The sequence below is a fragment of the Lagenorhynchus albirostris genome, chromosome 17 (assembly GCF_949774975.1).
Source record: "Lagenorhynchus albirostris chromosome 17, mLagAlb1.1, whole genome shotgun sequence".
In the NCBI taxonomy this organism is placed as follows: Eukaryota; Metazoa; Chordata; class Mammalia; order Artiodactyla; family Delphinidae; genus Lagenorhynchus; species Lagenorhynchus albirostris.
In genome coordinates, this window is record NC_083111.1 from 79,820,402 (window position 1) to 79,882,485 (window position 62,084).

General features: G+C 64.0%; 2 protein-coding genes and 1 long non-coding RNA gene across 7 annotated transcripts in view; 2 read left to right on the forward strand and 1 right to left on the reverse strand.

The window, feature by feature from the left end:
* The window catches only part of GPR20 (G protein-coupled receptor 20), a 15,779-nt gene extending 11,124 nt beyond the window's left edge, over positions 1-4,655 (reverse strand). Inside the window, exon 1 of one of the 3 annotated variants that reach the window (XM_060128278.1) lies at positions 4,544-4,655. The gene's annotated coding sequence lies outside the window, so the exon portion shown is untranslated. Of the gene's footprint in view, positions 1-4,130; positions 4,219-4,543 lie in introns of those variants that run through there. The other 2 variants (XM_060128276.1, XM_060128277.1) reach the window with 2 other exon arrangements.
* A 38,300-nt stretch (positions 4,656-42,955) lies between these two features.
* On the forward strand, positions 42,956-60,108 carry PTP4A3 (protein tyrosine phosphatase 4A3). Of its 3 annotated transcripts, none has more exons than XM_060127420.1 (6): positions 42,956-43,070; positions 53,007-53,961; positions 55,983-56,075; positions 57,293-57,423; positions 58,045-58,119; positions 59,842-60,108. In XM_060127420.1, exons 2-6 carry the CDS (start codon positions 53,857-53,859, stop codon positions 59,957-59,959), a joined length of 522 nt encoding a protein of 173 aa, XP_059983403.1. In that variant the 5' UTR covers positions 42,956-43,070; positions 53,007-53,856; the 3' UTR covers positions 59,960-60,108. The 3 variants fall into 3 exon arrangements, with proteins under 3 accessions (XP_059983403.1, XP_059983401.1, XP_059983402.1); XM_060127418.1 differs by lacking the exon at positions 42,956-43,070 and adding an exon at positions 50,199-50,331; XM_060127419.1 differs by lacking the exon at positions 42,956-43,070 and having other exon boundaries at positions 52,724-53,961.
* LOC132508137 (uncharacterized) lies at positions 45,520-48,112 on the forward strand. Its single transcript, XR_009536448.1, has 3 exons — positions 45,520-45,552; positions 46,086-46,128; positions 46,889-48,112. It is a non-coding gene; the product is annotated as an uncharacterized LOC132508137 (long non-coding RNA).
* Positions 60,109-62,084: the final 1,976 nt, after the last annotated feature.

Here is a 62,084-nt window from a genome sequence, read left to right on the forward strand (position 1 = left end):
GCAGGGCCTGCAGGGCGAGGCCCGTTTCTCACCCAGGCATCCGGTGCCCTCCCTGCCTGGCCCAGCCCCTCTACAGCCCACCCAGTGTCCCAGGGCCCCCGCCCTCGGCTCCACCCTCACTACCCACCAGTCTTCCCAGCCGAGCAGGTTTAACACCTCCTCCAGGAAACCCACCCGGTCACCCTGGCCATCGTCGGGGGTCCCTCGGTCCCCATTGTCCTCCGCCTCCCCCTCCCCTTGGTGCTCAGCAGAGGTGTTTGGTTCAAGTCTCAGAGCCTCTGTTCCTTCACCTGTGATGCTGCGATTGATGTTTGTTGAATGGACAAGTGAGCAAACCAACAAATGAAATCGGCAGGACAGCTGGGGGTATTGGGTGGCCAAACGGCCGCAGGTGCCCCCCCAAAGAAGGTATATAATGACAACAGCAGCAGTGCTAGAGACCCCTGTTTTCCCACCTGAACGGAGGCCTGCCTGGGCCCGCCTGCCCATTTTGGGGAGAGGCCCGGGTCACACCGGGTGCTCAGTGTAGGCCTTCTCAGAGCCTTTGTGAAGCTCTCAAACCCGGGGAATGAGTATCTTTCCCCAAGTCACTTGACCCTGTCCCCTCCTGGGCTCCCTCTCCAACCAGCCTGAGGGCCGCACCAGCTCCCCACTGAACACCGATGGGGGATCACGCCCCGCTGCCTCCACCTACAGCTTTCGGGTCCTTGTGTGCCCAGAGACACAGCCAAGACCCAGAGGCTCAGGGGCCAGCACCTGCCCACAGACTGCGAGGGGGACCCGGGCCACACTGACCTCCCCTCCTCGGCAGGTGGGGGGTGCATCCTGACCTCTCCTTGGCTTCTCTTGAAACCACCTTGCTATCCCTGTGTGTCCTCTGTGGCCGCCCAGCTGCCTAGCAGACCCCAAGCCCGCAGCCTGGCTGCCTCCTGTCCTGCCGTGTACAGGACCGGGGCAGCCAGGGGGCCTGGCCTCAGCCCTGGGCAACAGGTACCTGCCTGGAAGTGTGGCCCAAGAGCCCATGTTCTGCTTGCATCGGGAGCCGGGAGGGACAGGCACGGAGGACAGGCCCAGCCTTTTTCCTGACCAAGGTGCCTGGAGCGTCTGCCGGGAACCAGCCGCCATGCCAGACACTCTGCGTCCACACGGCAGTCGTGGGTTTTATAGACAAGGAAGTGGAGGTCCAGAAGGGGGAGTGACAGGCCCTAGGACACACAGCGTGAAATTGACGGAGCCGGGACTCAAACCTAGGTCCACTGGCTCCTGGCCCAGGCAGGGGTGGGACCAGGGAGGGGTGAGCATCTCTGGCCCTGGGGTTTGTGGGCAATCAGATTCTGGGTACACAGCGTACCTGCATGTGCCTGTGCCCCTGTTGGGGTGACCCTCACAGCCTTCCAAGGCCAAAATAGCCATTATTGGGGGACCATCTGCCTGATTATTCTTCTGATTATTCTTGTTCCATGGCATCTGCTTTAGAACATTGCCTGCTGTTTTTGGCTAGTCTGAGTCTCTGCTTGTTCCATCCAGGGACAGCTGGGCCCTTACTGAGGCCCCCAAGGGGGCCGGTCTGGCCCGTGGTCACCCAGCAGGTCCCAGGTGGCGCCAGCTGGCATCAAGCTCCCCATCCTGGCCAGGGCGCCCCCCACCCAGCTCAGGGAGAGGGGTCACTCGTGGGTGTGGGTGGAGTGCCGGGCACCTGGGCTCCCCTTCCACTGTCTGAGAGCCCTTGCTGAGATCTGGGCTCTGATGGAAATGCAAGCTCCTCTGGGAGGGGCCGCCTCAGGCGTCGCCGCACCTGGGGGTCCTGCCGGGGGTCAGACAGCCCTCCCTGCCACCCTGGCTCATCCCTCACCTCGTCCTGATGGTTGCAGCTGTTGCAGCACCTGACCGTTTCCCTGACCCAGCCTCCCCAGGGGCACAGGTCATGGATCTGCGGCTGCCCCTGCCAGGTCTCTGCCCGTTCCCTCGGCCCGGCATGCCACTTCTGCCTGCGTCACCTGCTGAAGGCCCCCAGCACCAGCAGTGCCCACGCCCACAGTCCTCCCTGGGCCCCTGGACACCCCTCCACTGGGGCAGAGCCCTAATCCCACACTTCATAGCTTGCATCCAAGATGACCCCTCCCAGGGTCTCATGACCCCTCCCAAGATGCCCCATGTTGGTGCTGCCTGTGAGGAAACTGAGGTACAGAGAGGTTAAGTGGCCTGTCTGGGGTCACCCAGCTGGGGGCGGAGGAGCTGGGATTTGAACCCTGCTCTGTGGACCCTCCTGTCTGCACCATGCCAGTGAAAGTTTACCACGTCCCACCGTACAGGGGAGGACTCAGAGGTCCAGGGCACGCAGCCCAGTGGCAAGGTCAGAGGAACAATGAGGACCCCACATGCTTTGGAGGCAGCAGACCTGGCCTTGAGGCCGGTGCTGGGGGCACAGAGGGTCTCAGGCAGATCTGGCTCTAGCTTGTGGAGCTTGCAGTCAGGGGCAGGGTGGGGGGAGTGGGCTAGAAAGTGGCTGGGGGGACCACTTTGGCCGCTCAGGAGCAGGAGGGGCCTCAGGAGGACCTGGGGGAACAGTGCTCCAGGCAGTGGGACGAGCACAGCAAGTGCAAAGGTCCTGAGGTGGGAACTGGCTTCTGTGTTCAGAGCACCGTGAGGGGTCTGAGGGGCAGCCTGGGTGTAGTGATAGCCAGCAGGGCAGAGCAGGGTTGGGGTCCACCAGTGCTCTTCAGGCCCGAGGGCTGCCTCCTCCGGGAGGCCCTCCCGGATCACCCAGCTCCCCGCACACCTTCACCTCCACCTGCTTTTTTTGCCTTGCAGCCCTCCCACCAGCTGACAGCTTCATATTTATTCGTTTCTTGTTTTTCCCCTACTGGACTGGCAGTGCCGTGAGGGCCAAGGCCTGGGCTGTGGCTAAATGAACAAATGAATGATTTTGAGAGCCCCCTCTGGCCTCTTCAAGGCTTAGTTTCCTCACCTATAAAGTGGGTGTGCTGAGACCCACCTCATCACATCAGGTTACCGCAGGACAAAAGGAGACCAGCCCGCAGGCTCCCAGGAGGTGCTCAGGAAACGTCCAATCCCCTCCCCCACATGCCGGGGCTGTAGAAGCAGCAGACTTTGCTTTTTCTGAGGCTCAGAGACACGCAGCAACTTGTCCACGGCCACACAGCCATGAGGGGAGGTGGTGCCCTGGTAACCCTCTGGCTGGGAGCGACCATAGGTTGGCAGAAGAATGTGGGGGCCACCGGTAGGGCCAGCTGCCCGTCCGAGGGCTGTGAGCTGCTGCCACCATGCCTCCAGTCCCTTCCGTTCCCAGTCCTGCCCCGGGACGCACAGCTGCTCCTCGCCCGCCCTGCCCGGCACCCTGGCCACAGGCCAGTTCCCAACTGGCCGTCCCCCCCTCGGGACCCTGTTCCTGCTGCCTTCTCAGGGCCGGCACCACCAGAGAGCCAGGCGGGGGCAGTGCCAGCCGCGAGGTCTACGTAGGGGGCTGGGTGGGCCCTGGGCCTCAGTTTCTCCGACCCTACAAGGGTGGGGAAGGGCCGGGCTGGGGCCTAGGACCTGAGCTGTGGGATGTCAGGAGGTGTGCCCTGGTCGGAGCCTGTCCCCACAAATCCCTCACCCCCTGGCCCTGCCCCAGCCTGGGGGATGGTGGTGGCCAAGGTTCCAGAGCTCATCAAGTGCCTCTGGGGTACCGCAACCCTTTCCCTGACCTCTGGGGCCGCCCAGACGGGGAAATCGAGGAACCCAGCATTTGACCAGTGAGAGTGCTGAATGAATGAAGGAAGGAAGGAAGTCCAGAGGAGGGGGCTTGGGAGCCCTGCAGCACAGGTGGGGCTGGGCACAGCAGGGATGTCCCCGTGAGCCCTGGGGAGCTCTCCCTCCCCTATCCCTCACTTGGCCTGGTCAGCTGTAGCTGCCCTCACCCTCGCCCTCAGTTTTCCCATCTGTACAATGGCTCCCTGCAGGGTGGGACCGCAAAGCCACTTTTGGGCTCTGAGTTCTCTCCAGCCCGGGTCTTTCTCTGCCCCTGCCCCCTGCCTGCCTGCCTGCCTGCCTGCACGGGGCGTGAGGACCCCGGCACCCACCATCTCATCTCAGGGAGGGGAGGCCCGGCCGGCCCGAGGGGGACTCACCTCACCTTCGCCCGCGTGGAGAGGAGACGGCCGCGGCTGTGGCTCTGTGGGCCACTTACTGCAGCTTCCCTACGGACCTCGCCTTCCTGGGGGCTGACGTCAGGCCCGCGCTCGGGGCTCCTTTTGGGCAAAGGCAGCGGGGCGGGGGCGGGGTGGGGGCGGGGCGGGCGTCTTCCCCGCCCCCGCCGGCCCCCTGAGGAGCGTGGTTCAGGGCCCTGGGGGAGGGAGCCTGGGGCAGCGGAGTCCGCAGGCCCGGCCAGGCAGAGGAGGAAACTGAGGCACGGAGGGCAGAGCCGAAGCTGCGCCACCCAGGAAGGGGAAGGGGTACAGCGGCTCCAGCCCGGCTCTCTGTCCCCCACAGTGTCCTCTCTGGGAAGGCTCCCTGGGCCCTGGAGAGCTCGGCTGGCACTCACGTGTGCTCTAGGAGCTGGGGACACACGCAGATCGGTTTTCTGCCTGGGAGGGGACAAAGGCATCCCGGGCTGCCTCTGGCCATCCTGGCTGCCCCATGCAGGTCTGGGTTGCCGCGCTGCTCTCCAGTTCCGTTTGCCTGTTCTGGCCCTGGGGTGTCTGTGCCCGTGACCAAGGTCTCGAACGTGTGTTGTCTGGGTCTCTGCGTCCACTCGTGTGTGTCCCTGGGGCGGATGTGGCCTCACAGGGGCACACGCATGCCTGACGCCGTGCACCGGCCTGGCGCCACGTGTGACCCAGCATAACCTCTGTGAGTGCTGGTGGCTCTGCGGGAACACGTAGCGGCTGAGAGGGACATGCCTCCCCAGACAGACACCCTGACCAGGGTGGTGGCTTGTGGCCAGGCTGGGGGGTCAGGGTTTTGGGGTCGAGGTCAGGCAGGGCTCAGGGCCAAGTCTGTGACATGCCGCTTCCTGTGCCTGAGCGCCACCTCTGCTCTCCTGTCTCTGTGCTCCTGCCCACTCATGCGGTTGAACCACCCTAGACCCCTCGACGAAGCACCTACTGGCCTGGGGCTGGGCACTGAGGACACAGGCCAGAGACAGGCCCCTGGCCGCCACGCTCTGAGTCTGGTGGGGGACACGGCTTCAGTGCACCAGCGAGAGGGAGCGGGGTGCCGCAGGGCGCTGGCCAGGAGGGCAGCACAGCCGGGCAGAGGCAGGGGTGACAGGAGGTAGGCAGCCTGGGTGGGCAGAGGGAGGGGAGGTCCTCGGGCAGCGGGAACTGCACGTCAGGGTCCCCGTGAGTGGAAGGCAGGAATGAGCAGGGCACTTCCACATGGAGTTATAGCTGCCCTTGTGGGGACCAGAATGGGACACTTGACCCGAGGGCAGTGGGGAGCCATTGAAGATTCTGGGGGAGGGTGGTCCTTGCAGCAACCTCGCTGCCCCCCTCGACGGGCTCCCTACTAATGCAGGGCTGAGCCCACAGGCTGCCGTTGTCTCCTTAGAACGCTGTCGTATCTGTCCCAGAAGGGGAAACTGAGGCCCAGGGTGGTGCAGGAGCCCCTGGCCCATCCAGGTCCCTGACCCGGGCTGGCACTGGCTCCTGTCTGGCAAGGCAGGGGCAGCCAGGGTCTTGCTGGGGGAGTATGGATCCAGCGTTGTTTGTGTGCGGGGCAGGGGTAGGGGCAGACTGGAGGCAGCCAAGACGTGGGAGGTGCCGGAGGGCTGAGCCATCTGAGGGTCAGGTTTTATGAGCTGGAGGCAGCCCGCGGCCGCTGAGTCACTGGCAGGGCCTGCCAGGCCCCGTACTCTCTCTGAGGGCCGCGGGGCTCTGGGCTAGCACAGGAAGGCTGGTTCCCAAAGAAACCTCGGGGAGGTTCTCTGGAACGCAGCAGATGCCGTGTACTGCCGGGGAGCACCTCTCACTCTAGGGCGCTCTTCTCTGTAGGACTGAGGGGGTCTGGGGTGGGTGCCGGAGCCCACAAGGCTCGGGGAGACCAACCCCAACAGCGGCCCTCAGCGGAGACGGGGCACAGGGACAGTCTCACCCTTGTCACGTCCACAGGCTGGGTCAGGCCAGGCTGTCTGTGTCTGGGGTCAGGGGTCAGGTGTTGGCTGGCTCAGGGGTCAGACCCCTTCTGGTGGGTCTGACGCGAGCAGTTTAGGGTGGGGCTGCCCCTCCTGGAGCCAGCCTGGCAGAGAGCCCGCTGAGCTGCAGAAGCCCCCCACGCTCGCGGCTGGGCTGTGAGGCTCCACAGTCGTGTCTCGGGACGCCCCTCCCCTGCGGCCCGCCACCCTGAGGGGCTAAGCCACAGAAGCCGCAGAGCAGCCCGGGGGCCCGAGGGCGGGCGGGGGACGCGCGGCAACAGCCAGGCCGCTGCTCTCACCACCCTGGTGCCTGCAGCGCCAGACCTCATCCATCCTCCCTCATCCCGGTGCTGCCGGGGGATGTAAACAGCGCTGGGACCCAGGCCACACAGTCTGCCCCGGGTGAGGCGGGGCGAGGGGCGCTGCGGGGGAGGGGACGCAGGCCAGCTGGGTGGTGGGGGAAGACTCGCCCCCAGAAGGGGTGATCCCGGCAAGACAGGTGGTAGCGGGGCTGGTGGGTGGCTCAATGGCCATGCACCCCCTCCTGTGCTCTGGACTCCCTGGAAGGGCCCGGCAGCCACAGGGGAGGCCCGGGTAGGCTGTCGGGGTACCGTGTGAGTGTGTTGTGTGTCTGCGTTGGGGGGCCCTTGGGCAGCCCTGTGTTCGAGCCCGGTTGGACCCCTCGCTCATGTGCTCTGACCCTCAGCGTCTCCCCATAAAGTGGGGACAGCGTGGCCGGTGAAAGGCCCCAGGCCAAGTCCCCCTCCTCTCAGGAAGCACCGAGTCCTGCCACTGCACGTGGGACGTTTCACAGGAACGCTCATCCCCAACAGATGTGGGGAAACGGGCCGCAGGTGGGGACTCACCCTAGGCCCACAGCCGCCGGTGGGAGAGCTGGAGAAACCGGGCCGGCTCTCTGGAGGGTGAATGAGGCTGAGGTGGGGCACAGATGCCCACCCTTCCCCCACCCCTGTGTCCTTAAATGCACGGAGCTCGTTTGGGCGGGCCAACTAGAGCTGGAACGTGCTTTGTGGGGAGATGTCCAGGGCACTGAGGATGGGCCTAGAGCACAGTTATGGTGGGAGCTTGCTCTGAAGCTCGCGGGACCACCACCCCTGGGCTTTGTCTCCTCAGTTCCCTGAGCCACTCTTCCAGGTCTCATTTGTTACCCAGAAGCCCCTCAGAGCTCATCTTGTGCCACCTTCAACTTTTACAGGTGGAGAACCTGAGGCCCAGAGACGGACAGAGACCTGCTTAAAGCCACACAGCAAATGGATCGCTGCAGAGGCTGGCGTGAGCCAGGCCTGGGCTTCCTAACTTTTGGGCTGCCTGAGTGACCGGAGCAGGGTTGTTTAATCATTCGTTCAGCGCAGCGTCTGGGACTGTGAGAGCAGCCGTCCTCATGCGTCTGCTGAGACTGTGGACCCGACCCTGGGTGAGCCCAGGGTGAGATGGAGGGGGGGCTTTTGGTGCTGCTGAAGGGGGGCCTGGGGACTTGGCAGAGGTTCCGAGGCCCCACGGAGTGAGGGGAGGGGCCCCTGTGGGAATGGCAGGGAGGTACGGGGGCGGGGCTGGGCTCATCCCTGAGGAAGCCGAGGGAAGCCCTAGGTCTTTGAAGGGTGGGTCCAACCCAGGAGGGCTTGCAGGAGGCGGAGGCCTTGTCGGCAGCCTTTGCAGGCCTGGAGGAGCCATGGTTCCAGGCAGCAGGTCTCAGGGAAAGAAAGTCAGAGAATCATTCACAGAGGGAACCGTGGCCCCAGCAGGGTCTCACCCTGAGCTCTTGCTCTACCCCCCGCCAGGGGCTGTTTCAGGGCTTCCATGTGCATCACCTCATTTTCACAACAGCCCTGAAAGGCAGGTGCAGTTATGATCCCACTTTACAGATGTGGGGATTGCCGCCCAGAGCTAGGCCACTGACCACGTCCCCAGCCAGAGAGGAGCTGGCTGACCTCTCAACCCCACAGCACATTTTCTCCACATCCCAGCCCTGAAATACAAGCGTCCGCTTTCATCCCATCCCTACGGCACACACAGACCCTGAGGCCAGCCCTGCTCCGGCCCTTACACGCTTTTATATGCACTTGTGTGTATGCACACGTATGCATGCATGACACACACAGATGCGTGCACACAGACCAACACACCCCCCCCTGCACACTGCGATGCACACACACACACACACACCTGCACTATACACACGGGCACGAGATGCACACTCACACTGATGTACACTCCCGCACACACACGGACGTGCACGCACATGCATGACACACGCCTCTCCCCAGCTTCCTGGTTAGCGTCAAGTCCTCTTGGGAGGCGTGCGTGCAACCCCCTCGCATGTATCCCGGCTGGGCTGTGGCGGCCGGAGGAGGAATTTCCAAACAGGAAGAGCTCGCTTGGTGGCACCGTCTTCCCTGTGTCAGACATCCCAGCCTGGCCTGGCTGAGGGACAGGAGCCTGTCACCGCTCCCACCGGCCCTCCCGGGATTCGCACCGGCTCTGCCCAGCTTGGCTGTGGAGCCCACCTGCCCAGGTGGCCCGACCTCTTACAGGTAAGCGAACTGAGGCCAGGAGTGGGGCTCGGCTCTCCAAACTCAGCTGCTGCTCAGCCCCCTCTGACCTCCCCAAGGTCTGGGCAGGTGCTCCCCCGACGGCTCACCTGTGACTGGCCAGGTCGGGCAGGGGTGCACTTCGGTGTTCTCCACACGGCCCTCCATGGGGGCACCCTTGTAACCATCGTGGTCTGATGGAGGGGAAGCAAGGCCAGAGGTCACGCAGCTGGGAAGGGGCGGAGTTGGGGGTTGAACCCAGGCAGCAGCGCGGGGCCTGCAGAGCACTGAAACTGCCCTGCTGAGCGGGTCTGCTTCCTCTGAGGAAATTTCAGGAACCCATCCGCCAGGCACGGTGGAGAGCTCCCCACATCCTGGAAGCCCCGCACCCGGGGCGGGGAGTGCTGGTTCCAGGCCTCTCCCAGGTCGAGGGCCCTGTCCACAGGTAGCCTTCTGCCCAAGCCCTGGAGGCCCAGGCCGGCCGCCAAGAGCTGCCCCAGCCTGGCCTGGGCTGTGGCTCCCTTGGCAGCGCCAGCCTGGCCCACTCAGGTCACGGGCTGCCGCATCCCCTGCAGGGCCTTCCTGGGGACCTGCTTTCTATTTTAGCCTTTCCTGGCCTCTGCAAGGCACCATGGGACCGGAATAGCTCTGTCTGTCTCTGTCTGCTCAGCAGGACTTGGCGGGTGGCTCCGGACGCCTGGGCTCTATTTGCTGACCCTGGAGTGAGAGCGGGACCGGCAAGGGGGCAGTGGCCACGCAGGGACACTGTCGCAGCAGCCGCTGTTCTCTACACAGCCCTGTCTACCTTCCCTCCCAGAAGACGGTGAGCTCCCCGTCACTGTAAGTGGCCAAAATAGAGCCCGGATGGGCACATTCCAGAGCTGCTGAGTGGGTATCAGCATTGGGCGGCCAGGAAGACTGATGACCTCTGAGGAGTGGGACGCAGAGACCCCAGACTCTAAACATCACTGATTCTGGGATTCTGCGATTCCAAACTGCTAAGATGTTGTCACTTCTAAGAGTCTGGGGTTAAAGCTTCCGGGACAGGCTCTCCCCAGGCTCCAACCCCCCCCCCCCCCCGCCGGAGACAGAGATGCCACCCTGAGGCCTCTCCCCACCGTCTCTGGGGGAGGCTGAGTTCCTTGCCATAACCACACCTTTGCCCCCACTGTTCTCGCCACTTCTCTCCAGATCCAAATCCACCCTAGCTTTGAGGCCACCTCTTCCACGAGGCCTGCCTTGCTTGACTTCTCTAAGCCCTGGATTCTGAGGGCAGTTTGGGCCCTGGTCACTTGTCTGGATCTCCCAGGCCAACTCTGTCTCTAACTGGATGTTTAGGTCCCCCCAGACAGGGCCAGAATTTTACTTGTTTCTCTCTCTCTGATGCTCAGTGTATGTGAGGGTGTACGGTAGGAGCTCAATGAATGCAAACGCCGTCTCATATTTTTTTGGCCGCGCTGCACAGCTTGCGGGATCTCAGTTCCCCGACCAGGCGTTGAACCCGGGCCACGGCCGTGAAAGCGTGAGTCCTCGCCGCTAGGCCGCTAGGGAATGCCCAAACCCATCACTAAAAAAAATTCTTTATTTGTTCTGGCTGCGCCAGGTCTTCATGGTGGCACGCGGGATCTTTTAGTTGCGGCATGCGAACTCTTAGTTGAGGCATGCATGTGGGATCTAGTTCCCCGACCAGGGAGCGAACCGGGCCCCTGCATTGGGAGCGTGGAGTCTTACCCCCTGGACCACCAGGGAAGTCCTTGCCCAGTCATTTTTAAAGTGGGCAGGCAGCCTGGCATGGCCCCGTCGCAGGCACTTGGACCCCTTTCCTGCCTTTCCAGGCTTCCCCAGCGTGCTTCCTACCCCTCTTACAAACAGGTCGCTCTTCCTGGTGGCCGACCTCCTCCGCTCCCTCTCCTCCGGGGGCCAGGCAGCCACCTCTTGTTGGTGAAGGGGACGGGGTGGGTGGCATGAACCATCAGTACTACCCCTCCCTCTTATAGGCAAGGAAACAGACTCAGAGAGGGCAGGGGCCCGAGGCCACCCAGCTAACAGGCAGTGGAGCGAGGATTTGAAACAGGCACTTGGGGATGTGATCCCCACGTTTCTCCAGCTGATGGGGCGTGGTGGGTGGCGGGAGCCTGGGTTGGCCCCTGCCTCCCGAGGGTGCCCTGGACACGTCCCAGCCTGTCTCCTCCCTGACCTTGGTCTGTCCATCTGGGCAGCAGGGGCAAAGCCCAGATCAGGGTGCTGGGAGGATGTCCGGGTCCCTGTCCATGGAGCCCCACCCCCTGCCCACTGCCCTGAGGAGCGGGCAGCTGGTGGGAACGGGAGGAAGGCTGCTGTTTCTTTTGGCTAGGACAGTGGCTTTCTGGAAAGCTGGTGCCAGTTCTCTGGGTTGGTGGGTAGGGAGGGCACTGGGGTGGGGCACCAGGGAGTGGGCAGGCACCGGCCAATGGACAGCCACACAGAGGTGCAGGCTGCATAGTCCCCAGAGTCCCCACTCAAAGTCCTGAAGACCAAACTGCTCTGAGATGGGAAAGCAGCAGGTGAGGTACAGATGAAGGGGCTCAAACCCCCTCGGCCGTAACCAGCCAGAGGGTATTGGGATCTTGTGGGTTCCGCTCAGAACGATCGGTGTTTGGTGGAAGGGGCAGCCCCGGACCCCACTGGGGCGACGTGTAATAGACAGTGTATACGTTTAGTGTCTTTCTCAAGTTGGAACCAGAAACGCATGCAGCCCCGGAAGGTTCACAGGGGCAGCTGTGTGTCTGACAGCCTCCTCCATTTTACAGAGAGCTGACCCCGGGTGGGTGGGGTCTACGCTGGGGGCTGGGACGTCTGCTCCCTGCCAGGCCAGAATCCCTGGCTTTGCTGATGGGGTGTGGTGTGAGGTCGTCTCCCACTAAGGAAGCACCTTCCCCCCAGATCGGACTGTGCTGTCCTGTGCTGTCTTCTCAGAGGCCTCCAGGGGAGCTTGGCCCCCAGCCCCACCGGGTCTTGCCCTCTGTCAGTGCTGGGCTGGCCTCAGGGCACTTGCCCAGGAGAAGCGCCTGTGACCCTCCCAGGGACCTGGTCATGTCCTCAGGAGCTTTATTTGGTGGGAGGGGACAGTGCCAGACTCAGAGTCCAAGGCCCGGGCTCGGGTCCAGCTGCGGGAGCCAAGGCTGGGGCTTCACGGCTCGAGCCTCAGCGTGCTCACCTGCAGTAAGGACCAGTGAGCCCTCCGCCTCCTAGCTTGTGGGCCGAGGGGCGGGGCTCAGCGTGGGATCAGGGTCAGGGCTCAGCGTGGGACCAGGGGCGGGGCTCAGCGTGGGACCAGGGGCGGGGCTCAGCGTGGGACCAGGGGCGGGGCTCAGCGTGGGACCAGGGCTCATCTGCTGGCTGGGGTCAGTAGTAGGGCACCCAGCCTGGGTACATGCCATCCCACCATCTGACCCTGGCATCTCTTAAGAAAGGTCTTCACGCATTACAAATGACCCTGTGGCCTCCGTGCCCTGCCCTGTCCCTGCCCCAGGGAGGTCTCTCTTTTGATGGGGAATCGGGGCGCTTGCTGGGTCCTATGGGAGGCCCTTCCCAAGCCTTCCTCTTTCTCCCGATGGAGCTGGTGGTGTCTGGGATCCGCCTGGGAGGGCCTGCTGGCTACTTCCTGCTTACAAGTCATGTCAGGAGGACAGAGGCCAGGCCTAGAAGGTGTTTAGATGGGTGGGAGGGGTTGGGCGTGGGTTAAATTTGGGGTAGGAGTGAGGGAGCCGGGGCGGGGGCCAAGGCCTGTTTTCAGGCTGTCAGGATGGCTGCCCACGGTCAAGGGTGTTTTCTGGTGGCTGAGAATCTGGTTCCCATCTCCAGCTGGGTGACCTTGGGCAAGTCAGTGGAGGGAATGAGAGTGGGGCTGAATGTTTGGGCCCCAGCCTGCTTTCCCTCCAACGCGGGGGACTCTGGGCTCGGGCCCCTCCCTCACCTGCTCTCAGGCCTTGAGCCCAGTGTCCATCCTGGGCACTTGTCCCAGGCCCTGCACCTCAGGCTCTCCTCTGTGGGGAGGTGGGAGAGCACTGGGTCTGGCAGGGACACTGGTCATCAGAGCCACAGACACAGATGGACATGATGGTGATGGTGATGATGGCAACGGCATTAAGATGACCGTTAAGGTGGTGACCGAGCGGCAGCAGCTGGAGTTTGTTGGGCACGGGTTGGAGCCGGGGTGTGGTCCGGCCCCTCTCTGCAGAGGGGGAGGCGGCCCCCGCGGTCACACTGAGAGTTGGAGGGTCAGAGCCAGGACAGGCTGGGGGAGCTGCTGGGGAGGGGCCTCTGCCCCGACGCTCTGGACCCCGTTCTGGGGCTCATTTCTCTCCCCAAGAGGTTGGAGAGACTGGGATGTGTCCTCAGCTGAGGTGATGGGGACATTTTGTGATGACACGTTTAGGCTGTCATCCTAGCCCTGCTGCCTCCTACCTGAGTCACTGAGCCTGCCCGTGCCTCAGTTTCCCCATCTGCACGAGGAGGACAGCAGCGTTTGGCACTAGAGTGAGAGCAGCAGATGAGATAACAGATGTGCTCTGGGGTCCATCTCATGGTCGTGCGGGGTTGAGTGTGTGGGCTGGGAGTCACCTGGGGGTTTGGATCCGATACAGAGGCCCAGGCCAGGCCCTGGGGAGGCTGGCCTCAGTGGTCTGGGTGGGAGCCTGGGCATCAGCATTTGAAAAGGCTCCCCCAGTGATTCTGGTGTGCAGCCAGGGGTGACTATCACTGGGCCAAGCTTGGCTCCTGCCAGCACACTGAGATGTTGGTCAGAGTGGACACTGGGCTGCCGGCCCTCTCGGCTCCCAGTTTCCAGCCTAGACCCTGCCTGATGGTTACTACCTGAGGTTAGTCTCAGGTAGGTATGATCTCTTTCTGCCCATCCATCCACCCGCCCACCCCCCCTCCATCCCTGCATCCGTCCATCCATTCAAGAACAGACTGTGTCTGAGGCCTTGTGGATAATTATTTTTCCCTTTTTATAAATCAAATCCTGTTATAAATCAAGGCCCCGCCGCCGGCTGGCCTGCTCCTCGTCTCCGGTCTGCGAGCAGGTTTGTTTAAGGCCGGCTGACACTTCTTCTCCCGGGCCCCCCTGTGTTTACGCTGGGGCTGTCAGCGGAAACTCCAGGTGCAGGAGGGAGGCCGCAAGCTTATTCTGGTCGGAGACAGGGCGGGGGCCGCAGGGGGCTTCAGGGCACCCTCCACACAGTGACCTAGCTCTGTCACCATCCCCATTTCACAGGTGAGTCCTCAGAGACTCACCCAGCAGGCCCGAGTCACACCTGAGTCCTGGCCCCAGGCTACCAGGTCCCTACTCTCTCAGAAGTAGAGCCCAGGAAGGCTTTCGGAGGAGGTGACATCTGAATTGGTTGTCTGGGAAAACTGAGGAGGGGCACACTGGTAGGCGGTGGAGGGGAAGGCATCAGTAGCAGAGACAGGAGGCTGGGCTGTGGCCGTCCAAGGGAGGCGTGGCCAGAAAGCAGGCAGTGTGGGAAGGGTGGGAAGCTCTGGGCCAGCTGCCTGGGTGTGAATCCTGCCTCCACCAGTTACTTACCTGCTCTGTGGCCTTGGGCACATTACCTAACCTCTCTGTGCCTCAGTTTCTTCACCTCTAGAGGGAAGGGAATAGTTGTATGGACTTTGCAGAGTCATTGTAGGGAAGCAATAATCTAGGAACACGGGTGGGAGCCACGCGGTCCCACCCACGCTCATGAGCTTGGGCTCTGCCCTGCAGGCGATGGGGAGCCGTGGCAGGTGGCTGGGCAGTGCCAGAGCTGCATGGATTCTCGAGGCTCTGGCCAGGCTTCCAGGCAGTGCGTGGATCTGAGCTCCCAGGGCTTTTCTGCGCGGCTGGGCTGGGGGTTTTACAGTGCAACCCTCTGACCAATCACAGATCATCTGCCCTCCCTCCTAGCCAGGGATTGGTTCTGGGGTGGGCAAGTCTAGGCTGATTTAGGCCAGTGAAAGGTGACCAGAAGCGGCCTCGTGGGTTCTGTGCTTTCTTCTGTCCCTGGATAAACAGGCAGCCTTTTTGTGACCGTGAACGGAGCCCACCCGAGAATGAAGGTGGGGAAGAATCTCAGAGCAGCACAGCCAGAGCCTGACGGATCTGTGTCTAGAGCCCCCATTCCCTTTGTGGTTCGTGTTATGTGAGATAACTTTCCTTCCTGGGGAAAGCCATGTAGTCCTGGTTTCCATTACTTGTTGCTCAAAGTGCCCATTTCCACAGGGCCCGGAGCATCTTCCTAGAGCTTAAATCCAACCTTGTAATTCCCTGCTTAAAATGGCTTGGGGCTCCCGTCCCTTTACAGTGACAGCCTGTGCTTCCTGGAGGCCCCAAAGGCCCCACGCCCCACGGGCTCTGGCCTCCCACTGTGGCCTCTGGGCTCCACCCATGACTGTCCTTGACCACACTGGGCACCCATCTGCCTCAGGGCCTTTGCTATGGTTGTTCCCTCAGGTTCCCCGCACTGTCTCACTCCTATAGCCTCATTGAGGGCCCTGCTCAGATGTCACCTGTCCAGAGTGGGTGAGAGGTCAGTATAGCAACACACAGCCCTGACTCCCAGGGGCCCAGACAGTGAAGATATGTTTCTCACTCACACCACGTGTCCACTGCAGGTCAGGGGAGGGGGGGTGGGGCTCCTGCTCCCTGGTGGCCTGGGGACCCTAGTGACAGAGACTCCACCATCACACGAAGCCTCTGCGGTCCCAACATGAGGTTTCAGGATCCACCGCCATTGGAGGGGGGAAGCTTCAGTCGTAGGCTCTTAGATGCATTGGCCTAGAAGTGCCCCTGTAGCTTTGCTCCTGTTCCCAAGGGCTGACGTCGGTGGCATGGCCACGCCTCACATCAGGGGGTGGGACAGTGACCCCCCGAGCGTGGGAGGGAGGAGACGCACAGCCGTGACCTCTGCCTCGGGGCTCTCAGGCCACTTGGTCTCTCCAAGAGACCCTGTCACTCTGTGTTTATTCAGGAAAAATTTACATAACATAAAATTAACCATGTTAAAGTGTACAATTCAGTTCAGTGGTATTTGGTACACTCACAGTGTCGTGCAACCATCACCTTTATCTAGTTCCAGAACGTTTCCACCACCAAAAGGTTTACACATGGAAGGCCTGTACCTGTTAAACAGTCACTCCCCTTCCTCTGCCCAGCCCCTGGCAACCGCTCCTGTACTGTCTGTCTCTGTGGCTTTGAGTGTTTTGGAGACCGTAGGTAAAAGGACTCGCAGAGCACGTAGTCCTTCGTATCCGACTTCTCTCACTGAGCGTGATGGTTTCAAGGTTCATGCCCATTGTAGCCTGTGTCAGGTCTCACTCCTTCCTATGGCTGGAGAATACTCCACTGCAGGGTGGACCGAGCTGTGCTCATCCTGTGACCAGATGATGAACATCTGGGCGGCTTCCACCTTTGGCTTCCTGAGCAGACTCGCAGCACAGTCTCGAGCAGGTTTGGTCTGAGTCCCTGCGCTCGGTCTTTGGGGCACGTACCTGGGCGTCACTCCAGAGTTCCTTCATCACACTGATTCTTCTCTGTGGTCACTTCCTGTCTGAGACCTTGGGATGGTCACAATCCCCACCTCCCCAGGGCGTGTCCGAGCCGAGACGCGTTTTGCTTTTTGCGTGCGGGGACCGCCCTCGCTCGTGCCCACCGAGCTGCCTGGCATTCTCCTGTCGCTGTCTCCTCCTGGCACAGGCCTGGCACGCAGCAGGTGTTCTACTGAAGCTCGTTGAATCACGAATAAATTCAGAACGATAACTTGGGCTTCCTGGGGAGTTTTGTTTGCAAAAAGAAATCCGCTGCTAAAGAAGTGATGAGCCCCACACTGTACTGGTCTGTTTCCTCTGCCATCGCCGCCCAGACGCCCCCAGCACCCGGGCTGGGGGTGGGGTCCATCTACTGGCGGGCAGCCCCGCCTCCTGGGCCAAGAGCCAAGTGAGGGCGCCCACTGCCAAACGCCGTGTTTGGGCACAGGCGAGGTGGGGCTGGGTGGCGCCTGGTCCCTCCTGTGCCTCATAAATTGCTCTGAAGAAAATTCCCCAAAAGGAGTTTCAGATGCTGCTGTGCCCGGGACAGCAGGCTGGTCTCCCCCCAACTGGGGGCGTCTCCTCCCCCATCTGCTGCTGGAGGAGCCTCCAGTGGGTCACCTCAGTGCCTCGCCAAGCGTGGGGTCCACTTTTGACTGTTCTTGTCTAAGTCCTAGACGAACGTGTGAGTCTCCCCAGCCCAGCATCCTGTTATGAACCCATTCTGTTCCTCACTGCCTTGGGCCATTGCCCTAGCTCTCTCCCCTATCTCTCACAGGGTGCCCCCCCCCAGTTTGTCTTCAACACCCAAGTGTGTCTTCAGCAGGTGGGTGGCTGAGAGCATCGGCAGTGGGGGTCTGGGTTGCCTTGCCTCCTCCACTGCTGCACGCACTCCTGCTGTTCTCTGAGGCTTGGTTTTCTCCTCTGTTAAATGGGGAGAAGCAGATGCAGCAGGAAACGTGCTTGGCCAGGGCCTGGCACATGAAGAGTACTCGCTAGATGCCAGCTGCAGCCCTAACCATGCCTAGTGAGCCCGGCCGAGCCCAGGAAGGACGTCCTGCTCCGCAGAGCAAAGCCCAGGCATGTCGCGTGGCATCTGAGACCCTCTGCCGTCTGGGCGCACCTGACCGTGTGCCCCAGTCCTGGTGCTGCCAGCTGCCTTCGTGCTGCCAACCTGCCACGTGCTTCTGCACCTCTGCGCCTTTGCGTGTGCCATTCCTCTGCCTGTGCTGCCCCGCCCACCCCGGGGGCCTGCAGCATCCTCCTAGTGTCACCCAGACCGTGAACGTCTGTCTGCTGCCCCTGGAGGGCAGGGCCTATGGCATCACCCGCAGAACCTGCAGATGGTGGGGCGGGGGTGCAGACTGGGGCCCCAGCCGAGGGCGGCCACTCCTTCAGCCCAGGGACCCGTAGCCAGTACCCTGGTAAGTGATGGTACCGGGTGCAAACTCTTTTTCTTTTTTAAATTAATTAGTTAATTAATTTTTGGCTGCGTTGGGTCTTCATTGCTGCGTGTGGGCTTTCTCTAGTTGCGTCGAGCGGGGGCTACTCTTCATTGCGATGCGTGGGCTTCTCATTGCGGTGGCTTCTCTTGTTGTGGAGCACGGGGTCTAGGTGCGCGGGCTCGGCAGTTGTGGCACACGGGCTTAGCTGCTCCGCAGAATGTGGGGTCTTCCTGGACCAGGGCTCAAACCCGTGTCCCGTGCTTTGGCAGGCGGATTCTTAACCACTGTGCCACCAGGGAAAGTCCCTTTTTAAAAATTTTTTTTATTGGAGTATCGTTGCTTTACAATGTTGTTAGTTTCAGGTGTACAGCAAAGTACATCAGTTACATATACATAAACCACCCTTTTCTAGATTCTTTTTGCATAGAGTCCATTACAGAGTATTGAGTAGAGTTCCCTGGGCTATACGGTAGGTTCTTATTAGTTATCTATTTTATATATAGTAGTGTGTATATGTCAATCCCAATCTCCTAATTTATCCCTCCCCCCTTTCCCTCCTGGTAACTATAAATCTGTTTTCTACATCTGTGACTCTGCTTGTGTTTTGTAAATAAGTTCATTTGTACGCTTTTTTTAAGATTCCACATTTAAGAGATATCGTATGATATTTGTCTTTCTGTGGGGTGCAAACCCTTGAGGCATGGGCAGCTCCAATGTGCTCTGCAGTTTGCACCCTCTAGCTCAGAGCATTGTAGAGGTTCAGCACGTGGTCTATATTCGGACACTCCTGTGATAGGGAGCTCACTACATTATTAGGTCATATTTTCAGCACTGGCAGCTTCCTGGGAACGAGGGCTCAGTCTCCCCACAAAGTCTCCCGTGCGGCGGTCAGCAGCCCGAGATGGTGTGTGTGATGAGTCGTGGGGTCTCTCTCCCACCACCTCCTGGGGCTCTCCAGCAGGGAGCTCAGGCTACAGAGTTGTGCTGCCCCCTGGTGGCTGCGGTTCACAGGGGCCGAAGCTCTCCTGTCCACAGGGCTCCTGTCCTTGAGTGCCCGCCACTAAGGAGGCAGGGGACAAGGCAGCAAGTGGATCACAGACCCCTGGAGAAGACAGACACATACATAAATGTGGAGGACGTGGCATCTTCAGGCTCGGGGAGGCCTGACGGTAGCCTCCCACCGTCCCTGGATCCATGTGGGCCTTGTCCTGCGGATGGGAGGGTTAGGGACGCTCAGACCCATTAGGTTTGCTTGGCCTGGACCCGCTATCTCCTGGGAAGTGTCACTGTTGGGGGCCCCATGACCTTGGCATGGGGTCACCTGTTCCGAGGCTGCCCTCTGTCCCCTATAGGCTCCCCAAGAGGGGACTCACTATGCAGGGTCAGAACATGCCAGACTTGGGGAGACCTGGCTGGACAGCCCCCACTGCCCTGGGGCCACCACACAGCTCTTACCCAATCCTGGATGCCTGGATGGCCAGCCAGCTGCCCCTGCAGTCTGCTGGGTCTACTGGGGTCTCCTTGGACCCTCTCTGTACCATCCCACCCTCCCCAGCAGTCAGCCCTGCTGTTCCGCAGACCGTCAGCAGCTCCCACCTTTGAGCCCCGTGCTGAGGGCAGGGGACTGGGGGGGACCTACACTGGGGGTGAGCTTGCTGAGACACGGCTGGTGGTCCTGCTGCAGGACCCTCACCTGTCACTCCCGTCTTGCTGGTGTCCTGCTGTCCCTCCTTCCCCTGGGCCTTTGAATCCCCCATCCCGATTGGGACAAACCCTAACCCCGCTCCCACTGCAGGGCCCAGTGGCGGTGTTTCCTTCCCCAGGAAGCCTCCTGGCCTAGTCCCAGGAGAGACTGCCCTCCGGCCTTCCGCAAGTACCGTACCCCCGTCTCCTGGGTGCAAACTTCGGTGAGGGGTGCAATGACCCTTTCGGTGCCCGCCGAGGCCCCCTGACCGTGGACTGCACCCGGGAGGGCTCCCAGCTTTATCTGCTCTGGGCCTCGGTTGCTGAGGGGGGCAATGCACTGAAACAAGCTCTCCTCGTGGTGTCGGGGTGAAAGGACAGACCCTCTTCTGGGGCTTTGTGGGGTAGGGGTTCTGACACTCAGAGGCCTCGTGCAGGACCACAGTCTCGGTGGGTGGAAGTACCAGGGTGGCTGCAGGTGGTTCCGTGAGAACCTGAGCCTCCTGCTGCCCCTTTTGGGCAACCCCGGCCCTGGAGCACCAAGACCCTGCTCCTGGGGCACAGTTTTGGCCCCTGTCCCCAGTGCCTATACTGAGGAGACCGAGCAGGAGGGACCCCGTCCTCCATGGGCCCAGGAGGTGGGGACAGACTCAGATATACTGGGGATCCCAGAGGGCTGAGATAAGAGACCTACGCCAGGGCTGTGCAGAAGCGCAGTGGGGCTGCCAGCGGGCTCTGGCGGCGGTGGCACGCCCTGCTCTTCCCGTCGCAGTCCCTTCCTTTCTCCCTTCCCCGGGGGGTCCCTGGAGGGGTTACGGGCCATCCCCTGGATGTGTGGCTCACCCCCCTGCGCCTCATTCTGAACTGAGTGTTGGGGCTCCAACTCCCACACTTCCCTGTTGCCATCTCCCTGGCAACCCAGGTCACTGGGGCTGGGTGGAGGGCCAGGCAGGACCGGCTACGTAATTCCTGGGCCCAGCGTGAAGCCAAACTGTGGGCCGCCTGTTTCATAAGCGCTGCCCGATGGGGACCCTAGAGCATCGCGCCCGTGGCTGACCTCAGGCCTGTGACCGCCCAGGTCTCACTCCCGAGCCGCTGGCCCTTCTCACAGTCACCACGAGGGGGCGCTCGCGAAGCGTGCCCGATGCCTGTTCCAGGCTGGCGCCTGGAGGTGTCCACCTCAAGCCTTCTGGTCCTAACCATCCCGGGAGGTGTCGGGAATGCAGGCTGCGTCGGTGTCCAGGCCTCCTCACTGGTGGGTCCTCTGGCTGCTAGTTCTCTGTTGCAGCATCCCGGGTGGACGGCACCGCTTGTGCAAAGGCCAGGAGGTGGGCTTGATCTGACGCCCTGGGGGCTCCTGGGATGGAGCTGGAGGTCGCCAAGAGCAGCACTGGGTGTAGATGGACCCAGGGGTCAGCAGGGCTGGGTGGGGGACACAGCCGGCCATGGCCGTCCTCAGGGAGGCCTTGGCGCACACTGGAGCACTCTTCCTGAGCTGCTTGCCTAATGGCTGCCTGGCCTTCAGGCCCTACGCATGTGCTGATGCCTGGAACGCACCCTCTCAATTCCCAGGCCCAGCAGCCTCCCCACGTGCTCCTGACCACTGTAACTGGGGAGCTGCCTGGGTGGGCTCTCCCACGCCAGTCTGCAGCATCCCCAGGACAGCCTGGCACAGCACTCAACACGTGGTTGTCAGCGCCAGCAATCGGTGAAAGGGCTGGAACTTCCAGGCTTAGCTGGGGACCCTCCGCTCCACTGGTTCTCCAGCTCCAATGGCCCCCAGGGCTCCCACACCCACCCCATTGGCAGTCTCAGAAGTCTGGGCTTAAGAACTGCCCCTCCGGACTTCCCTGGCGGTGCAGTGATTAAGAATCTGCCTGCCGATGCAGAGGACACGGGTTCAAGCCCTGGTCCGGAAAGATCCCACATGCCACAGAGCAACTAAGCCCGTGTGCCACAACTACTGAAGGCTGAGAGAAGCCAATGCAATGAGAAGCCTGCTCACCGCAACGAAGAGTAGCCCCTGCTCGCCGCAACTAGAGAAAGCCTGCGCGCAGCGATGAAGACCCAATGCAGCCAAATATATAAATAAAATAAGTAAGTAAGTAAATAAATAAAAAGAACCGCCCCTCCTCCATGCTGGCACTGGGAGGGAGGACCCCCGCCTCCCCTGCGGGGACCAGAGCTCATTCTGTTGCTGCCTTTGCCTCCTGAACAGATTGCAGGCCCATGAACGGGCCCTGTCCTTCCCACACTGACTGCACGGCTGGCCTGTGATGGATGGACAATGGTGGGGAGGGGCATGAGCGACCCCTGAGGCTGGGTTACAAATGCATGGCAGCTTCTCTCTGCGGTCGCTGACTTGGGGGACGCCAGTCGCTGTCTGGTGAGGACGTCCCCCCGGGAGACCTGCTCTCAAGAGGAGGGATGGGCCTCAGCCAACAGCCTGCACAACTGACCAGCTGGGGCGGTGAGCCAGCTTGGAGCGGATCCTCCCGCCCCAGGTGGGCCTTCAGATGATGCAGCCAGGCCACCACTGCAGCTGCTACGAGAGCCTGAGCCAGAACTGCCCAGCTAAGCGTCGGAACTCCTGCCCCACAGGTGCCCGGAGAGGACAGATGGTCATTGCTGTTTCAAGGTACTAAGTTTGAGGTGACTGTTTCGCAGCATAGCGAGCGCACATAAAATCATCATTTAAGCAACTTGACTGTGTTATTGGAAATTTGGGAATGAGAGTGATGAACCCCCAAGGCCTTGTTCTCCAAGTCCAGTTTCCTCTTCATATTTGGAACACAGTTGTGTGTTCGGCTCCCCGATAGCAGAGCCTGAGATCGGGACTTGGGTGCAGGGGGTTTACTCAGGTGATCCCAGGTGAGGGTGGGAAAGCCAACACACGGGGGCATTGTGGAGATCTCTCGATGCTTCCAGGGCCTCTGGAGGTGTTCCAGACACCCTCTGTCTGCAGGAGGGAGGCTGGGTGGGTACACAGGTGAGGGCTGTCCTGGTTCACACATTCGGGGCCCGGTGCACCCTGGGGGTGGGGCACTGTCGGGGGGAGGAGGGTCCCACCGGGCTCAGGACGGACCTTTGCTTCTGCAGCTGAGATGGGTGTGACGTGGCCACCAGGAGTCAGTCCCCGAGGTTCCTCTTCTCGTCCTATACCTCGCACCCAGCTTTTGCGTTTACCTGACTTAACGTTCAACCAGAAGCTCTTTGGGAATTCACTGGTGGTCCAGTGGTTGGGACTCTGAACTTCCACTGCAGGGGGCATGGGTTTGACCCCTGGTCAGGGAACTAAGATCCCACATGCCGCGCGACACAGCCAAAAAAAACCCCAAAAGACAACCAGAAGTTCTTTTTCCCTTTGCTCACGTATGATGCTGGGACCTGAGGATGATTCTGGAAGGAAAGTCCTAAGAACGTCTACTGGGCACCTGTTCAGCGACAGGTGGAACAAAGCCGGTGTCAAGTCTCATCCCCCAAGGCTGGAGCTGTCACCCTGACCCCGTTATGGATGACGAGACTGAGGCAGGGAGAGGTGAAGGCGTGCAGCTGCCCGCTGGCCGCGGCCGGCTCTGGCCCCCACCTGTGGTCCTGCCTCCGCTGGCCCAGGCCGCTTTCTGGAAATCCACTTAGCACTGACCTCGCCTTTGTCCTCCTTGGAGCTAATCTGCTAATCCTGTCACACCGGCGGGCGCTCCCCAGTCCGGTCCTCCTAACCCACCTCCCCCTGCAGGCCCTCTTCCCCAGCTGGGGGCCTCCTCTCAGCCATGCTGGGGGGTGGTGGGCAGGTCCAGTGACTGGGGGTAGATGGGGTGGGGCCCTCAACCCCAGGGAGGATCTGGGCATCTGGAATTCAGGTCGGGATCCTGACTGTCCTTCCCTCACTCAGCCATCAGCTCTGTGGCCCCGTTTCCCGGGTAAAGGAGATAAGTTCTGAGCCAACCCTTCCTGCTATGAGATCACCACTCAGCTCACCCCTTCTTGCCCCGCCCATTCCACTCACAGCAGGGGTGCCAGCTCTGGCCTCCCCAGACCTCGGTTCGAATCCCAGCTCTGCCTTAACTGAGCCTCAGCTTCCTTATCTGCAAAATGGGGGTGGTGGCCCCTCCTCTGCAGGGCACAGTGCAGACTTGGTGGGACAGTGGGTGTAAGTGTCTGGTACGAGGCTGGAGTTCAGTGAATGTTTAGGGAGTGGAACTCTTGGACCCTCCTCCTCGGGTCCCCATACTGATGCCAAGAATGTGGAGGTGAAAGGGACCGCAGCCCATGAGGAAGGCCACATCCATGGGGGAAACCTCTCCAAGATTTGGGGCAGGCGAGGAGGAAGAGTATGAAAATTAGGGAGGCAGGTGCTGTTCTTCGAGGTCAAGCTCAACATTGAAAAAATAAAGATCGGTAATTAAAATGGACCCGGGACTTCCCTGGTGGTACGGTGGTTAAGAATCCACCTGCCAATGCAGGGAACACTGGTTCGAGCCCTGGTCCAGGAAGACTGCACATGCTGCAGAGCAACTAAGCCTGTGAGCCACAACTACCGAGCCTGCGCTCTAGAGCCCACGAGCCACAACTATTGAAGCCCGCGCACCTACAGCCCATGCTGCGCAACAAGAGAAGCCACTGCAAAGAGAAGCCCGCGCACCACAACTAGAGAAAGCCTGCACGCAGTAACAAAGACCCAACATGGCGAAAAATAAATACATGTATATATATAAAAAAAAAGTTGAAAAAAAAAAGGACCTGGAAATGGGCTGCCTCAGTGGGTGCCCAGCTCCCATTTCAGTGGAGGCGTCCTAGGCCCTCAAAGCTGGAATGCATGCCAGATGTTGCCTCTTCCAACAGCACAGCCTTCCCACTCTCCCCTGCTTGAAGGCACGGAGGACAGGGAAGCCCAGCTTCGTGGTTCAGCGAGGGAGGCCTGGACCAGCTCTACTCCCGACTTGAAGTGTGATCTTTGGAAGTTGCTTAATCTCTCTGTGTCTTCATCTACAAGATAGAGAGAACAATTGTCCTTACCTCATGGGGCTGTGCAGGCATTAAATGAGCTGGCGAACTGAGATTTGAACCCAGATCGGCAAGGCTCTGCCCTCTGAGCCCCTGATGCCTCTTAGGGAGGAATCGGGGGTCTCTGGGGGCCATCTAACCCCCCCCATCCATGACTGAGTGTACTTTTGGTGTGCCAGATGTAGGTCTGTGCGCCGGAGACACAGATGGGGACACGGGTGAGGTCCTCACCCAGACCACGATCAGTGTTATGTGTCACTGCCTGTGACTTTCTGGCAGAACTTGGTGCACAGCTCTGGGGCTGAGTGAGGGGATGGTTAGCGGAGATTGAGTTCTCAGAGGAGACAACAACTGAGAGGGACCACACGTGAAGGACGGCACCACAGGGATAGTCTGGGGCAAGACTTTCTAGGCAGAAGGAACAGTAAGCACAAAGGCCCTTAGGTGGGATGGACCCTGACTATTGGAGGAACTGCACGCAGGTGCATGAGACAGTGGCAGTGAGGTGGCAGGTGGAGGGCACCTGGAGGAGTGAGCCTGGGCCTGCTCAGGTGGCCTGGGGACAGTGAGGTGGGGCCCTGCAGGATTCCGCACAGAGGAGGATGGGCTCACTCTTGCCTTCCAGGGGTCCAGGTGGGTGGGTGGTCGGAGGGCATCCTCTCCGAGAAATGGAGGCAGGTCCAGAGTCTGGAAGGAGAGGCTGGGCACTTGGCTGGGCTGGGGGTCCACGGACTGGTGTGGGGGACAGGGTAGGGTGAGTGAGGCGCCCGGGACACCCTGGCCAGGCTCCATGCGCCCTCTGTCCTGGGTTTCCTCCATATGTCACCACTGGCCGAGCCATGAGCTCCCTAGGATGGGCTGATCCATAAGGGGCCCTCCTCACCAGTCCCCAAGGGGGCACCTTAAGATCTCCCAGGGCCCCAGCATCCGCTCCCCGAAAGCCACCTTCCGCCCCATGTATCATGGGCGGCCTGGGGGCCTCGAGGCCCGGTCTGACCCCAAGCACCGGGACAGGTGTCTGCTTTCCGTAACCCATCCTCACGGCAACGCGCCGTGCGCGTGGGGCTCAGCCCCAGTCGACACAAGATGAAGTCCAGGACTCCAAAAGTTTCCTGAAATCCCTGGACCCCGGACACCATCCCTCAGCCTCGGCGCACCCTGCCCTCTTCACCCGCATTCGGGGTCAAGCCGCCCCCCAACCGCCCCGGCTTCCCGCAGCAGCCGCCTTGCGAGGGATACTGGACCACAGTCAGAGCCCACGGACACGCCCCTTCCCACCTGGGCGGGGCTCCGGTGCGCGCGCGCGCGCCCGCGTCTCTCCGGTGTGGAGAGCGCTCCCATTGGGCCGCGCCGTCCACGTGATGCGGCGGGCCCTGCCCGCGCGCCCGGAGCGGGGCCGCGCACGCGCCCCGGGCCCGCGTGCACGCGCATGCGCCCCGAGCCCTCCGCCTGTGGAGCCGGCGTCCGGACCGCCAGGTCAGTTTCCTCGTGCCCGCTCGGGCGGGGGCGCGCGCGTGGTGCGGGCGCGTGGCGGGGCGCGCGCGGGCCGAGGGCGGGCCGACTACCCAAGTCCAGGGACCCTGCTCCCGGCGGCCGCTGCGGCGCGAGCGCGGGCCTGGAGGCTGCCACGTGCAACTCTCAGCCCGGGGGGCCGGCTCGGGACTCCGCCCACCGCTTCCCCCTGCGGCGACGGGACACCCGGGCTGGGAGGCGTGACCCCCTCCCCCCGCCCCCGAATACCTCTTCCCCAAGGGCCGGTAGGGTGTCGGGTGCTGCCTCCCATCCCCTGGCTCAGTTTCCTCCTCCGCACAGTTTGGGGGGAGTTGGTCCCTAGCGCTCCTGCCCGCCACAACCCCACCGGATTCCCTGCGTCGTGATGGCGGGGGGTGCCGGCGAACGTCAACGAGGTTGAGCTCCAAGTCCCGGTACAGGTCCGCGCCCCGGCTTTCAGACCACTCTGGGGCTGGTAGCCCGGCGGTGCCTCATTTGTCCAAGCAGTCCCCCAGCTTAGAGCACGTCCCAGCCTTGTCCCAGGCGGCTCGTGATGCGCTCCTGTGTTCTCCCGGGCAGCTAGCTGGTGGCCGGTTGAGTTGGGGTGGGTGGCGTGTCAGCTCCAGGCCAGTAGAGCAGCTGTCGCCCTGGTCTGGCCTTCCTGGGTGGAGCATGGCGACCCCACAGGCCGGACCCTGACAGTGGGTCTGAGGATGGGTAGAGTCCAGGCCAGCTGGTCACAGTGTGCCGGGCACTCCGGCCCTGGCAGGTGGGCATGCGCTGTGCCTCCTCTCCTGGCTGGCCGGCTCTGGCCAGCCCTGCATGTGATGGTGGGTGCCTGGGTGCTGGGCACCAGAGGTGTGTGGACTCCAGGGGGGCCTGCTCCTAGGCCGGAGCAGTGTGGGGCTGTGGACCAGAGCGGGTCAGCGGACACAGGGTGCCTATGGCCTTGCCCAAATGGAGACCCCTTTGCAGCTCTGTGCAGGCGCCTTGCCTCACTGACCTCAAATCCTCCCATGAAGTTCCTAACCCCACTTCTCAGATGAGGAGACTGAGGCCCAGAGAGGTGGAGTCATGTCCAGCCCCTCAGCCTGCAGACCTCACCAGAGCCTTGGTTTTCCCACCTGTGAAGTGGGTGCTGGTTGACCTTCCTGGCAGGCTGCTGTGAGGAGTAAATGGGCCCTGAGGCAGGCGTGGGGGGGGGTCTCCCCACGGCCACCCAGGCCTCCCTTGCTGCAGGTATTCAGGAGAAGAGGCTGCCCCCCAGATGTCCCCCTGGGGAGCTGGCCACCCCACAACACCCCCATAGTGCTTGCCACGCCCCGTGTGCCAGGCCCGGTGCTGGACTGAGGGGTGGACGATGGCAGGTCCCGCCTCAGGCCGTGGCGCCATGCCTCCTCGGGTCCTTGTTGTCCTGGTGGCGGTCCTCCCTGAGCAGTCTGGCTCTGAGCAGCCCGTCAGGCATTCCTTTCTCACTGAGTCACCAAAACTTGAGCACCTACTGTGTGCCAGGCCCTGATAAGCTGTTATCGAGGCTGACCTGGGCCCTGGCCCCGGGAGATGGCAGTCAGGTGGAGGCGCCCACACACACAGGTGGCTGTGCCGTCTTGGGCGTGTCCCCGCCGAACCTCACAATACCTTTCTCTCACTTGGGACGGTGACGCCGCGTGATGGGTGGGGCTGTGTGTGCCCACTGATGCATGTGGCCAGGGTCCACTCTGCCAGGTGGGGCTCCGGGCACTGAGGACCAGGGAACAGAACAGGTGTGACCCTGCTCTCCTGGACCCTGCCTTCAGTGCTGGGGGTTCTGGCGGGTGGGGAGGTGGGCTGCCGGGCTGGCCGGAGGGCCCAGGGCTTGGCCAATGCACCCTGCCGTTTTCCTGGCCAGGAAGCCGGGCCTGGAGGGACTCTGCAGGCTGGAGGGAACGAGGGCAGGTCCGTTCGTGTGGCGCAGGACTCTGTCCACGTCCCCAGGGTCACAGCGTCTCCTGCCGCCGGGGCTCTGGGAGAGGGGTGGTGGCTCCCCTTCCAGGTGGGGAAGCCGAGGCTCAGAGAAGGTAGCCACCAGGTGTGCTGGGTGCCTGCTGGGTGCCGGGCCCCTCCCCCATCCTGGTCTGTCCCCCAGCAACTGGGGTCATTGTCTACCTGTCCTGCAGCGAGAGGCCAAAGTTCAGTGAGGCTCCTCACTTCCCGAGGTCACGGGGGCTCTGGGCAGTGACGGCTCAGGGAGGAGGCCCCTCTGTCCCACCCCGCCTCTGGCCCAGTGCCCCGAGTCCCCCGGGCGGGCTGGGAATTGTTCCTGTTGGGACTCTGGAAGGCCGCCCAGGTCAGGGGTGTGTGGAAGCCCCAGCCAGGCCCAGTTCCCGCCACAGTGACCGTTCTGCTGCCTGGGGTCTGTCCCCTCCTCCGCCCAGGCCTCAGTTGGGAGTGTGTGTCCTCTGCGAGCCCTTGCAAGGCAGGTGGTTTTTTGTTTTTTGTTTTTTTTTAATATTTGTTTATTTATTTGGCTGTGCTGGGTCTTAGCTGTGGCACGCAGGATCTTCGTTGCTGCGTCCAGGATCTTTTAGTTGCGGCATGCAGGCTCTTAGTTGCGGCATGCAGGATCTAGTTCCCCCACCAGCGATTGAACCCGGGCCCCCTGCATTGGGAGCGTGGAGTCTTAACTGCTGGACCACCAGTGAAGTCCCTGGTGTGTACATTTGGATGTGAGGACCTAAGCCTCAGTGCCCGAGGGTCTCAGCGGGCAAGGTGGTGGCTTGAGCCTTGTGGAGACCAGTGTTCTCATCTCTAGAAGGTGACGATCCCCCAGGATGGCTGGAGTGGGGTTCCGCTGTCCTCGGCCATCACTGCCAGAAGGGAGTTGAGGAGAAACTGGTCCGGCAATCAGACCTGAGCCCCGCGCGGCTCCTCCCGCTGCCCCAGCTTCTCAGGCCTCTGTGCCACAAATGCCCTCTCTATCCTGGATATTCCCGGCCGCCACCTTTATTGTGCACCTACTGTGTGCCTGGCCAGAGCTTGGCTGGGTCCTGGATGGGTCCAGGGGTGGGTGTCACCACCCTGGGTCTCCACTCTGCACCGGCAAATGAGGGGCTGGATCAGACCCAAGGTTGTCAATGGAGGAGGTGTTCCCAGATGCTTGGTGCTTTCTGAGGTGCGCCCACACGTCCCCCAGGAGATTCTGATGCCCCCGGGAAGGAAGCACCCATGGCTGATGCGGGCAGATGGAAGGTTGGGAGCCGCAGACTGTCGTGCCGCGGTTCTGTTTCCTGACTCAGATTCTGAGGGAAGGGGCGGCAGGAGCCATGGAGTGTTCTAGAGCAGGGTGGAGGGGTGGTCTCTGGTGCGTGGCTGGGGGCTGATGTGCTGGAAGAGGACTCAGCCAGGACGTCCGTGGGTGCCGCTGTGGGTCTCCCCAGATCCCGGCCTGGCTGCCCAGAGCCCCCTTAGGCAATGAAAGGCCATTAGCCGTCTGCCTTTGGGCCAGCTTTTCTCCTCTGGGGTCTCAGTTTCCCCTTCTGCAGAAGGGGGGCTCTGACCTGCTGTCACCAGCTCCTCCTTCCCCCCAGTCCCTCCTGGGAGCTGCAGGAGCCTGTTCCCATGGCCTCACTCGCCACAAAGACCCCGAAGCAAGGGCTGGCCCAGCTGGAGGAGGCGGGCGGGCAGGCAGCCCTGCCCTGTCCCCTTCCCATGGGAGTGGTGCTCCCGGCCCCTCTCCTGGCCCCGGGGCCCCCCTTGTGACTCAGGCTTCCTGGAAGAGGCGCGGGAGAGCGACGAGGATTCCCCGCCACCCCACCCAGAGTTCCCGCAGCGACCGCCTGTGTGTCCCGTCACCGCCCCACCGCTACCTACGGTGGGCTCCACGTGCTGTCTGCTCTGTGCCTGCCCCCAGCGGGCGCCCCTTCCTGCTACTTCCGCTGGCACCCTCCGGGCATCGTCTGTTGGTGCTGGGACAGGCCCCTCCTCCTCCCTTGCCTGGACCAGGCCCTGCCAAGCCAAACATTTCCTCCCCTTTCATCTCCCCATGGGCTCAGCGCTGGGCCCTCTCCTGGCCTTCACTCCTCTCTGGCTGGCTGCCCAGCGGCCCATCTGCTGGGAATTGCCATGCGGAGCTCAGGGGGTGCCCGGGGCTCCCCATGGTGACCTCGCAGTCCCCTCCGCATAGCCCTAGGGGGCCCAGAGCCGTGGCCCCAGCTCTGCCAGGCCTCTCTGGGTGACCCTGGGCTGGACCCTGCTCTTACTGGGCCTCAGCTTTCTTGTCTAGAGAATGGAGAGCTTGGAGCAGACCTTGGGCCCCACAGCAGACTGGGTGGGGGGTCAGGACAAAGCTGGTAGTCTTGGCGGTTAAGCCCAAGCCACCTGGGCCAGGCGACCTGCTGGCAGCCCTGCGTCTGCCCATTGTGACCGGCCCGGCAGACTTGCCGTTTACAGTCTCTGAAGCCTGCAACCTCGGGAAGGGCCGTCCGTGGGTGTCTCAGTTCCCCTGTCTGTCAAGTTGTGCTCTTGGGCCAGACCCTGTGCAGGGAGTGGGCAGAGAGGGCCTGGGGCCCTGCTGTGACGGTACCTCCTGGGCGCAGGAGCTCACGTTGGGGCCGGGGACCATCCAAACAGTGCTCCGTGTTGCTCAGTACAGATTCAGTGATGACAGTCAGACAGCCCCGGAAATTCACAGCTGCTCTGGGCTCTGGGCTGCGGGGCACATGCTGGATCTCACGGGGACAGGCTGCCCACGTGCAGCGTGATGTATCTCACTGGAAATTTCCCTCACCACCGACGGTGGGCCTCTCTCCTAATGGCGCTTGGGGGCCCGGGGCCCGGGGCCCGGGTCTGGATGGACCCTGTTTATGAATCAGTACCCTCGTGACAGCCGCTCCTAAATAGGGCCCTGCCTCCCTCTCGCCCCCATCACCACCAGCTTGGCCGCTGTGTAGCGGGGCTGGGGAGGCAGCCTACTGGCTTGTCCTGGCTCCTGCCTTCCTGTGCCTCTTGAGGGGCCGCCAGGCCTGCACTGGCCCCTGTGGGGGATGGGAGAGGGCGGAGAAAGGTGGTCCTGACCCCGGGAGGGACCGTGGGTGAACAGGACCTGCAGGAGACGACTGTCACCTTCCTGGAGCGTGTGTCCCCAAGATTTTGCGGTCGTGTTGGAGCAGGAAGTCCAGGTAGCCTTCTGAGAGGAGGTGGTGTCTGGCTGGGGCTTCAAGGATGTGGGCATTACAGGAGCTGGCGGGAGGGGCTCCAGGAAGGGAGAGCTGGGCGGAGGCAGCTCCGGGGAGCTCGGGGCCTGAGTTAAGAGCACCCCTCAGGGGCGCTGGCGTGGTCTCACTCTAGGCCGGAGTGAAGCTGGTCCAGGGCACGGCATTCATCCTCACGGCTAGCTGTGCGGCAGTGGCTGTCACTGCCCCGTCTCCCAGGCCACGTACCCTGCCCAGGGTGGCAGGCGTGTCTGGCTGGTGCCCCTTGAGTCGGGGCTGTGCGGTCCTTGTAGAACGGCCTGGAGCCAGACTGTCGTCCCCTCGTTTACAGATGAGGGGCCTTCAGGTGTGTGTGGGACCGGGGTGGAGTGGATCTCACCCCAGTACAGCCACCGGCTCATCTGGCCCGGGAGACCCTCCCCTCTCTGGCCTCAGCTTTCCCTGTTTCTCACACGGGGCTGGGAGGACCTGCCTGCACGGTGGGTGGCAGTCTGATAAGGAGGGGGCACCTGGTGAGCGGGAGGCCCTGCTTCTGGCCTGGCGTTAACGTGCCGGTCCGTGCCTCGGTTTCCCCCTCTGTAAATGGAGGTGTGCACCCCTTTCGTGGGCATGTTGGGAGGTGTAAAAGGGGGCACCGCGCGGTGAGCAGAAGGTGGTCTGCTGAGGGTGCAGCCCTTCCCTGCTCCTGTTCCATCCTCCGTGGCCTCGAGGGCTGGGCCGTTCCCACGGTCGCCGGGCAGCCGCAGGAAGCCATCTGGAGGCCTTGTTTACCCCTCCTCCCAGCTTCCCTGGCAGGAAGTCACCGGAAGGGCCGTCCCGAGGGGCCCCCAGGCCTGTGAGGACAGCCAGAGGCTGGGGGTCCCGGGGTGGAGCGTAGGGGGCAGGGAACGTGGAGGACAGGGCCAGGCAGAGCCCGCTGGGCGTGTGGGCTGGAGTGTAGATTGAACCATTCATCAAGGGTGTCCGTCTGTCCGTCCACCTCGTCAGCTGCCCCTGCCCCCCACAGGCCCCCGATGAGGCCCAGCATGGCCACAGCCCACGAAGTCACGGTCTGCAGACAGCAGTGAGGCCACCGCAGCCTCGGCCCTGGGTGGACTGTGTGACATCAGGGGAGGTGTGGGGTCCAGGGAGCCGGGGGAGGAGCCCCAGCCCCCGGGGAGGGGTCAGAGGAAGCTGAGGGTCAAGGAGGAGGTGTCTAGGGGAAGGGCTGGGGGGAGAGCGCTGCAGGTGGAAGGGGGCAGCCTCTGGGGCGTTGGAGGTGGGCGGGGTCTGGGGGCGTGGATGGTGACGGTAGGGGTCATCATGCCCCACAGACCTCTTTCTCTCCTCCCCTCCCCCAGCCCTCCCGCCCCTCCCCCAGGACCCCCACGAGACCCCCAGATCAGCCTGCAGGTCTCGGCGTGGTTGGAGCAGGGTCAGGGCCTGGGCTTCCGCCCCTCGGGACGTGCCCAGCTGCCCCAGCATTTGCTGCAGCCCCGATGCCCACTGACTGGCCTGAGTGTGGCCGGCCAGGCCTGGGGACTGTTCCCACAGACACTGCCAGCTGGGCCTGCCCGGCGCTAGGAGGGACGCTGACCCCTCAGGGCCTCACGTCCTGTCTACTTGGCTGCCTTGTGCCTGCCTGGGCCTCCTGTCTTCAGAAGGAGCCTGGTGGGCTCAGGGGTCAGACAGCCCTGCCCAGCCAGCCCTGGGGAGGCCAAGGAGCACCCCACCTTGGTTTCCTCCCCTCCGTCCCCCTCCCCCTTCTCCCCTCCCTCCCCTCCTCCCCTCCCTCCCCCTCCCTCCCCTCCCCTCCCCCCTCCTCCTCCCTCCCCTTGCCCCTCCTCCTCCTCCCCTCCCCTCCCCCTCCCCCTCCCCTCCCCTCCCCTCCCCTCCCCCTCCTCCCCTCCCCCTCATCTCCTCCCCCTCCTCCCCCTCCCCTCCCCCTCCTCCCCTTCCCTCCCCTCCTCCCCCTCCCCCTCCTCCCCTCCCCCTCCTCCCTCCCCTCCCTCCCCCTCCTCCCTCCCCTCCCTCCCCCTCCTCCCTCCCCTCCCTCCCCTCCCCCTCCCCTCCCTCCCCTCCCCTCCCCTCCCTCCCCCCTCCCCCTCCCCTCCCCTCCCTCCCCCCCTCCCCCTCCCCTCCCCTCCCTCCCCCCCCTCCTCCCCCCCTCCCTTTGGAAGGCTCTGGCGCAGGTTCTTATGGGGAAAGCCTCCCAGAGAGTGTGCTGGGGTTTCGGGGCCAGGGTGAGTTTACGGTACCCCACCCCGGGGAAGTGAGTGTGAGAACCAGGGCTTCGGGCGGGTCCGGGATTCAGGAGCATGCTGCCGGGAGGCGTGTCCACCGGCCAGTCCTGGGTGAGACTGGATGGTCCAGGGGCATCCATGGGCACCTATGGGCCGAGGACAGACACCCGTGAGCCTGTCCCGGGAGGGTCAGTGACCTTCCCAAGCCTGCTGCTTGTGCTGCTTGCACTGACCCAGCCTCACCCGCCGTGGGTTGTGGGGGATCGGCTACCTCCTGGTGGTAGAGGGCAGCTGACCCCAGGTCTGAGAAGTGTCGGCCTCGCTCTGCTGCCTTGTAATGAAATGCTAAGTCCAGCGAAATGTGGAAGCAGAGGGAAGGGTGCTCTCTTAGGAGACGCTGGCTGTGTGCGTGAGCGGGAGTGGGGGAGGCAGCAGGAGGCTGAGGCTGGGCTCCCTGGCGCTTGCTGGGATGCTGCTGAAATGGGAGAAGCCTTGGGGGGTGTTAGGGGAGCCCTGCGCCGAGAGCCCAGAATCTGGGGAGGCTGGGGAGGAGACTGGCCGAGGGATGGTGGCTAGCCTCAGCCCTCAGACCATTTCTTCCTGGGCGCTGCGTGCTCCGTTGATGGTACGTGACAAGACAGTGCTCTCCACGCCCCTCCCCTTCTGCCAGGGCGTCTGGGTGGAAAGTCGGTTGAGATGGGAGCTTCTCAGTGCGTCGGGAGTCCAGCCGGGGCAGGGGCTCCTCGGCAGCCCAGGGCCTCTCTTCTTCTCTTGCTGCTGCTGGGGCCGTGGTCTGGGGGCACCTGGCCCTCAGGGTCACCACCTGGCTGCCATGGCCAGATTGGCCGTCTTGCTAGGAACTGAGCTTTTCTTCCGGAGAGCTCCTTTGGACCTAGAGCATAGCCAGGGCATTCAGGAGGTGCTCAGTAAGTGTTTGTGGTCTGGCGAGCCGGCCTCCAAGGAGGAGGAGTCTGGACAGGCACAGGAGAGCCAGGAGGGAGTCCTGGGTAGGTGGCGCCCATAGGCAAAGGCCTGGTGGCTGTGTGGGATGGTGCAGGGCAGAGAGCTGGCGGAGGGCACAGTACGTGCAAAGGGCCGGAGGCAGGATCCCAGAGGCAAGTTTCAGGAACAGCAGGACGGCAGGTGAGGCTGGAGCCGAGGAAGGGAGTGGGGGGAGGAGGTCAGGGGGGCAGGGCCTTCTTTCAGGCCTAAGGACAAGCACAGGGTTTCCTTCTTTGCCATGTGGGTGCCATGGGAGGGTTTCAGCCGAGGAGGACAGGATGGACTCAGCTGTCACCACGTAGGGAGTGGGGGGCAGGGTTGGGGGGACCTGCGATGCCAGCGGGGGCCTGGTTCTGGGCCGATGCTCCTCAGGTTCCTGGTCACCCCAGGTGGCTCCAGGCTCCTGGGCCCAGGTGTTGCTGTCTCACCACCCATGGCAGCCGTCTTGCCCCCCGCTGAGGATTGTGGGAAGTTCCCACTTCCCTACCTTGAGCTTGATTCTGTGACACGCCTGGATTTGGGACTCTGAGGACCGGTGCCCCGCAAGCCCGCCTGCCCTGGGGACCAGCTCCCTGTGGTTCCCCTGAAGGCTGGGTCACCTTTCTGCTCCCTGCCCTTTCCTGCCTTGTGGCCTTTGCTCAGGCAGTGCCCTCCACCCAGACACCTACCCCATTCACCCAGTTGGATCTTTTAAGGCAAAAGGGGGGCGGCGTGTCCTTCTGTGACTACTGGGTGCCGTCCAGCAGGCCGCCTGGGCAATGCAGCTCTCGAGGGGATGTCCGTACCTGCTTCTGATTGAGTGGGGCCTGGATTCGGGGGGGTCGCATGAATGTGCGGTTTTGTCTGGTGGAGGAGGTTGCCTCCCTGGGGCCCCATCGAACACCGCTGGTCTCTTCTCCCCTCTCGCATTTTAGTGCTCAGAATCCGCGGGCTGAAAGCACTCAGTGCCGTGAATTCTCTGAGCCAGCGTTGCCCCCCGCCAGCTCCATCACAGATGATTGACTAGACCTCAGACTCGTGCTCACTTTACGTGTGATAGTTGTGTTTTTAACTTCTAAAAAGGCTTTGACAAACCTTTCCCATCCTTGAAGGCCAGCAGTGTCCCGCCTGGAACCCTGGAGGGCCCCTCCCCCTCCGTCTGGCTGCTGGGGCCTCTGTCCCTTCCAGACATGCCCAGTGCCCTCGGCAGCCTGGTGCAGCCCTGACGGGCTGGGAAGGGGCTAACCAGGTGCCCCCAGGTGTGGACCTGGATCCTCTCTGCCCACCCCACCCTGTGTCACCTGGATCCCCCTGTCCAGCATCGCTCCCCTGGTACGTGCTGCAGCTCAGTCCCTGTGGGTGAAATAAAAACAGACCTGGAAACGACCCAAATGTCCGTCCGCTGAAGAGCAGGTAACGCAGATGCGGTCTCTCCACACAGCGGACTAGCGGTCAGCGTCCTGATCTACCCTACAGCACGGGTGACGCTTGGAAGGATTATCCTGAATGCAGGACGCTGGACGCGAAGACCACACGGTGATGACTCCATTTGTGGAAAGTGTCCAGGACAGGCAAATCCACAGAGACAGAGAGCAGGTTCCCGGTGCCCAGGGGCTGGGCTGGGGGTTGGGGAGTGACTGCTGACAGTTGTGGGTTTCTTTAGGGGGCGATGGAAGTGTTCTGGCATTGGTGGTGGTGCTGATCACACGACACTGTGAATGTACTAAAAAAACACCGAAGTGCACACTTTGAAATAGTAAAATGGCGAACGTCACGTTAGGTGAATTTTATCTCCATTAAAAAAAAATGTCAACGGCTCCCCTGCCCCACACAGCCTGGCTTGAGCAGGCCCACAGTTAGTCTGCAAAATAGGGTGTAACCCAGCTCTGTCCCAGGGTTCGAGCAGGCAGGGGCTTGGTTCGCTTGCAAGAGAAAGTGAAGCAGCCCCTGTTCGCTGCTTGGGACGTGGGGTGCTCCGCGGGTGTGGGAGGACAGGTGGGCCATCCTTCCTCCCTGGCCTGAGTTTTGCTGAGTGAATGGAGGAGTGAGGCTTAGGGGCAGGTAGACGTCTGTGTGCAAAGTCCCCGCCCTCCCCTGCCCCGTGACCCTCATCACCCTGATGCGTGGGGCCTGTGTTCTTCTTCGTCTGGGATCTGTCTCCGGCCTCTCCCCTGCTTCAATCCCCTGAGCCCGGGCAGCAGGGTGCACCTGGGGGTGCGGGCACAGAGCAGCCCCTGCCCTGCTCTGCACCCCAGGTCCGTGCCCCGTGCGGAGCTCACAGAATCGCCGAGGGGTCAGATGAAGCCAAGAGGGCGCCCGTTTGGTCGCCTCTGAAGTGTGCCCCGCAACCCGTTCTGTCCCTGCATACGTTTCTTTTTATGTTGGCCTTGCTAGGCCTGGCGAGTAGGGCTGCCGGGCCTGGGCACCCACCTGGCTATGGGCATTTATTTTTTTTTCAATTGAAGTATAGTTGATTTACGGTGTTAATTTCTGCTGTGCAGCAAAGTGATTCATGTATGTATATGTGCGTGTGTATATACACGCGGACATCGCTTTTCATGTTCTTTTCCATTACGGCTTATCACAGGATGTTGACAGCAGTTCCCTGTGCTCTGCAGCAGGACCTTGTTGTTCGGCTCTGGGCGTTTCTGCCCAGTCTGAAGGTGCAGCCAGGGGCCTCCTGGTCCCCGAGGGGCTGACCCGCGGCTGCCCCCCGGAGTCCTGGCCCAGCTCTGCTGGAGGAGGCCTGCGAGCCGCTGTGTCCTTCCGACCGTGGGAATGGCCCGCGTGATGCTGCCAGGTGGAGCCTTTCCTGTGCCCTGGGGGCCACCCTCAGGCCAGCTCATCCAGCCCTCAGCCCGCAGCCCCTCCCGGGAGGCTGTCGTGCTGTGCTGTGCAGCCCAGGGAAAGGGGCTGAAGTTGGCCCCGGGCAGGGAGGGGTGGAGGGGCTGGCACAGGTTGCCCTCTGGCCCGCAGCAATGCCCAGAGCCTCCCAGGGAGCCAGGGCCAGTGCAGACCCCAGGCTGGAAGGCGCCTCAGCCCCTCACAAGGCTCAGGCCCGGGAGAGGAGGGGTTTCCCTCGGCTCATCCAGTCTGATGGTTCCCTGCTTCCTCCCCTGGGAGCTGGGCAGGTGCTTAAGGCGGGTGGTGTAGGCAGCCTGGGTCCTGATGCCCAGCTCCCCAGGACGCGCTGTGCCCGGCCCTCTGCTGCCTTCTGTCTGGGAAGGCAGCTCTGCTGGCATTGGCGGGGCTGCTGAGGGGGCGGCAGGGGCCGTGGGGAGGGTGGCATGGCTGGGCGCTTGGCGGGCACTGGGCTCCCTGTGGCTGGGCCCTTCCCACTGCCCGCTTGGGCTGGGCATCCAGCCTCGGCCGTTCTCAGGGCAGGGGATGCCTGCATCCAGGAGCTAATCCTGCCACCCTCAGGTCATTGTCGCCACGGCATGGCCAAGGTGGGGACACAGGGGAAGCAGGGAGGGGTGTGTGGTCTGCCCCCACCCCTGCTGTGACGTTCACACAGTGACCACCAGCATGGCCCGCCTGCAACACTCCTCACAGCCGGGAGCCTTCATGGTCCCTCTTCACAGCTGGTGCCCAGGCTCAGAGAGACGGTCCCAGACACACAGGCGAGCAGGAGTCGGGGGGCCAGGCCAGGAGGCTCTCCGACCCTCACAGCTGGGAGGCTGGGGCCCAGGGTGCCCTAGCCTGGCGTTGCCCAAGTAGGGTCCTGTGAGGTGCCTCATTGCTAGGGCCTGGCTTCAAAAACATTCTGGAGGGGCTTCCCTGGCGGTCCAGTGGTTAGGGCTCCGCGCTTCCACTGCAGAGGGCACGGGTTCGAGCCCTGGTCAGGGAACTAAGATCCCACCTGCTGTGTGGTGCAGCCCAAAAAACCCCCCGCATTCTGGAAACGTGCCGCCGGCTGCCCTTCAGGTCTTCAGGTCCCCGTGTCTGTAGAGACAGCCTGCGGGCAAGAGGTCCCCTTGAGTGTCCCAAGGAACCCACTGGGACAACCATGAACCTGAGCGTGGACCCTCCTGGGGTGCCAGAGTCCTGTCAGAGCCCCCGGGGGCGCCCGGCACGGTGGGAACATTCGGGGGACGCAGGCAAGGCTGCTTGGGAGCGGAGTGTCCTTCTAGACCCGGGAGAAGAGCCAACGGCAGCTCCGCGAAGGATGAGCTTCCAGCGAACCTGTTTTACCGATGAGCAAACTGAGGCACAGGGAAGTTGAGGGGTGTGCCCGGCGTCACATGGCTGGCAGGGGGGAGCCAGGATGGGAGCCAGGCCAGGCTCCCGAGCTCGTGATCTGCTGGGAAGGGCAGACTCTGTGGGCAGGGACAGCTTGAACAAGGCTGTGGGGCAGAAGCCTGGGCCTGGAGTGACAAGAGGGGACTGTCCCCTCCCCCTCGGCCCCCAGAGAACCTGCCTGGCCCGGCGGTGTGAGTGGGGCTGCACCTCAGGGTCTTCTGCCCTCTCTGGGCCTCATTGGCCCAGAGGCCAGAGGTTCCCATGGGCCACATGGTCATTGGTGCCCACAAAGTTATGGGGGTGGTGGTGACCCACATGGGGCAGGAGGAGCCCCAGGCTGGAGGCTGTGTGTGGTAGGGTGGAGGCTGTGTGTGGTAGGGTGCAGTGCTGGCATCTCCGGGGGTGTGGCCCGGCAGGGCAGGGGGTGCCCGTGTGGGCACGGGGGGTCCCTGCCACTGTCAAAGCCTCCTGCAGCCCTGTGCGCTTAGGGTCGGAGCCACTGGAGAGCGGAGAGCAGAGCCCCTGCTTGTTTCAGGGGTCGGATGTGGTTCTCTGTCCGGCCAAGGGCCTAGCACAGAGCTTGGTGGCCGAGAAGGCCCTTAACTGCCAGTGGGACCAACGTGACCCTGACACACTAATGGTGCCGATGGGCTTTTTTTTTTTTTTTTGCGGTACGCGGGCCTCTCACTGCTGTGGCCTCTCCCGTCGCGGAGCACAGGCTCCGGACGCGCAGGCTCAGCGGCCATGGCTCACGGGCCCAGCCGCTCCGCAGCATGTGGGATCCTCCCGGACCGAGGCACGAACCCGCGTCCCCTGCACTGGCAGGCGGACTCTCAACCACTGCGCCACCAGGGAAGCCCCCGATGGGCTTTTTGGAAGGGAGCCAGCTCAGAGAGAACAGGCAGCAGCGTGGGGTCCCCCAGCAGACCCTCGGCCACAGGTAGAGACCCCGCGTCCTGGGGCTGGGGCCTGCCTCGACCGCCCCTCTTGCGCCGGCTCTTTGGGGGCGCTGGGGGGCTGCGTCTTGCTGCCAGGCTGGCCCAGAAATAGCTGTGACCTTCCGCGCCCAGCTTGGCAGCGTCTGGGGCCGAGAGGCCTACGTGCGCCCGGCTGAGTCCTTGCAGGGCGGTGGGGCTGGTTATTTTGGACGTGGCCTGCCGAGGCCAGGTCAGAGCTCTTTCCCGCGGCTCCTGCAGGCCCCTCTGACGTGCGTCCACCAGGGCCTTGGCCAGCGGCCCCGGCCACCTCTGTGATCTCGTGCCCCCTTCCTGCCCGCCTGACCATCAGTGGCCCTGTGCTCCGGGCGCAGCAGGGGAGGGGGGCCCCGGGGACTGGGGCAGGCGCCGGGTGATAGGGCCGCCTCCTGGGGCCCTGACATCTGTGGGAGGCTGGGCCTCAGTTTCCCTCCAGGGGCTGTTTGAAGGAGAATGTACACAGAAAGTGCCCGCCCTGGGCTGGCTGGGAATCCTGGCTTGGGGCCTCAGGCAAGTCACTGATTGCGTGGTCTGAGCCTTGGTTTCCTCATCCGTAAAATGGGGCGGTGGGTGTCTTCCAGTGCGGCTTTGGGGATGGATGTGGGGAGCGGCCTGTGACGAGGGCACGGCGCGGAGCCATTGCACGGAGGGGTCCTTGGGCCTTCTCCCACTTCATGGGGCTGGACACTGGGCCCAGGGACGGGACCTACATGGGAGGTAAGAGGAGGGCTGAGCTGGGCGGTGGCTGTGTGTGTCCTGAGGCTGCTGGGTGGCCCATGGACCTGGCTTCGGCTGGGCTGCAGCCTCCTCTCTTGTGACCTGGGCAGACTGTGCTTCTCTCCCGCTCTGGCCAGCCTCCTGGCTGTGGTGGTGAGCAGAAGTGGCCACCACACCCTGATGCTGCAAGGTCCACTCGCCCCTGGGGCCCACAAGCTCCCCGGGCACCGTGCTAACAGGGTCCAGCCGTGGAGGACAGGCCAGTTCTGCTTCCCACCTCCCTGGTGGGTGCAGAGTGTTTGGGTGGGCACAGGGGACTGGCTGCCCTGTCTGGGGGCAGAACCTCCCCGCCGAGGGTGCTGGGGTGGGAGCCGACCCTGCTCCCCGTTGGGATGGGGGTGCCCAGGAGCGGCGGGCAGGGGCCGCATCACTTGCGGGGTGCTGGCTGCGGCTCACAGCCCTTCTCCTCCTCTGTCCCTCCCCGCCCTCGGGGAGCCGTCCCCGCACCGGCCAGGGGTCCCAAGGAGTTAGCCATAGCCACCCCTCCGCGAAGAGGGCTTTGGGGCCGTGGCCCAGTTTGATCAGGCTTCATTCTGCAGGGTGGGCTTCACTGGAACCTGCGTGTGCACCCCACCTGCTGCCCTGCAGGCCACGTGAAAACTCCGTGGGCACCTGCGGGGTACAGTTCTGTTTTCTTATCTTTCAACGGGCCTGTTACTCCTGCTTTGTGCTGGTGACTCAGAAGGCCCAGAGAGGTGAGGCGATGGGCCCAGGGCACACAGCAGCCGGGGAGGACTTTCTCAGCCGCCGTGGGCATCCCAGTGCTCCTTGCGGGCCTTGTCCCCTTGCCAGCTCTCCAGCTGATCCTGGTGGGTGAGGATTTGGTGGGCAGCCTCCTCCCTGCCAGTGAGAAGGCCTGTTAGGCCACACAGACCCTCTGTGAGGGCCCCGGCACCCACCGCCCCCTGTTCTCTGAGGCCCTAGCCCGGGAGCCCAGTTTAAGCCCGGGGTTTCCTCTGCCTGTTGAGGGTCCCGTGTATGCGCTCATGGAACAAGAGGGGTTGGGGCTCTGCCTGGGGAGCACTTAGCTCTCGGGGAGGCCAGGATCGGGGGCCTCCTCTGGGCCTCCTGGGGGCCTTCACTTGAGCAGGGGGGCCTGGGGGTGCGAGCGCCTCACAGGGGCCATTAGCTTCAAGTGGATCTGTGAAACTCCATGCCCTGCTGGGACGCCACGCCCGTTCTGGACACCGGCCTTTAGGGGCCTCGGAGACGGGGCGGCATGGGGCCAGGAGTTGGTACCAGCCCCACGGGGCCCAGGAGGAACGCGCCGGGGACTGTGGGCGCCGGTCCAAGTCCGAGGGCGGGGCAGGTCAGAGCTCTGCTCCCCCTGGCTAGAATCCCAACCCAGCGCCCCACACTGCAGAGTGATGGGCTCTGCATCTCAGACAACCAGACCCCTGGGACTGGGGGCTCTACAAGCAGGGAGCCGGGGGCGCCGCAGGGCCTACAGAACACTGCTCCCAACTGCCCGGGTCAGCCCAGCTGCGCGTGTGAATACAGATGCCGGGGCCCCGAAGAGGGTGGTGAAGCCTGGGCGTCAGAAAGGTGGGCAACCCGTCTCTGTGTTGAGGTCCCTGGTATTGTGAGGCTGGAGGGCTGGGTGGCTGGGGAGGGCTTTGGGGACTGGCCGAGGCACCGGGTAGCCATGACGGGCTGAGCCTGGGTGATGGGCCCTTAGGAGGGGCCTCCGTCTGGGGGTGGCAGCCGGTGGGAACCAGTGGGGACCTGTGGATGTGGCAGGACGTGGGGAGGTTATGGGGTAGCCGTCTGGGTGGCATGGGGTGGAGGCCCCTCCTACAGCTAGGAAATGCCCCCATTGCTCACCTGGCAGGGAGCAGGCATAGCGTGGACTTCTTGGTGGCCTCCCTCTGCCCCCTAGAAGTACAGCCCTGGGGGCTGGGTGGGCGTGAGATACCCCCCCCATGGGCTCCACCCCTCCTGATGTCACCGTGACTGGGGCAGCATCCTGGTGGGGGAGGGGCACGTGACCCTGATCTGGGAAGCAGGAACAGCCCCTCCCCCATGGTGGGGTTCCCACTTCCTCAGTGCTTTTGTAGGGCTGAGGATCCCAGGCCTGGGCCGGGTGGGCTAACTCGCTTCTTCGCTGGCTTCCTTGCGGAGGAAACAGGAGGAATTGAGCGCCGGGCTCAGTGGGGCTCTGGGCAAACCTGGCTGCCCCCCTGAGCAGGCTGGGGAGGGCACCAGGGGGCTGCTTAGGTTGAGGGCGGGCTGCAGAGGGCGGGGCTGTTTCTCTGGGGGTGGATGGGGGTGCGGTGGGCTCCCCATCCCCGCGAGGGAAGGGCCCTGGACCCCCTTTCCAGCCCACAGCAGGCAGTGCGGAGACGCGCCAGAGACCCGGGAAGCCTCCAGGCTGTCGCTCCGGTCCCCCACCCTCCCAGCTGCAGGGCCTGGGCTCTGGTGCCTCTGACCCCTCCCCGCTATCTCCGAGCTGGCCCCGCCTGCCCCTGCTGCCCCCGTCAGCTCTGGCTGCCAGCAGTTACAGGGCCCTGGGGACTGTCCTGCCCCCTGCGGGCCCCGGAGCCCGGCCCAGCAGGGGAGGGGGGCTCTCCTGCCCTCTTCCCGGGACCAGGGTGCCCGCCGTGACCACAGACTTGTGCCCCAGCCCCCCTGCTCAGCTGCCGGGGCCGCCCTGGGAGACGGGATCCTTCCGGGGCTGCCCCTGCCTGAGCCCCCGCCTCCCGGGCAGGCGGGTGGTTCCAGGGCCTTTGACGTGGGGAGGGCGGGAGGCCCGGAGGCTGGGAGGGAGGCCAGGCCGGGGATAAAGCTGGGCTGGGGGCCGGCCTCTGCGGACTCCAGGACTGAGGACGGAGGGTGAGTGTCCGCGGGCTCGTGGCAGGCTCGGGTGGGGTGGGGACCGGGAAGTGGGCAGACCCCAAGAGAGGGCGGGGCCCGGGGGTCCCCAGGCCTTCCTGTTCATGCTTGCAGCTCAGCTGGGAGCCTCAGTGGTTTCCTCCGTCAAATGGGGCGAGGGGTCCTTTTCCTTCCAGAGCCCAGACTGGCCCACGTGGGAATGTACACCCTCCTCCCAGGCTCTGTGACGTTGTGCAGCCCGGGCCTCCGGGTTCTGGTGCCCTGTGCCTCGGCGGTACAGGGGGAGGGTGACCAGCGGTCCTGGTCACACGGTCAGAGGTGGGACGGGGTCACAGTGCAGAGAAGGGACTCAGGCCCCGCCGGGGTCCAGCCTGGTTCTTCTGCCCCTTGGGTAGTGACCAAGCCTCCTCTGCACCCGTGTCCTCGTGTTAAACGAGGGTCACGATGCAGTGACCACACGGGTGATCACGTATCATCACGTTGGGGAGTGAAAGGAGGAGGTGCTGTGAATAACCACTCCTCGCCAGCTGGCGTGAAGGGAGCCGGGGCCACCTGGCCAGCAGGTGCCCTTGGAGGTGCTGCGGGGGCTGGAGAGGGCCCAGCCCCCAGGCAGTCTGTGGTTCGTGTGGCCATCAATGCAGATTCGGAGTTTGAGCCTCACAGCAACCTGTCGGCCGCGTTAAGTCCCCTCGTACAAAATGAATCCGTGGAGCTTCCAGGGACGCAGAAGCCCGGCCGATGAACAGAGGACCTCACCATCTGTTTGACCCTAACAGTCTTTAGGCTGTGTCAGAAAGCAGGTTCTCGACAGGTGGTAACGGCCGCCATTAATATTATTGTTAATAAGTGGTAGCCTAGATTGTCATCCATTGTTGTCTTGGGTTTTAATAACCCCCTGAGGGGGTTGGAAGTATCCCGCTTTCTAGGTCGAAGCAAGAGGTGCTGGGCTCTGAGCTGAGGGCCGGGAGCCTGGTGGCGGATGCTTGTGGCTGGGCCTCCTGGCATCCGTTCCCGCTGCTCTGAAGGCCTTGTCTGTATTAACACTCCCCCGGGCCCGGGCTCTGAATGGATGACGTTTGCATTGATTCATTGGGGGGAAGAGAAGGAACCCTGGGCTTCGAACCGGAAAACCGGGTTTCGGTGGCTCCGCTCCGCCTCTCTGTCTGGCTTCCGTGTGGAACGGGGCTCATAAGTCTTTGGCCTCTGATGGGGGTGTGTGTAGCAGTGAGGGTGACGGAGACAGCGGGGGTGGAAGGGGTCCTGCGCTGGCGAGCAGTGCTGGACGGGGCACGCTGTTCTCGCGGAGCTCACGGGGAGTCTGATGTGTCCCCGCTCGGGGGCCCCTGCCGTGGGTGTGGGTCCTGAGTCTCTGCCCAGAAGCCCCCTCCTCAGAGAGGCCTCCATGTCTACCCCCTTACCCCCCAGTCAATGTCCTTTCTGTCGACCTCAATCCACCGCCTGGTTGTGTGTCCCCCCACCGACCCCCACCCTGCCCTGAGGGTAGGGTCGCGAGGGTTCACTTACCCCGACCCCCAGTGCCCACACGGATGCTGGGTAGGTACACATAGGAATGAAAACCGAGGCCTGGAGGGCACCGAGGGCTTCCTGGAGGAGGAGGGCACCTTCACCTGGTCTTGTGGGTGAGGAGTGTCTGGGGGCATTTTGGGTCCCAGAAAGAAAAGGGAGATTGGAGGCATGAATCCTATAGCCCCCTCCTTCCCTCCGCCTACTGAGGGTAGAGGGGCGGGGCTGAAAATTCAGAACTTAGTTTTCTAGGCTATAGGGAGCCGTGGATGCTGTGTGGGCAGCAGCAGGGTGGGCGCCACCATATCATCTCCAGCCCCAGGCCAGGCCTCGCTGTGGCGACCACTCACTGGGGGTGGGGGTGGGGGTGGGGGAATGACATGGGGCCTTGATCCCGGGTCTAGTCTGGGGCTGGAGACCTCATCAAACCTGTGTTGAGCCTCCCTCTGAGATAAGAACACACGTGTCTCTTGCTACCCACCCTGGTGGGGAGGGTGGGCCAGCTGGTTGGATGGAGGTGGAAGAGAGAGAAGGGAGGGGTGGGGGGCTGGAGGTCCCTGCGATTCCCCTCCCCTGATGGGGGGCAGGGTGGGCGGGCCTCCTTTGAGGACAGCTCTGTGTCCCGAGTTTGGGTCTCAGGTGGGGTCCTGAGCTGCCTGGGGGTGCTGGGGTGGAAGGGGCATAGCAGCACGGGGGAGGGACCCGGGGAGGCAAGGCCCTGACATGAGGGACGGGGTCAAGGGCTCTGCGTCCAGCCTTGGAGGAGGCGGAGGCGGGTGGCCATGCTGAGACTGGAGGAGGGGGCGGCGTCTGCGCTCCGGGGCGAGGGTACCACAGGCAGTGCTGACGGCCGGGCTGTGGTGGTGCTCCGTGCCAGCCCTTGTCAGGCAGTTGCGGTCGTTTCCCTCTTTGCAGATGAGGAAACTGAGGCACAGAGAGTAACCGCGGAGGTCACCTGGTCAGTAAAGATTCTTGGAGGAGATGGTGTTTGATCTGGAGCTGGGGGAGGGGTGCTGCAGGGGAACCCGGCGTGGTCCCAGGGAAAAAGGCTTGCGGTCAAGTGCCTGGAATTCCATGGGAGCGATGCTCCCCCTGCAGGAGCCAGGGGAGGGGAGGCTGGGCCGCTGGCAGGTGTGGCCCAGGTGGGACCTGGGTAGCCCAGCGACAGGTGGCGCTGCGAAAATGCTCCGTTCTAACCCTGTGAGTGACAGCGCGGGAAGCTGAGGCACAGGGTGGAGGGAGGTCTCTGCGAGGAACCCAGGGGGCTTGGCTCCAGGGGCGAGGTGACCCCTGGCTCAGTAATGCTGCCTGCATGGGGGGCACCTCCACCCCCTCCTGGGGCAGCCGCAGTGTTGTAATCAGCCGGCCCGCCCATGCCCGTGGGAGGTGGCTTCTCAGGGTGGGGGTGGGTGGAGGGCGGTCAGCAGTCCCGTTTGGGGGTGGGCCGGCTTTATGCCTGTTCCGGTGACTTCTTCCCCTGTGTCCCCCAAGCTTAGCCCAGCACCCGGCACTGGAAGATGCTCAATGAACATTCGTAAGTTGGATGAATGAATGAATGAACGAACGGATGCTGGCTCCTCTGTCCCCCTTGGAGGGAGTCCTGAGCTCTGGGCCGGGAGCAGGGGAGGCCGCAGGGAGGACCCCGGTGGCAGAATGGGCCCAGAGCCAGTGCTGAGGCCTGGGTAGGGGGGAGGTGTGGGCGTGGGGCGTCTTGGGCAGTGATGGGTGCACAGTGGAGCTTCAAGCAGAGGCAGCCCAGGGGCGCAGTCCCCCACGTACCTGGACACCTGCGTGAGCTGCGGCCAGTGTGTCCCTGTGTGATGTCACAGGCGGCCTGGCCAGCAGTCGCCACACCTTCCAAGCCATCTGTGCCCCCAGCTGTAAGCCCCCGGCAGGAAGCTGGGTCTGGGAGGGAGGGGTGCTGTCTCTGACACCCAGGCGGGGGACCTCCCCCCAGCGGGGTGGAGGAAGGGGCACCTGCAGGGCACCTGGCCGTCCTGCTTCCCTGTTGCACCTCAGTTTCCTCGTCTGAGCGGCTGCATGGTGGCCACAGAGGCCTCGTTTTCCAGCCGTCAGTGCCTGTCCCTTTGTCCCCTCGACACCCCAGCAAGGCAAGGCTTGTCATACCTTTTGGTGAGGAGCCGGGGCTCCGAGGGGCAGGTGGTCACAGACAGCTTTGGGTTCAACCCCAGACCCACGAGCCCAGAGCTCTGCAGGCAGATCGGCCCTCGTCCTCCTGTCACTCCTCTGCTCCGCCCCCCTCCTCTGGCCCTACTCCTTTCCTCTCGTGCCAGGTCCCTTCAGGGGAGTGTCCAGGCCCAGCAGGGTGTGGCCAGGCCAGCTGAGGCCAAGGCGGGGAGGCCCAAGCCCTCGCCAGGACTGGGGCAAGGGCAGCCTGCAGAGTGGTAGCAGGCAGCCTTCACCACGTGGGTGCCGGCCAGGTGGGTACCATCGAGGCCAGGGATGCTTAGCGTGGGCCTGGCGGGCTTGGCGTGCCCATGGGGTTCAGGAGACCCAGGGTGCCTGATGGCAGCCAGGGTGGAGCACAGCGGCCTTGGCCACACTCACGACTGACCACGGAGGTGGCAGTTCTGGCTCCTGGGTCTGCACTGGAGCTGTGGCCGGCCCGGTCAGTGCTGGCGGCTGAGGGCACGTGCGGGCGGGCCACTTGGGTTGGCAAGTGGGTACCACGCCCCACGAGGCACCATCAAAGCCACGGTGTGGTGAGGGCGGCCCATGCAGCTCCCAGGGGCAGTGGTGGAGCTCCAGGGAGTGTGTTCGCAGCCCTCTTCCCCATCTCCAGATCCCGGAGGGTAGAACAGGTGCCTTCCCCGGCTGGAAACTCAAGCCTGCTCCCAACAGCTCTGCTTCCAGGTCACAGCCTGGGCGCCCCATGACCAGCTTGGAGCGGGCCCCATCGGAAGGTGTCTTCCCTTCCTGGCAGTGTCACCATTTATACAGGAGGCCTCAAGCCCCAGAGAGAGCAAGCATTGGCCCCGGGTTACACAGGGAGTCAGGGCAGCTGGTCAAGCCCTGATGATGAGGTTCCAGACACGAGGAGCATGCCTGTTCCCCTCGCCGGCCAGCTCCTCCAGGAAGCCTTCCCTGACCACCTGATCCTCCAGTTCTGCCCTTCACAGTGCCTGCTGTGTTGGCTTATTCGGCCCCAAAACTTTCCTGCCGCTGGTCCCCATCCCAGCAGGGGGCACTGAGGAGGCCCTGGAGGGAGGGGTTCATAACTCGGGGAGCTGCCCGAGGGTGGAAGGTGCTGCCCAGGAGCAGTGAGCACCCTGTCACCGGAGGTGTGCAGGCTGGCGATCAGATGGCGTAGTGACCTTTGAGTTTCCTCTGGACTTCAGGGGCTCGGATCCTGTGATGGGTTCTGGATGGCTCCCGGATCTGGACCTCTGCCCAGAACGTTGGGTCACTTGTTCCTTCCACAACAAGTGGGGAGCCCTCCTGGTGCCAGGCCCTGTGCTGGAGGTGGGTGGAGTCGACAGCCTCTGAACCCCTCCTCCTTCAGGACACACCTACCCTGGGGCCAGGACTCTCTGCTCGGAAGGCGTGTGGCTGCAGGGAGGCGGGGTGGGTGGGAGAGGAGGCGGTGGAGCTTGGGCAGCGATAGGGCTGGACCCTCGGTGCCACGGGTCCAGAGGCAGGAGGGTTCTGGCAAGGTTTCTTGGGGCATCAGCATGGACTCGGCCTGTGGGGTCTCCCCTCCCGGCCCCCGAGCAGCATGTGGACTTGGGCTCATCTGGGAGGGTTCCAGGAACGGCTCCTGCCTTGATAAAAATAGACTTCTCTGAAGGGCTTGGGACTCTGCCAGCTGCAGCAGGTGCCCCAGGCGAGGGTGGACAGGTTTGCAGCCTCGGCAGCACGGTGGGCTCTGGGTCCTGGGTGCAGTGGCACAGAGCTTGGTGGGACCTCTCACCTTGCACGGACGAGGATGCAGTGTGGGGCGGCAGAAGCAGCTTGCCCGGGGCTCCTCTCTCCCAGAGGGCCAGGGTCAGGATGAGCAGGGTCTCTGGGGCCCAGCAAAACAGTCCAGCTTGGGTTCTTCTGTTTCCTTGGGCAAAGCCCCTCGAACCCTCTGAGCTGCTGTTTTATTAATACAGTGTGGCCGACGTGTCTTGTTCATGGGACGCAGTGTCCAGCATGGTGTCTGAGGGGACAGACTCTCAGAAAGTGGTCCAGGTGGGAGAGTGGTGGGGCCCTGAGCTCCCACAGCTGGCCTTTAGGAAGAGGCTGCTGGAAGTGGGGACCTAAGAGCACTGGACTGGGAGTTCTGGCCCGAGCCCACCTTGGTTCCGGGTGGAGGAGCCCTTGCTGTGAGCCGGTGGGCAGGCCACCTGGCTTGCCTGGGAGGGGGCTCCGGCGGGCCTTCCTGCCCTGTACACAGCTGTCCTATCCTCACCTCCTCTGCCTGCTTGCCCGGCTGAGGGTGGGAAGAGTGCGGGTCCCGGCATGGCTGACACTCTCTGGGTATGTGTGTGGGGAGAGCCTGGGAGGGGGCCGTGCTCTGGGCTGGGCCCCTGGCCAGTTCCTCCCACCCCGCCCCTGCGGTGCTGACCGATGATTGCAGGGGCCAGGCTGGCTGTCTGGGAGCTGGGCTCAGAGCCGGGTTCCCAGCGAGGCAAGGCCTCTGGGGACCCTGTGTGCCGGGGCTCTCCCCACCCTGCTCCACCCCCTTCCGAGGGCCTCCGCCGGGGCCGGGGCAGGTACAGGGTTGACTGCGGCGCCAGGCTGCACTCTCGGGGCTCACAGGCTGGTGAGCATTCGTGTTCCTGACATGGTGCTTCCAGGAGGTGAAGCCAGGACCCTGCTGGGCGGGGCAGGCCCAGACCCAGGGAGGGCTTCCCATCACAGAGGGCCTTCTGGGGAGGGGGCGTCTGCACTGAGCATTGGAGGATGAGCCGGGATGTGGAGACCGCTCCCTGTGTGTCCGGGTGCTTCGGTTTCCTCACCTGCATACGGTGGGGTGGGGGGGCGGGGGGCGGGGCGGGGCGCCAGCGCCCGCCCAGGGGTGTGGTGAGGATTCAGTGAGGGACAGCAGCGTCTGGCAGGAGCTGCCAGGGCCACGAAGGGGGCACACAGTGGAGGGGCCCCCGGGTTTGAGGCTGGAGCAGGAGGGCTTCAGGGCCAGACCAGGTGGTGGGCCACCATCCTGTGGCTGTCACCCTCGGGAACCCACCTGGGCCACAGGCACCCTCCTTCCCATTTGCAACGTAGGGAGCTCGCCCTCTGGGCCTTGGCTCGTGCTGCGGTCCCGCCAGGAGCCTGGCTCCATGCTGAGCTCCTCACGACCGCAGAGCGAATCCTTCCTTGGAGAAGGAAGGCCATGCGGAGCCCCAGAGGGTTCAGGAGGGCGCCGGAGCCCGGCGGGAGGAAGGCGGGGTGCGCGAGCAGCGCCCCCGCCCTTGCGTTTCCCTTTCCTCCGCGGCGTTTCCTCTCCCGGCGCGGCCCTCCGCCGCCCCTTTGTTTGCCCTGCGCGCGGGCCGGGTCGTGGTTATATTTAGGCGGCAGGTGTGGGAGCCACTACAAGCCGGGTCGCTCGCCGGTCACCGGCCACGCCGCCCACGTGATGCCTGGGCGCTATAAATAGCCCCCCCGGCAGCCTGGCCGCGGAGCATCCGTGGGGAGGCCGGCGCGCCCCGCGCACTGGGTCTCACCCACCGCGTCCCGGCCCTGCCCGGCCTCGCGCGAACGGAGGCGGTGGAGGCGGGACGCCTGCGCGCCGGTGAGCCGGGGTGCGCTAGGGCGGGGGCCGTACCGGGAGGACCCCAGCCCCGCCCCGGGGAGGGGGCCGTATCCCTCGGAGCCAGCCTCCCCCGCCCGTCTTCCCCCCCCCCCCGCCCGTCTTCCCCCCCCCGCCCGTCTCCCCCCCCCCCCCCCCCCCCCCCCGCCCCCTCGCCCTGCTGCTCGAACACCGCGGGACAGGATGCCTGCGCCCATGGCGCCAGCCCACTGGTCCCAGCCCCGCCCACGGTGCTCCCATGCCCCCCCCTCCTTAGCTCTCCTGGGACCCCACTGAGCCGTGGTCCTCCAGCCTCCCCCCAATATCATACAGGGTCCGGGGTGCAGAGAGGCTGGCGCTCTCTGAAGCCCTCTGCAAACTCCAGCTTCTCAACCAGCTGTGCCACTGGGAAGAGCCTCCTGGACTTGAGATTGAGAACGCCCGCGGGGAGCACTTCCCGGGGCCTGGCTTGGTCAGGGCCCAGAGAAGGCCCTCCAGCTCTCCCTGGCTGGTTTATTCATCTGCAAACAGGGGCCAGGATGGGGCCTCCCCTAAGGGGTCTGGAAATAGCAGAGGGCTCAGAGCCGGCCCGGGTGGAGGCCGCTGGGGTCCCAGCCCAGCAGTGACGTGGGGCCGGTGGTAGGAAGGCCAGAGGGAGGGGCCTTGGGCTCCCAGAAGGGCTCCCGCATCATGGGGGGTGGCGGCCAGGAGCAGCGGCTGGTGGACTTGGGTCAGCCCTGCCTGGGGGCCTGCTCGGTGACCTCACCGAGGGGGTGTGGTTAGGAGGGAGGGCCCCTCCCTGGGGGGAGGCCGCAGGCCTGGTTGAGCCGCAGGCCTGGCTGCCTGGGGCAGGAAAGGGGGCTTTCACTGCTTTGCTCTCACCTGGGGGTGTGGGCCCTAGACATGGAGGAGACAAGTGGGGTGTGTGGCTAGAGCCCGACCTGGCCTGGGCAGTGATCTTGGTTCAGCCTCGGCCCAGACCCTGACCCCATTCTAGCTAGGGCCGGGCCCCCTGACCCCTGCCAACGGGTGACCCTTGAGGCTCACGTGGGCAGCAGTGTGGTGTGGCTCTGGGCCCTCAGCTCTGAGGGCCGTCCAGGGACACTGGCAGAAGAGCCAGGCCATGTGCCCTTGCCCCCGGGGTCTCCCCAGGTGTCCAGCAGCTATGCGCGGTGAGGTGGCGGGTCAGGCCCTTGGAGAGGCCTGTAGTCCTGTGGCTTCCTGGTAAACACGCACGCACACAGGAACAGCCCGCGGCCCAGGAGGGGCAGGTGTTTGTGTGCTGCTCAGGGCGCCCGCGGCTGGCTCCTTCCTTGCCTGTACTGGGAGCGAAGCTCGCTCTGGGGGGGTGCGGGATCCCTTCTCCCTGTCTTTTGCCCCCTCCCCGGGGATGCCCGCATAACCCTCCTAGACAAGGCACGGAGCAGAGCGTGAGCCTGGGAGCGGCGCTGGAGGCCCTCCACCGCGTCTGGGTCCCAGCTGCGGGCCCTGTCTGCACCCAGGTTGAGGTTCCAGGGGCCCAGCCGGCCTCGTGGGCAGCTGGGGAACGGGGTGCTGGGCGGGGCAGAGGTAAGAGTTGTCTGCCGCGGGGGATGGAGGACCTGCCGGGTGAGCAGGTGGGATTGGGCCAAGCCCCGTGGCCAGGGGCGTCTGCTGACCACTGGGTTGTGCCGGAGGGACCTTGACAGCATCTCGTTTGGCCCCTCACTGTACAGATGGGGAAACTGAGGCCAGTGATGTGCCCAAGTCCTCCCTGCCCGTCTGTGCGGGTGGGAGCGAGGCTGGCTGGGTGCTCCTGCTGAGGCCCCTGGCCCTGGCCCTTTGGGGCCTAGAGAGTGAGAGACAGGCACGAGGTGCTTGATGGCCGTCTCTGTGGCCCAGCAGCATCCCTCCTTGAGGCCTGTCACAGCGGGACCCCACTCCTGGCCACCTGCACTGTTACCATCTTGGCAAGCACCTGGTGGCCGTTCCTGGCCATTTGGCCCCTGTGGTCTGTCCCCGCTTCTCCGAGCTGCTGGGGGGCAGAGCCGCTTGTTTACCTCTGGTGCGTGGCCAGCCCTGTGGGCGAGTGGTGGACGGTGGCCCAGGGCAGAGGCTGACCAGAGCCGGAGGTTTCCCTGGGGAGCCCTTGAGAGATGCGTAAGGTGGTGCGTGGCTGTGAGTGAGGCTGCCACACCCTCAGCCCACTGTGCTCTGGCGCCTGGGCCTCTGCACCTGAGCCCCTTTCCCGGAGGACCGGCTGGCCCAGAGCAGTGTGGGCTTGGAAATGCCACAGAGGCCGGCGTTCTGCAGGGGAGGGGGTGACTGTCCCGGGGCGGGGGTGGACATCCTGGGGTGCCCGGGCTCAGAGGATGGGGGCTGGGCCTCTGTTACCACAGACTGCCCTGAAATCCGTGTGTCGGGGTTCAGCACGCTCCCGGGGGAGGGGTGTGTCCCTCCCTCCGTCCCTCTCTGCCCTGTCCTGGTGGCTGTCCTGTCACCTCAGCCCTGGGTCAGCCCTAGCAGGAGCCGTCCTTCCTTGTGCTCCCAGATGGGGAAACCAAGGCCCAGGGAGGGTGGCTCGCTCAGCGCGGCCTTGTAGCAGGGCCCGGGAGAAGCACCGGCCGGGACCCCTCCCGGGAGGTGGGGCGCCCGGGGACCCCTTCCCTTTTCATTTCTTCTTTTCCCTTCCTCCGCAGACGCTGCCTGCCGCTGACCAGCCCGGGATTTATGGAGAGAGCCTCAGAGGGCCACTCTGAGCGCCGCTGCGGCCAGCATTGCTGCCGCGCCTGCTGCTGAGACCCCACGCCTACGGCCCTCACCATTGCCCTCGCCCGCCCATGGCCCCCGCCGCCCGGCCCGGGGCCGGCTCTGCCGCCTGAGCCCCCTGTCCCCTTCCAGGACTCGCCGTACCCCGATGGGGTAACGTGACGGAGGCCTCGTGTCACAGCCGCCTGCTCCCACCCCAAGGCCGCCCCGTTGGTTCAGTTCGAGTTCATTCTTCCTTTGGTCCTTGGGGGTTTGGGGCCTTTGAGTGAAGGCGGCCGTCGACCTGTCCACGGATGCAGACGGGGCGTCCCCAGCGACAGGACAGCGCTGGCCACGGCCGCAGCGGCCGGACTCACTTTGGGCTTTTTAAAGATTTCTTTGCTGACTGTTTTTGGTTGTCGTTATTTTTGCTTTTGCCCCCTTGTAATTATCTAGCTCCGAGAGACGGGAGCTTGGACTGGTCCGTTTTACTTCCGGGGGGCTCTTTCGTTCCTTTTGTTTTTTAAAGATTTGGGTTTTTTTTTTAAAGATTTGGGTTTTCTTTTTTAATTATCCACCCGTTAATCCGGGCAGCATCCTCCCCCCTCCCAAGTATTTGCACAATATTTGTGCGCGGTGTTGGGGGGCAGGTTTTTAAAGAAGCATTTTCTCTCTCTGGGACAAGCACAGGGATCTCGTTCTCCTTGGGTTCTGGGGGGCTGCTGGGGCCTTCTCCCACCCGCGTCCCCGACCCTGCCTGCAGCCCCGTCCCGGGCGCCGCCCCGCCTTCGGGGTGCAGCCATGGCGCGGATGAACCGGCCGGCCCCCGTGGAGGTCAGCTACAAGAACATGCGCTTCCTCATCACGCACAACCCCACCAACGCCACCCTCAGCAGCTTCATCGCGGTGAGTGTCCAGCACGCCCGGCCGCGCGGCCGGGGGCCTCCCGAGGGCCGCAGAGTGAGACGCAAAGCTGTCGGCCCAGGGACTGCGCTTGGGAGCGGAGCTGCCAGCCTGGTTACAGGGTCCCCGGGGGGCACCCGAGGGTGTCCTTCCCGCAGAGCTGGTGGGAGGACTGCGGGGGTATCCGCTGGGCCCAATGGGGCCTGCAGGGTGGGCAGCGGGAGTGCACGCTGCACGAACAGAGGCAGGTTCCGAGGCAGGAGGAGAAACGGGCCTCGCCTCCTCGGGACGTCACCTGTGGCCGGCGCAGTCCTGAGCCTTTGCTGGCCGTTTGGCCTCTGTGCGGAGGCTGAGCGAAGGAGGAGGGAGGGTCCCCCACGTGAGGACTGGCTGCTTCAACAGCCTGGACACAGGTGGTCGCAGGGCACGAAGGCCAGCTGCACGGCCAGCCCAGGCCACAGGAAGCCCACCTGTGGGGGAGTGGTGGGTGGGGAGTGGCGGTGGGGGAGTCCTTGGGTTGGAACAGGCCGGCTGCGGGCTTCAGGCCACAGATGTCTGTGTGAGGAGGGGCTGGGCGGGAGTCCGAGGCGGACCCGGGAGAGAGTGACCGCCGGACCCTGGGAGCCAGCAGGTTGAGGTGTGCGCTGCTCGTGGCCGCAGCAGGTGGGGCCAGGTGTGTCTGCAGAGCCTGCAGCTCTCCACCTGGCCCCTGCAGGAGACTGGCCTCTGTAGTGCCCCTTCCTGTGTGCAGAGCCTGTGGCTGTGTGCAGGGCCTTTGTGGCCTCAGACCTCCAGCCATCCCCTCTGCAACATGAGATAAGCTCCCTTGAGCGCTTGTCATGGTTGAACAGGGGCCTGGGCACGAGGGGACTTCAGCAACTCCGTAGAGAGAGGCAGTGGGCACCCTGCCATTGGGGGACCTGGACCCTGGATGTTGAGGTGGGACCCTGTAGGGGAGGGCTGTCCCCCCGTATAGCCTGTGATTAGGGTCAGGGCTGGGTGTGACCAGGATTAGGGCTCAGTGTGTGATGGAGGGTCAGGACTCAGCGTGGGAGCAGGGTCAGAGCTCAGTCAGTCACTAGAGGCGGGGCTCAGTGTGTGACCGGGGGCAGCGCTCAGTCTGTGATGAGGGTCAGGGCCCAGCCCTGGGCCGGGTGGAAGCACCCTCGGCTGCAGGCACAGAGGGATCTGAGGTACCCCTTTGGCCTCAGAGCCCTGCACCACCGCCCCCTGCTCCCCGCATTCTCAGAATAGCTCTGTGCTGTCCTCACTGGGTCCAGTGTCCCCGTCGCATGATGAGCAAGGTCCAGCAGCTGGTTCCTCACTGCTCCTAAAATAGCTGCTGGGAGCAGGTCGGGGTGGGTGCAGCCGCGGCACGTGGACCCCGTGGAGTGTGGAGCCCTCCGCCCCAGCGTATAAATATCCCTACGCCTGGCTGTGACCTTCTCCCTGGCAGCCCGGGGCTTCCCCGCTGGTGTGCAGGGCCTGGCTCCCTCCTGGCTGCCATCTGGGCAGGCGCCTGCCCTCCCCGCCCCGAGGCCTGCCCCGCCGAGACGCTGAAAGCCCCTGTTCGGGGTCTGGCTGTGCCCCTTGACTGGACTTGTCCCTGCAACCCTGGCTGGGAGGGCTGCCCAGAGCAGGGACCGTGCAGGGGCTCGTGTGTGGGCTGGTGGTGTCCTATCCCTGCCTGGGGACCCAGGATCTTTGCCTGGAAATTGCTGATGTGATCTGGGGCCCTGAGCACCCGAGAGGAGGGAGGTAGTGCTAGGAAGCTGGCTCCCGGCTGGGTAGCCACGATGGCAAGGAGGGTCGGTGGGGACACCCTCCCTGCTGCTGGGTGGGCCCAGGGACAGTTGCCCCAGGAGCATCAGGAAAGACCGTCCCACCCTCGGCAAGTCACTGAGCCTGAAAGTCAGTGAGCCACTGGAGATTCACGCTGGGTGCCAGCCTTTCTGCCCAGTCAGGGGGTCCCCAGCCCTGAGCCCCGCAGTCCCGGCTCAGCCCTGCCTTCCTTCCCCTGCCAGGACCTGAAGAAGTACGGGGCCACCACCGTGGTGCGTGTGTGCGAAGTGACCTACGACAAGGCCCCGCTGGAGAAGGACGGCATCACCGTCGTGGTGAGGCTGCCGCGCGGGGCGGGGCTGCAGGGGGCTGGGGCGCCGCACCGGGAAGCAGGCATGCGTGGCCTCTCCGCGTGCACCCTGCTGCGCCCCCCTCGCCGCGTTCGTGCCCGGGCCTCACCTCTAAGGGTCTGGGCTGCCTCAGGGGCGCACCTCTGTCTCCCTGCCTGGTGTTCGGGGCCCTGTCGCCGGGCAGCGGGTGCCTCCGGGAGGGTGGGCTGGGGGCACCTGGCGGGCCCCTGGGGAGGCTCTACCGAGGTGGTGGGGAGGGACCCTGGGGGCTGTTTCCTTGGTCCCTGGTGCTGGGGACCTGCGTCTAGGCGGCAGGCCCTGTGGGATGGGCCACGGGTTTCCCGGTGCCTCGACCAGAGCCCTGGGGCCAGCCCTCTGGGGAGGACGCCGAGCCAGGCGACCGTGGTGAGAGTGGTGGCAGGGTCGGAGCCTCAGGGTCAGACGGGCCTGCCTGAGTCCCGCCTCTGCCCCTTCCCCGCTGAGTGACCCCAGTTTCCTCACCTGTAGAGCGTGGGTGCTTGAAAGGCACCAGGTGAACGTGGTAAAGCGACCCGTGGCACAGGGAGTCCGCAGCCTTTCGCACCCCTCTCACTGCAGCAGGAAGGATCTGAGTTAGACTTACAGCCGCCAGGCAGACCGGTTTCCTCCAGGGGTTGCTGAATCTGGAGTCCGGCAACAGGATTAGGTGACCCGGGGGCCTAGCCTTGGTGGGCACATGTGGCTGCACTCAACGGCACTAAGTCTGCTCCACTGGGACTTAAGTGCTTCCATCCTCACTGGGCCCGGCCTGCTCTGTACAGCTGTGCTGGGGGCTGGGGACACAGACAGGCACATGTCACCATGTTTGTGGGCCAGACCCCTTGGGCCTCCTGACCCAGAACCTCTCAGGCTGGGTGAGGGTCAGGCTTTGACCCCAGAATCGCAGTGTGGGCTGATGGGGAGCGGGGTAGGGCTCCCGGGGCTCCTTGAAGAAAAGAGCAGGGTGTTCCGGGGAGGCTTCCTGGAGGAGAGGGCAGCTGAGGGAGCGGAGAGGATGAAGAGGAGCCTCGCAGTTGGGGAGCTCCCTGGCCCTGTGCCCTGGCCCTCACCTCGTGGGCTCCCGACATCCTCTGTGCTTCCCGAGAGCCCGTGGGCAGGCCAGCCTGTGCCCCTCACCCCACCTTCAGGTGTGGAGGGCCCTCACGGGCTGCTTTCTTCCGCAGGACTGGCCGTTTGACGACGGGGCGCCTCCGCCCGGCAGAGTGGTGGAGGACTGGCTGAGCCTGCTGAAGACCAAGTTCTGTGACGACCCCGGCAGCTGCGTGGCTGTGCACTGCGTGGCCGGCCTGGGACGGTGAGCTGGCGGGGCGGGGCAGCCGGCTTGAACCCGGGGACCCTGTGGCCTGGCTCCCTCTCGGATGTGGGTGCTGACCTCCTTCCTTGGAAGTTCCCAGACCTGGGTGGGGAGGAAGTCCTTCCCAGAGTCTGACCCTGCTCCCTCCTGCTGTGGTTGGCACTGTGCACTTGAGCAGGAAGGAGCTGCCAGCCCCGCCCCTCTCCAGGCACAAAGGCCCGGCCCCCAGCAGATAGCCTGGGTTTCACTGACGGACCCAGGCGGTGGAATCCCCGTTTGCAGAGGGACTGGCTGAGTGGGGTTGATAGCCAAGAGTCAATCTCTTATTCACAACCAGACCTAAGCCCAGCGCTTTACTCTCCCTCCTTCAACCCTCCCGCCAACATATTTACACACAAGGAGCCTGAGGCACAGAGAGGTTGCCTGGCTCACCTGAGGTCACACAGCAGGGTCGGGAGGAGCCTGTGCCCTCCACAGGGGAGGGCAGGGCACTGGGGGAGTCTGGGCAGCCCTCAGGCCCCAAGGGGGAAGGCATTGCTCTGTGTCTTCAGTAGGTGGCCTGTAAGGGGAGGGCTTGGGAGTAGAGGCTCGGATGTGATTTCGTTCTGCCGTCTGCTCTAGGGCTCCGGTCCTCGTGGCTCTGGCCCTCATCGAGAGTGGGATGAAGTACGAGGACGCCATCCAGTTCATCCGACAGTGAGTGGCCGGTGGGGGAGGGCGGTGGTGAGCGCTCAGGGGTCCGGGTTGAGGGGGCCCTTATCCTGTGCTCCCCGCCCCGCAGGGCCCAGTGCCCTGCCAGTGGGCACTCCTGACCCCTGGCCCCGGGGTGTCCTCTGAGGCATCCCCCGGTCCAGTGCAGCCTCCTTTTGTGGTACCAACGTACCGCTCAGGCCGCCTGGCCCTGACTGAGGACTGGTGTCTGAGTGTGGCCTTCTCCCCTGGCTGGGAGGTATGAGTGAGGAGAGGCTCCAGTGAGGGCCTGGCTGGTCCCACCTCAGTGGCCCGCGGCTCCCTCAGCCTGGGGCGCAGGGCAGTCCAGACAGGCTGGGCTGCGCTGAGTAACGAGCAGGCCCGCGTAGGGAGTTGTGGCAAACAGCTCTTTAAGCCTCCAGCACTCCTGATGAGGGGTGTCATTCTCCTTACCTGGGAGAGGAAGGACCCCCAGAAGCCATCCAGCCCAGGCCCTCTGTGAAAGGAACCTCCTGTGGCACCTGCCCACCTTCCCCAACACCCCAGGGACGACTGACGCATGGCGGTCTTTCAGAGCTGCCCTTCCGAAGCCCTGGCCCCTGGGGCCTCTGCCCCAGCTTCTCAGCCCCCATGGGGGTCTCCCCCCTCCCCCTCCTCGGGTGGGGGGCTCCTGTCTCTACCACTGCTCCCGGGAAAAGAGCCCTGGTGGTGCAGGGTCTTGGGGTGTCAGCAGGGACAGTGGGGCGGATGGCAGAGGACCTGGGCCTGCACTGGGCCTGCCCCCGCCCCCAGCCCAGCCGCTGTGTGCGTGCGTGCGTGTGTGCGTGCGTGCGTGTGTGAGAGAGGCACGCACGCTCTGTGCCTGTGTGTGTTCTTGTGCTGCTCCCCCAGTGGCGGCTCCCAGGGCACAGCCACCTTTCTCCCAGAGGCAGGCTTGTTTGCCAGCCAGACAGCCAGGCCTGCGCGCACCCGTGGGAGCTCAGGCCTCCTCGGGAGCCCGGCGCTCCTTCACACACGCGCGCACACACAGGCACAGGCTGCTTCTCTCCGTGAGCCTGTGTGCAGCTCTGCAGATCCAAGGGGCACCAGGGCGAGGGCCGGGCCTTCCCCGGAGCCCTTCCTGCACCCGCCTCGTTGGTGGTTCCCCAGCTTGAGGCCCGAGGCCCGTGACTGGGGGCTGGGCCCAGCCCGGTGACTCGGAAGCACAGGCTGGCACCTCCCCCGCTCACGTTTCCTTGGCCAGAGCAAGTCTGTGGCCACGTCTGAGGTCACGGGCGGGTGGGGACAGATGGCCCCCAGAAGCGTCCGGTGGGCAGCCCTAGGTGCCCTCACACCTGGGCACCTGAGGTCCACCTCCCCTCTCCTCTACTCCCCCTCCCAGCCAGCCGGGCTGCCCGGGCTCCACCCCTGCGGCCTCTGGGGTCCCAGGGCCTGGGGGTGAGGTGGTACCCAGGTAGACACGGGGACCTGTGGGTGGGGTCAGGGAGCCAGCCTGGAGGAGGTGATAGCCAGGTGAGTCGAAGGCCCGCAGCGGTGACTGCAGGTGATGGGGGAAGGGTGATTCTGGCCGCAGGAGCAGCCCAGGGAAAGGCCTAGAGGCGGGACGGGCTCGGCTGGCTACGAGGACCCGCTCCAGCCCCACTGGACTCTGGTGCCTCGAGGCCCTGGGGCAGGGCAGGTGGCCGAGCCCGGGTCCCGCCTGATCCCCCCCCCGTTCCGTCTGCCCAGGAAGCGGCGTGGAGCGATCAACAGCAAACAGCTCACCTACCTGGAAAAATACCGGCCCAAGCAGAGACTGCGGTTCAAGGACCCACACGCGCACAAGACCAAGTGCTGTGTCATGTAGCTCAGGACCCTGGCGCCCTGGCCTCGGGCTCAGCGGGGCTCCACCTCCCTCCTCTCCAGATGCCTCAGCACACCCGCCACCAACGGTCCGGCCCGCCCCACGCGCCCTTTGCTGTCTCCTGTCACCGTCCCCCTGCGTCTCTGTCCACACGCGCGTGCAGGTGTGTGTGTGTGTGTGCTCGCACCACTGTCTGGTCCATCCTTCCTTTTGTCTACATGCCCCCGTCTGTCTCTTCCTCTGTGCCCCGTGTGTCTCTGTCTGCGCCCTCGGCTCCTTCTGTCCCTTCGAGGCTTAATTCCCCCTAATCTCCCCCTCACCCTGTGTCCCTGGCTCTCCCGCCAGTGCCCTGCCCCTGCTCCTGGGCGGCTCTCCTCTTTGGCCCGTTGGTTTGGGGGCTGGTGTATTTTTTACCCACTGGGCCCGGCTCCTCCTCTGCAGCCCCTCACCCTGAGGTGAGGCACCTTAAATTATTTGGTCTGGGGCGGTCAGATGTTCTGGACACTCGAAGGCAATAAAACCGGACCCTGTGGCTGTGTGTGTTTGGTGGGGGCCAGGCGGCCTCGAGTGGGCAGGCGGGGCCCCGGGAAGGCCCCTGAACAGGACGGGGCCGGCAGCCCCTCCGGCCGGCTGTGCTGGGGCGCCCCCTGGCGTCCACGCTGGGTCCTTGCGCTCCCTGGCTTAGGGGCAGGGGCCATCCCAGATAGACCGGAGCAAGGGCTGTGGCCTGAGCGGGCTCTGCCCAGTTGCCATGGTGCTGTTTCAAGGCCGGGTCACCGGCATTGCTCCTGTGCAGGACAGGGTGGGTCATTTGGTAATTCCTCAGGGCTTGTGTCCAGTGGGATGGCTGCGCTGCCCCCACCAGGTGTCCTTAGAGGCCCAGAGCAGGGAGCGGGTGATGGTGGCCGACTGGGCCTGCCGTGATAGGTCAGAGTGTGTGTGGGAGGGCCAGGGTCTGCCTGGGGGCATGGGTTGCCCTGCTCCCAGCCTCCCCATGTGCAGCTCTCAGCTCTTGCAGAGATGGGGGCCGGCCTCTCCCTGGGTCGGGTGGGCTGCACCTTCCCCGGGTGGGAGGGTGGCCCACCCACCAGGTCACAGGCCCTGTCTCCCCGCCCCTGGTCTGCCTTGGCCGGCCTGGCGGTGAACTGTTGCTGCTGGTACGGTTAATGGGGCACCTCCCGTGAGCCCGGGTCTGGAGCCCCCCGCCCTGCTGGCCAGGACTGGGCTCCCACCACTTCAGACTTCTCCTGTCTCAGTTCCCCGGGGGGCTTGCCCGGTCACCATTGGCTCCAGGAACCTGTTGGGTCCAGGCCCACCCAGCTCTAAGCTTTTACTAAACCAGACTTCCCAGAGGGAGGGTGAACTGTGGCCGGGTGGAGGGATGTGCGGGAGGCCTGCCTGCCCACTGCCCGGAGGTGGCCAGGGAGCAGGTGCTGGGTGAAACCAGGGAAGTCCCCCGTTTCAGGAGAGATGGCACTCCTACCCACCAGCTGGACCGAGGGGACCCTCCCCCTCAGGCCTCTTGGTCCTGAAGGAGTGCACCCCTCCCCCCCAGGCAGGGGGTTGCAGCAGAGGAGAGATGGGGGGCACCCGCGGAAGTCCGTGGACAAGATGGAGAGTCGTGAAAAGGCAAACCCACCCAGAGCTCCTCCTCAGGTGCCCTGTTCAGAGATGCACAGACGGGGAGACGGGGCTTCCAGGTGGAGAGGGGCCGCCAGCCCTACCAAGAGTTATTTCCTCCTTTCCCCAAACACACCCAAGAACACAAGTGAATCTGGGGCGTGTCCATGAAGTTGCTGTATTTTTTCAACCCACCATCCAGGTTTTGGGGTCTCCTGGGTGCCAGCCGTGTGCAGCCCCATCCCTGCCCCGAGGGGCTCACAGTCTAAGAGGGGTGGTGAGCCGGCTAGGGGGGTGCCCGGCCTCAGGAGGGGCTGACGAGGGGCAGGGGGCCTTGTTTGGCAGGCCCTCGAGGGATGGGGCTTGTGGAGGTGTCGAGGCTGGGGATGTGGCCAAGGCGCTCCAGGTGGAAGCTCTGTCTGGGCGGAGTGGGGAGGGTCAGGAAGGGCACGGGGGGGCGGTGGGGGGGGGAAGCAGGGGGCAGGCTGGGCTGGGCTGGACCTCCTGT

Bases quoted from the DNA above. Each gene is read 5' to 3' on its own strand.
- PTP4A3 (XM_060127420.1), top strand. From the start codon at position 53,857: ATGGCGCGGATGAACCGGCCGGCCCCCGTGGAGGTCAGCTACAAGAAC. The intron at 56,076-57,292 runs GTGAGGCTGCCG...TTTCTTCCGCAG, and splicing joins AGGACGGCATCACCGTCGTG to GACTGGCCGTTTGACGACGG. The intron at 58,120-59,841 runs GTGAGTGGCCGG...CCGTCTGCCCAG, and splicing joins GCCATCCAGTTCATCCGACA to GAAGCGGCGTGGAGCGATCA.